This window comes from Papio anubis, chromosome 3 (assembly GCF_008728515.1).
Source record: "Papio anubis isolate 15944 chromosome 3, Panubis1.0, whole genome shotgun sequence".
In the NCBI taxonomy this organism is placed as follows: domain Eukaryota; kingdom Metazoa; phylum Chordata; class Mammalia; order Primates; family Cercopithecidae; genus Papio; species Papio anubis.
Window position 1 is genome coordinate 33,966,750 of NC_044978.1, and position 72,089 is coordinate 34,038,838.

Genomic DNA, 72,089 nt, shown 5'->3' on the forward strand with positions numbered 1-72,089 from the left:
TATTGACATGGATATAGAGCATATGCTTGAGCTTTTATAGGAATAAATACAATAAAGGTAGTATAATAGGAACATAGCAAAATCTAATCCCAGAAAATAGAAAGCAATGCGTAAAGTGACAAATACTTTACACAACAAGAGTAGAATCCTATTTAAAAACTGGTAAAGTTTTTCTGTGTGTGTACCAAAAGTATGATCATGAAATCAAGCAGAGTTAAATATTCTCACCAATAACAAAATGTCTAAAGTTAAAAAATAAAATAAATGGAAACACATTTATTGGTGTTTCCTGTAACAGAAATGTAGTTTATTCTGCGATTTTGGATAATTCAGTGTGTAATATTCAAAAAAAGAATGCTTACATTCCATGAAATTTAGTCAGCTTAGTCTATCACTGTCTCCTAATTCATCTTAAAACCATTTGGACTATTTCCTTTTGCACTTTTACTCCGTGCCTAAATTCTTTATTTGCTAAAATAAAAGAAAATTATTAATACCTTTTAATAGTTCAATTACTGAAATGTCTAGTAATAGTAACTTTCTGTAGCACAATTCTGTCCTCCCAAAAATCACCTTAAATATAACAGAGTTCAGGAAGCTTTGGAAAGGAAAAGCAACTTCCAAAAAATCGCAGCAGAGAGCAGGCAGATCACCTCAGGTCAGGAGTTCGAGACCAGTCTGGCCAACATAGTGAAACCCTGTCTCTACTAAAAATACACAAAAAATTAGCCGGGTATGGTGGCATGTGCCTGTAATCCCAGCTACTCAGGAGGCTGTGGCAGGAGAATCGCATGAACCCGGGAGGTGGAGGTTGCAGTGTGCCAAGATTGTGCCACCGCACGCCAGCCTGGGTGACAGAATGAGACTCCATCTCAAAAAAAAAAAAAAAAAAAAGAAAAGAAAGAAGTCTTCCAAATAGAAATTGAATCTATTTCTGAACCATAATCTATTCCTTTGTTCCCTTGGCATCATAGCAGTATCAGGGCTTACTTAGACTTGATTCTCTTGTCCTTCAGCAGCCATTGCCAAAGACAAGAGAACTAAGCCTAAGTAAGCCCTGATATTGCTATGCTGCCCTGGGAAAGAGGGAATAGATTGTGGCTCAGAAATAGATTCAATTTTTCTAAAATTGTCCCACAGAAAATAACAAAATCACCTTGCATTGAACCTGATTAGAAACATACCCATGAATGTGGATAAATTAATTATCCTAGTAATCTTTTTAGTAATGGCTTGTATAAACAGGTGCCAAGCAGATATACTTGTAACATTTAAATATGAAACTGAAAAATAGTATGTTGGATGATAAAATAGAACTCAATAAGTTGTCTATAGATTGAAAGATTGAAAAAGAGATGTCCCAAACCAAAAGACAGTCTTTAACACATTAAAATTTAAAATCCTACATTTGGGTTTAAAGAATATTTGAATCCTATGGGACCTGGAAAACTTCAGCATTTTGGTTGATTACATGCACACAAGGTAAATGAAGAGTGGAGCCTATCTGCTGCCAGGAAAACATTAATGTAAGCTCAGGTCGTGTTAGCAGTGTCCATACCTAAAAATAGGATTATTCCTTGTTCAGGTTAAACAATATCTGGGTTACTCTGTTTATCTTAAGGTACAACTCTTAAGGGATGAAATCAAATGGATTATCCAAAAAACATAACCAGGATGGTGATGGGTTTTGAAACAATGAGGAACATGATAAATAGCAGTAAAGGAAAACGGTAAATTGAAGGCAGTGTGCTAATAATTAACATAAATCTTTCCGCAAGTGAAAATTTTGTCATGTGAAAGGAAGATTAGATTTATTCTCTGTGACTCTGCAAAACAAAACTATGGTCAGTGTACAGAAAAAGGGGACGCATATTTTGATCAAGCATAAATAATAAAATTGTGATAATTAGAGCTGTTCAATAATGGAATACATGTGTCATATGCTGATGTATTCATTCTATGTCCTTGGAAGTTTTCAAATAGGTCCCATAATGTTATTCAAAGGATTCATGTACCAAGAATTACATTATTTCCAGGGCATTCTAGGATTCTAACTACATACAAGTAAGTGTAGCACAGTTCACCTAGACAGTAGAACTCTCTGACTGAGACATAATATTCTTGAATTGCTCTGTCTAAAACACATTTGAATATAAGACTGATGTTCATAAGCTAGATGCAAAATCATGTCTCATTATTTCATTGTCTAACTTCATTTAAAACAGTGAGTTTTTAAAATGTGGGTCCAAACTTTCAAAAGATTTGACTTTTGAAATATAAACCCTCTCAAAAAAAATTTGTACTATCTTTACCTTTTCAGATATTACAGATTTTTTTTCTCAATACCTACTAATCTCAGACACACATCACTCCAAATTTTAAAACAAAACAGAAAACAAACATTAAAATAAAAAAAAACAGAAAGAAGCAGATTCGCTGTGAGATAATAGGGAGAATTTCTCTTATCTAACAGATATAATATTGACTTTCCAAAGGAAAATATTTGTGGGCTTTAATCACAGAAGAGAAAGAGACATGTAATATATAATGCAGGAAAAAGAAGTTTGTATAAAATTTTTACAGGGCACATTCTTTGTTCTTTGTCCATACTAGAAAAAATTAGTTGGCTATGGGTTGCAAAGAACATGCTGTTACAAAACGAAAAGTTGACATCTGGATCCAGCCCAAAGAATAAAAGCATCACCCTACAATATTTACTTAAGAATCACAGAAGTTCATTTTAAGGTTAAGAAACTTGCATAATAGAAAATTTTAATCAAAGTTTACTCTAAGTTTGGCTACAGTGTATGTATATAAAATGCCTAAAATGGAGTACGTAATTGGGCAATGTAGTGCCTTTGAAGTTACATAAAGTATTTAGTAATGCCTTACCGTCATTGGCTGTTTTAAATATAAAGAGATTTCATGTTAGTTCCTGTGACCTAACGAATTTCCTCAAGAGAACTTTATTAAATTGTATCTTCCTAATGCTAGGAATAATAACTATAGGAATAGATTCAATTTAAAATGATTTATTTTTACCCACAAAAGACCATTTCCCAGTTACATTTAAATAATGCCTTTTTTCTTTAACGTTTATTTTGAAAACAAAATAAAATAACATTTTACCTTTATGTTTTTATTTCACATCTAGTTTTCACTTTGAGACAATAGATCAAACGATGTTTAAAGGAGACAATAAGTAGAGTTGCATAAAATAAAATGAGAATAAAATCTTGGAAATAAAATTGCAATTATATTTCACCCGCTTTTAAGGGTGAAATAAGAGCATCTAATGAGCAAATTTAGGTAAAAAATCATTCTCATAATATTCACAGGAATATATATTGTAAAGACTTTCCTGGAAGGTATTTTGGCAGGAAGGATAACCACAGTTAATTTTCATATACTTTAACCTGATTATTCTACCTCTAGCATGTATTCTAAATAAATATCCTAGAATATATCCTAGAATGCATCTAGGATGTATTCTAAATTAAAAAAAAAAAAACTATAAACAACTAAATGTGCCACAAGGCTGCTCATGCAACCTGAAAACAACCTAAAGGACCATAATTATAAATATATACATATAATTATGTAACCATAAAATAATGCACAATTCAGTTTTTGATTAACCTGGAAAGATTTTCAAGTGGCAAGACCAGGTTATAGAAGAATATATGTAATATACCATTTTTGTGTGTAGAGGATAAAAATATGGAAAAGAACCCTAACTATGAACAATGATCCAGGTTGAGTTTGGGTGGGTAGGGAAAGGATTGGGAGGTGAGCAGCTTACATTAAGTCTTTTAAACACATGGTTTTAAACAATATTTTCTTGACACATTAAACTAGTAAGTTTCTACTTTCTAATAAAAAGAAAAAGCTAATCATTCAAAAAGCTTTATTAAATGGCGTAGTTTTTGTTTCAATGTTACTTTTAATCACTCTAAGCAAAATGAAGTATCTCAAGAATATTAATGAGTACACGCATGTTCCCTCCAGATAGTAAATCCTTTGCTGCCATCTTCTGGAACTTGATCACTAATATATAGTCTGAGCTTCCCAGAAGAGACAAAAGAATAATTACATTCTTACATGAGCACAATGCTAACCCCAAATTAGCTGTTAGGCACATGCTAAATAATTTCTTTTATTCTCATTAACCTACAGTTGGGCTCTGGATTTTCCTTGAGAATCCTTAATGGGATTATTTTTTACAAAGAAATTCCCACTAAGTAATGCCTGGGATTTCTTCAGTGCTGGATTTTAATTCCACAAAAACTCATAATCTTACAAATGCATATAATGATAACAGATAAAATAGAACAATTTGAATAAAGAGTAACACGTAAATAAGTGATTTTAAAAACCTGAAACTAAGTTTACCGCCCCCCACCCCTTTTTTTTTTTTCAAACGTTAGTTTGGGGCATTTTATTTAGGAAATCTTACTCAGAAATCCAACATACAAAGAGAACTGGGCATCCACTTGTATCTTTCTTCCAAAAAGTGCCTAAAAGTGTATTTGCTTTCGTGTGTGAAACTAGATTTGTCTTAAAGGGATGCTGTACAAAGCAGGAAGGAGCCAAGCAATTCCAGAAAGGTGGATGAACAGAGGAGCTACACATGGGAGAAATGATACAAAAAAGACAGTGTGTGCTAATCGATCAGGAAAGAAGGAAAGCACTGGGTTAATTTCTTACATAAGAATAATGTGGTTTTGTATGTGTGAGACGCCATTAAAAGTAAAGATTTCTTAAAATTTCAGTGATATAATAGAGGCTATATAATCAGTCTCGTCTGTGACATTTCCAGGAAAAAGCAATATTCTTTCAAACCTACCTGGGTCTTAAGATGTGACTGTTCTGTGCCCTTTCCCTTCACCACTCATGTCTGGAAAGATAATGAACTCCCTCACCCCCACTTCCTTATCTTCCATTCACTTGCAGACTTACTCAATCATGCTTCACCTTTCTTCTCTCCCTGTTGAAGCTGGTGAATGTTTAACTCTTAGGGTGGGGAAGGATGTAAGAAGGGAACACCCTGATTTGTAATATTGTAGCATTTGCTGATTTCAAGTAATTCCACCACCACTGATTTAAAGCTGATGTCATCGAATGCAGAGCTGGGCTTGGATGTAAACAAGGGACTCTCCTGAGTAGGTATGAGCTCCAGCACACCTCCCTCTGATCCCTCTACTGAAACTGCTCTTACCTAGGCATGGTACATATCCCGGTGACCTCCTAGGGAAAAATACAGTTTGCTTCTCCACTTGACTAACAGGCAGCACAAGAAACTCCCTTATTGGTGAGCCATTCTCCTCTTTGGTTCTCTTCCTATTTCTCTGGCATTTGCTTGCCTTTCTGTGCTATGTACGACCTCTGCCCATAACCTGACAGATGCTTCCCAGGGTCCTATCCTCTGCTCCCTTCTGTATTCACTCTCCTTATAATCTCAGCCCCTCACCCACTCCCATACATCACAGGCACCTCAAACTCAGTCCGACATCGTGCTGTCCCCTCTTCCTTTTTTCCTGCACCGGCACACACTTCAATCGTATTATTTACGATAGTTTAAAAATGTATCTATTCTTTTCTATGTTCACTGCTATTGCCTAATTTTATCTGCATGTCGTATCTCTCCTGGGCAAATGCCACAGCTTTTTGGGTGATTTTTTTTTTTTTTTTTTTTTTTGAGACGGAGTCTTGCTCTGTCACCCAGGCTGGAGTGCAGTGGCCGGATCTCAGCTCACTGCAAGCTCCGCCTCCCGGGTTCACGCCATTCTCCTGCCTCAGCCTCCCGAGTAGCTGGGACTACAGGCGCCCACCACCTCGCCCGGCTAGTTTTTTGTATTTTTTGGTACAGACGGGGTTTCACCGTGTTAGCCAGGATGGTCTCGATCTCCTGACCTCGTGATCCGCCCGTCTCGGCCTCCCAAAGTGCTGGGATTACAGGCTTGAGCCACCGCGCCCGGCCTTTGGGTGATTTTTTTGGTCTACCCTCCTTTCTAATTCTTCTCCCCACAACCACCATTCATCTTCCAACTTAACTGTCAAAATTACATTTCTTCGGCACAGTCTAATTACATTTCCTACTTTCTCCCATTTTTCCTCTAGGTCGAAATATTAATTGCACAGGCCATAACAAATCCTGCTTCCCTGCCGTGTGTAGGAGGCACCAACAGAAATACAACTTATTAATGTAAAGTTGTATGTTTTTCCCATTCTGAGCACCAGAATCTTGACTGAAAAAGTCAGGTATATGAAAATATAGCGTAGGGGTTATATGAATATCTGATTGCTGCCATAGTCATTTACTGGCTTACAACACCATCTCTAGACAGTTCTAGAGACCTCAAGTCTGAAATGCATGAGCAGGGATGCACTCCTTCTAGAGGCTTTAGGGGAGAATCTGTTCCCTGCTCCTTCCTAGCTTCTAAGGGCCATGACCCTGCATCACTCCGACTTCTGCTTCCATCGTGCTCACATCTCCTCTCTGATTCTTACCCTCTTGTACCCCAATTATATGAACCCCTGTGATTACATTGGGCCCACTCTGATAATCCATAATCTCCCCATTTTGAGATCTTTAATCACATCTGCAAAGTCTCTTTTGACATGCAAGTTAACACACTCACAGGTTCTGGGAATTAGAACATGGACTTTTCTGAGGGTTCACTACACGGGTTGGTTAAGAACACTGGCTCTGGGTCCAATCCTGGTTCAATTAATTAAAAGCTACTTGCCTAGATTTGAGTGACCTGTCAGCCACAAGTTTACAGAACTGCCCCTTAGAGGTGGAGAAACATTTTGGGGGGGTTTTAAGGGACAGGGTCTGGCCCTGTTGCTCAGGTTGCAGTGCAGGGGTGTGATCAAAGCTCACTACAGCCTCAGGCTCCTGGGCTCATGCAATCCTCCTACCTCAGCCTCCAAAGTAGCTAGAATTACAGACGCATGCCACTACATCTGACTTATTTATAAAATTTTTGTAGCAACAGTGTCTTGCTATGTAGCTTAGACTGATCTCAGACTCCTGGTAATGGCCTCACCTTCCCAAAGGTGCCAGGATTACAGACATGAACCATGGCAACTGGCCAAAATAAGGATTCTTAAATAATCCCTTCATTCATCATTTTAATACTCAGTAAGCATTTATTAAGTGCCGCTTACATGGCAGTCCCTATTCTAGGCTCTGGAAAAGAGTAGTGAACTAAACAAAGCTTCTTACCCTCAGGGAATTTGTGTTGTGGTGAGAGAAAACAGACAAACAGATAAATAGAGTGCACAGTGTATCAAGTGCTAATAAGTGGTATGGCATTGAAGAGAAGGGGGACAGGGCATATGGCCTTTACAACTATGAATAGAGCTGTTTTTAGAGAGTGGGATTGTCAGCTCTGTCTCTGAATTGCTGTATGAGCTTGTGCAAGTTTTACATGGCCTTGGGCAAATCTCCTAATCTGGTAGCACAGCTTCTTATGTGCAAGATGGCGATAATGTTTTATGAGGATGAACAGATTATATAATACAAAGTGATCATCATAAAATAAGCACTCAGCATATTTATTTATTAACTCGGTAAATACTATGCATTTACTTACACTGTTCCAAATGCTTATTAACTCATTGAACTATGTGTTACTTTCTTCCCCACCATCTGGAATGAATCTCTTCTAATTAGATGAATTCTTCTATTACATGTTGATTCTTAGTTTCAACCTCATCTCCAAGTTCTTGAAGCTGTTTCTGAGGCACCCTAGTAGAGGAAGTTTGCTTATTTCCTCCTTCCTCCCCTCCACCTCAGGCACTTCCATTAGTATTTCCAGCTTGTGTGCATCCAAACACCAACAGCAGTGGTGGGAGCATTTTCGTGCACGGGCTCCAGAAACATGAAAAGCTTACCCTGTGCCAGGCTCTGGGATAGGCTCAGTGTGAAGGAAACTGAGTCCTTATCCATGTGGAACATACATGGGGGGAGGACAGGAAATTAAAGTCAACCAATATATTACCAAAATAAATTGAGAATGATAAGTGCTATGAAGAAGGAAAAAAAAAGAAAAAGAAAATAGCTGAGAGTCTCTGAGAGCTAAGGTACTTCACTAGATGAAGTGGTCTGAGAATTATTATCTGACCATTGAACTAAGATGTAAATGAAGAAAAGCAAGCCATGTGGAATGTTTGAGGAAAGGAGCATTCTGAGCAGTAGGAATATCGTGTGCAAAGGCCCTGGGGCAGGAGCAGTTTGGCACACTCCAGGAACAGAATGAAGGCCAGGGGAGCCACAGCAAGATCAGGGAGAGGAGCAAGGACTGGAGATGATGTGGGAGAGCTGGGCAAAGGCCAGATAAAGTAGGACATGGGAAGGAAGTTTGCATTTTTCTCTAAGTCTTTGTTACTCCTAATGTGGTCCAAGAGCAGCAGCAACTGCATTGTCTGGGAGCTTGTTGGAAATGCAGTCTTGAGCCTAACTCCAGATCAACTGAATCACAAACTGCATCTAAGCAAATCTCCCACATGACCCTGAAAATATCTTAAATTTTTAGAAGCATAGTACTCTAAGTTCATGGAAAGAAAGCCATGATCTTTGCAGATGGAGAGTGTTTTTGTTGTTGTTGTTGCTGCTGTTGTTGTTTGAGATGGAGTCTTTCTCTTTTCACCCAGGCTAGAGTGCAATAGTGCGATCTTGGCTCACCGCAATCTCCACCGCCTGGGTTCTGGTGATTCTCCTGCCTCAGCCTCCTGAGTAGCTGGGATTACAGGCATGCATCACCACACCCAGCTAATTTTGTATTTTTAGTAGAGATAGGGTTTCTCCATGTTAGTCAGGCTGGTCTTGAACTCACGATCTCAGGTGATCTGCCCACCTCAGCCTCTCAAAGTGCTGGGATTGCAGGCATGAGCCACCGCGCACAGCCCAGGTGAAGAGTTTTAAAGATCCCTCAGGCTGCCACATGCAGAGCATATGGTAGGGATACAAGGACAGAGCCATCGCTCTGGTTTTGAGATGGTGTGGTGGCCCAGGCCAGGTGGGGGAGCAGGAACCGGGTGGGAGTGGAGGAGATGGAGGAAATGGAGGGGACATACATATATATATATATATGTATGTATGTATTATTATTGTTTTTTTTTGAGATGGAGTCTTGCTCTCTCGCCCAGGCTGGAGTGCAGTGGTGTGAACTCTGCTCACTGCAAGCTCTGCCTCCCGGGTTTGCGTCATTCTCCTGCCTCAGCCTCCTGAGTAGCTGGGACTACAGGCACTTGCCACCTCACCCGGTTAATTTTCTGTATTTTTAATAGAGACAGGGTTTCACTGTGTTAGCCAGGATGGTCTCGATCTCCTGACCTCGTGATCTGCCCTCCTCGGCCTCCCAAAGTGCTAGGATTACAGGCGTCAGCCACCGCGTCCAGCCTGCTCAGGTTATCACTTCTGCCTGCGGTCCTTCCTCTCCCTCTACCCATGTACATTTCTACTCATCCTGAAGGTCTAACACACATGCACAACACCACGTCTCCCACAGCAAGAGTAATCTTTCTAACTTCCATGTTCCTACACAATTTTGTACACCAACTTAATTTTTGTTCTTTCCCTACCCAATTCTTTCCCTAACTGGATAGTGAGTCTTCCTGGACTCAGATAGACCCTATATGACCTCGACAAAGGTTTTCAGCTCTCTGAGCTTTTATTTCCTCATCTGTAAAAATGAGTGTAATAATCCCTCTCCGCATTCCTTGAGCCCAGGAGTTTGAGACCAGCCTGGGCAACATAGTGAAACCCTATCACTACAAATTAAAAAAAATAAAAATAAAAAAAATGATAACTCTTCTCCCTCAGGGAGACTGAGAAATGTAAGGAAAATGAAGCAAATAGGCCTGGCACACAGCGGTGCTTCACACGTTTGAATAGACAAAAGATGGAATGCATTTTACAGGAGAAGAAACCAAGGCTTCTCTCTAGGGACATGACTCCCATGTGGCCCATAGGTGCTTGTTCCAGAAGACACATCACTACCACCTGTGCAGCGCATTCAGAACCAGGCTGTGGACCAGGCTGTAAGAAGGAACAAAGTCAAAAAATGGCCTGATCAGCCTTAAAACTGAAGTCACTCAAGTTGTCGTGGGCTTTTTCAGGTAACCTGGCAATAGATAGAACGGCTCTGAGAGATGTAGGGGAGAAACATCCTGGGAAGGCCGGGAGGGGATGTGGGTACCCTCTTTTCATTCAGTTACCTTCTGAGCCATTTGTCCTCCACTTTCAAAGCCCTTGCCTGTCTGGCGCCATCAGGGTACCCCCCGTGCTCCCTCACTTGCAGTTTCTTGCACTCGTCTCCCAATCACTTCTACTCATTTATCGTGGGCTGTAGCTTCCCCTCCACACCAGGCTTTATCAGAGCCTCCAATCCACTTTCAGTATCACCTTTTTCGCTATCACCCACTCATGTCCTTGCTTCCTTCCTAACCCCGTGTTGTTAAATCGAACCATGGCAAATCAGACCTATCTGTATGTATAGATCTATAGATAGAATATGATAAAATTTATAAATTAGACTTCTTCAAAATTCAAAATTTTGCACCTCCAAAGACACCATGAGGAAGTCAAATTGTCCCTGTTTGCAGATGACGTGATTGTATATTTAGAAAACCCCATCGTCTCAGCCTAAAATCTCCTTAAGCTGATAAGCAATTTCAGCAAAGTCTCAGAATACAAAATCAATGTGGAAAAATCACAAGCATTCCTATACACCAATAACAGACAAACAGAGAGCCAAATCATGAGTGAACTCCCATTCACAATTGCTACAAAGAGAATAAAATACCTAGGGATCCAACTTACAAGATAGGTGAAGAACCTCTTCAAGGAGAACTACAAATCACTGCTCAAGGAAATAAAAGAAGACACAAACAAATTGAAAAATATTCCATACTTATGGATGGGAAGAATCAATATCATGAAAATGGCCATACTGCCCAAAGTAATTAATAGATTCAATGCCATCTCCATCAAGCTACCAATGACTTTCTTCACAGCAGTGGAAAACACTACTTTAAAGTTCATATGGAACCAAAAAAGCCTGCATTGCCAAGACAATTCTAAGCCAAAAGAACAAAGCTGGAGGCATCACGCTACCTGACTTCACACTATACTACAAGGCTACAGTAACCAAAACAGTGATACAGACCAATGGAACAGAACAGAGCCCTCAGAAATAATACCACACATCTACAGCCATCTGATCTTTGACAAACCTGACAAAAGCAAGAAATGCGGAAAGGATACCCTATTTAATAAATGGTGTTGGGAAAATTGGCTAGCCATATGTAGAAAGCTGAAATTGGATCCCTTCCTTACACCTTATACAAAAATTAATTCAAGATGGATTAATGACTTAAATGTTAGACCTGAAACCATAAAAGCCCTAGAAGAAAACCTAGGCAATAGCATTCAGGATATAGGCATGGGCAAGGACTTCATGACTAAAACACCAAAAGCAATGGCAAGCCAAAATAGACAAATGGGATCTAATTAAACTAAAAAGCTTCTGCATGACGAAAGAAACTACCATCAAAGTGAACAGGCAACCTACAGAATGAGAGAAAATGTTTACAATCTACCCATCTGACAAAGGGCTAATATCCAGAATCTACAAAGAACTCAAACAAATTTACAAGAAAAAAACAAGCAACCCCATCAGAAAGTGGGCAAAGGATATGTACAGACACTTCCCAAAAGAAGATATCTATGTAGCCAACAGACACATGAAAAAATTCTCATCATCACTGGTCATCAGATAAATGCAAATCAAAACCACAATGAGATACCATCTCATGCCAGTTACAATGGCAATCATTAAAAAGTTAGGAAACAACAGATGCTGGAGAAGATGTGGAGAAATAGGAACACTTTTACACTGTTGGTGGGAGTGTAAATTAGTTCAACCATTGTGGAAGACAGTGGTGATTCCTCAAGGATCTGGAACTAGAATTACCATTTGACCCAGCCATCCCATTACTGGGTATATACCCAAAGGATTATAAATCATGCTACTATTAAGACACATGCACACGTATGTTTATTGCAGCACTATTCACAATAGCAAAGACTTGGAACCAACCCAAATGTCCATCAATGATAGACTGCATTAAGAAAATGTGGCACATATACACCATGAAATACTTTGCAGCCATAAAAAAAAGATGAGTTCATGTCCTTTGCAGGGACATGGATGAAGCTGGAAACTATCATTCTCAGAAAACTATCACAAGGACAGAAAATCAAGCACTGCATGTTCTCACTCATAGTTGGAATTGAACAATGAGATCACTTGGACACAGGGTGGGGAATATCACACACTGGGGCCTGTCTGGGGGTTGGGGGCTGGGAGAGAGATAGCATTAGGAGAAAAACCTAATGTAAATGATGAATTGATGGGTACAGCAAACCAACATGGCACATGTATACCTATGTATCAAACCTGCACGTTGTGCACATGTACCCTAGAACTTAAAGTATAATAATAATAAAAAAGAAAGAAAGTGAAAAGAGGCTGGATGCAGTGGCTCACGCCTGTGAACTCAGCACTTTTGGAGGCCAAGGCAGACAGATCTCTTGAACCCAGGAGTTTGAGACCAGTCTGGGCAACATGGTGAAACCTCATCTCTACAGAAAATAAACAAAATTAGCTGGGCATGGTGGTACATGCCTGCAGTCTCAGCTACTCGAGAGGCTGAGGTAGGAGGATGGCTTGAGCCTGGGAAACAGGCAACGGTTGCAGTGAGCCATGTTTGCATCATTATACTTCAGCCTGAGCAGCAGAGCCAGACTTTGTCCAAAAAAAAAAAAAAAAAAAAGAAAGAAAAAAAAAAGAAAGAAAGCATTCCCACCCTTTGCCCTACCTTTGAGGCTCCGTCAAATGCAGGTGATGGTGGCCAACTCCCTTCTATAGCAAACTGAATAACTGACTTTGCTTGTTCTCATTTGAGTGCTCTTTGCTTATTTCTGCACTTTGGACTAGGGGTGGCAAGAGTGATAGGGACAAGGGGACAAATTGAGGTCTATTTTGGAGATAAAACAGGTCAACCTTGATAATGTATTAGAAGGTCGAGGGGGATACAGAAAAGAGAAGCATCAGGAAGACTCCTTGAGACCAGGCATGGTGGTTCACGCCTGTAATCCCAGCACTTTGGGAGGCCGAGCACTCTTGAGGCTGGGAGTTTGAGAACAGCCTGGCCAATATGGTAAAACCTTGTCTCTACTAAATGTAAAAATCAGCTGGGCATGGTGGCACACTCCTGTAATTCCAGCTACAAGGGAGGCTGAGGAAGGAGACTTGCTTGAACCAAGGAGGCAGAGGTTGCCCTCCAGCCTGGGCAACAGAGCGAGTCTTTGTCACAAAAATAAAAGTAAAGATAAAGAAGACTGCATGGGTGTCTGTCCCTGGCAACTGGGTGGATGGTGGCATCGTTTACTGAGATGAAGGTCAGAAGAGGAGCAAGTTGGTGGGGTGGCTAAAAGCCAAAGTTAATTTTTTCATGTGAGATAACTATCAGATGAAGGTGCCAAGGAGGCAAGTACTCCCTGAGTCTGTGCTCAGAGGGAAACCAAGCAGGAGAGAGGACATGGGAGTAGGCACACAAAGATGTGTTTTACAGCTAGGAATATGGATGATATCATGGAATGAGACAGTATAGACTAAGAAGAGATGAGGAAGCAGGACTGAATCTGTAGGAATCCAGTTTCTCTTTGTAAATATTTCTTTTCTTCTTCTTTTTTTATTTTTATTTATTTATTTATTTTCGAGATAGGGTCTCACTCTGTCACCCAGCCTGGAGTGTAGTGGTGTGATCAAGGCTCACTGCAGACTTGGGCTCAAGCGTTCTTCCCACCTCAGCCTCCTGAGTAGCTGGGATCACAGGTGTGCACCACCACACTTGGCTAATTTTTTATTTGGTAGAGACAGGTCTTGCTATGTTGCCCCAGCTGTTCTTCAACTCCTAGACTCAAGTGATCCTCCCATCTCAGCCTCCCAAAGTGCTAGGATTACAGGCATGAGCCACCATGCGGAGCTTGTAAATATTTATTGAGTGAATAAGACATTCTTCAGCTCTGAGTAAAGTTGAAGGCCTCCCAAGGGATTAGATTAGAAATTCCCACAGTCTAATGTGGACAGAAAACAAGGAGGCAGCCTCAGAGACTGACAGGAGCTGCCAGTGAGGACAAAGAAACCCTGCTGCCCCGGGATGAACCCCACACTCCTTGGCACAGCATGGGCTACCCTGGGCCACCTGCCTGCTGCCTTCCTCTTCAGTATCATCTCTTCCTGCCATTCTTTTTGGGCCAATTGTAGCATTTCCCTACATGTATCCTATTGCTTCAGACCTTCACATGTGCTGTCCTCTCTCTAGGATTACAAAAGTCACGTGAACTCATTATTAGTAAGTCAAACACAATGGAAGCACATGACAGAGAGAGTAGAAGCTGCCCATCACCCCGAAATCTCCATTAGTAGGCACTGGTGATCGGTGTCTGCAGATGTTTTCTGTGCCTATTCTAATGCACTCTCTCACACACACATTCACACCATATTTTCCTCCATGCATCCAAAATGAGAAATACCTCATTTACTGCATGCTTTTTCCTCTTAATGCAGACTCTTTTCATGTACATAGAGAGTACATACTTACTTATATTTCAGTACAAATGTACATACAGTACATTTCAGTACACAGAGAGGTGCCTCATTCTTTAAGACAGATGTTTATTAGAGTTTGATTGTATGAATTAATCACAATGTATTTAAACAATCTGCATTAATGAAGCATTCCTCTTTCTTTCTTTCTTCTTTCTTTCTTTTCTCTCCTTCCTTCTTTTTCCTTCCTTCCTCTCTCTCTCTCTGTCTCCCTCTCTCTCTCTCTCTCTCTCTCTCTCTCTCTCTCTCTTTGTCTCTCTCTCTCTCTCTCTCCCCCGCTCTGTTGCCCAGGCTGTGGTGCAGTGGTGTGATCACAGTTCATTGCAGCTTCAACCTCCCTGGCCCAAGTGATCCTCCCTCTTCAACCTCCTGAGTAGCAGGGATCACAGGTGAGCACCACCGTGCTACAGCTTTTGTAAAGACAAGATCTCACTCTGTTGCCCAGGCATTTTTTTTTTTTGTAATTATAAATGTGGCAATGCTCTACTTTGTACAGTCTGTACAAACACATGCCCTTAGACAAATAAATTCTTAGAAGTAGAGTTGTGAGGTAAAAAATGGTGAATGCTTTTAATTTAATAGATATTGCCAAACTGCACTCCAAAGAGTTCAGAACAATTTTTGCTAACAAGTGTGAATTAAATTCCTTGTTTATCTATGCTCTTGCCAAGACTGGATATTGTCAATCATTCAACTCAGTCAATTCTATAGAAAAAAATTGATATTGTATTATTGTTTTAATTTGCATTTCCTAGAATATAAATAAGGTTTCTAATAGGTTTTCACATTCTTTGACAATTTTTATGTAGGCTTTTTAACCTTTTAATTTGTAAAGGTTATTGGTATATTAGCCGTCTTGTGTAAGTATTGCAAATACTCTTTTTTATTTAAAAAAAAATTTGTTTTTTTTTTTTTTTGAGACGGAGTCTTGCTCTGTCACCCAGGCTGGAGTGCAGTGGCCGGATCTTAGCTCACTGCAAGCTCTGCCTCTCGGGTTTACGTCATTCTCCTGCCTCAGCCTCCCGAGGAGCTGAGACTACAGGTGCCCGCCACCTCTCCCTGCTAGTTTTTTGTATTTTTTTTTTTTTAGTAGAGACGGGGTTTCACCGGGTTAGCCAGTATGGTCTCAATCTCCTGACCTCATGATCCGCCCGTCTCGGCCTCCCAAAGTGCTGGGATTACAGGCTTGAGCCACCGCGCCCGGCCAAAAATTTTTTAACATTCTTTTTTTTTAGAAACAGGGTCTTGGTCTGTCACCTAGACTGGAGTGCAGTGGTGTCATCACAGTTCATTGTATCCCAGACCTCCAGGCTTAAGCGATTCTCTCTTCTCAGCCTCCTGAGTAGCTGGTACTACAAGCACGCATCATTACACTCGGTTAATTTTTGCATTTTTTGTAGATATGGGATCTCACTATGTTGCTAGGCTATTCTCAAACTTCTAGGCTCAAGCGATCCTCCCACCTCAGCCTCTTAAAATGCTGAGATTACAAACATGAGCCACCACACTGAACCGCAAATACTTTTTCTTTACTTGTCTTAATTATTTGTTCAAATATAAATATAGATGGGCTATACGTTGCCCAGGCTGAAGTGCAGTGACTATTTACAGGTGTAATCATGGTTCACTGCAGCCTTGAACTCCTGGCCTCAAGCTATCCTCCTGCCTCAGCCTCCTGAGTAGCTAGGACTACAGATATGCACCACCATGCCCAGCTAATTTTTGTTTGTTTGTTTTTTAGAGACAGGGTCTCACTATGTTGCCCAGGCTGGTCCCTGGCCTCAAGCAATCCTCCTACCTTAGTCTCCCAAAGTTCTAGTATTACAGGCATGAGTTACCATGCCTGGCCACCTTGTTAATCTTTATTTTTGCTTTATAAAGTCTTAGAATTATATGTGGTCATGCTTATGAAGGCCCTTAATATGCTAATTTTTTTCTAAAACCTACTCATCTTTATTCTAGAAAGTTATTGGTTTCATTCTCTTACATATAAGCATCTTTGAACTATCTGTAATTATTTTGGTGTTGAGAGGGTAGGAATCTAGCTTCTCTTTGTAAATATTTATTGAATGAATGAATGAGACATTCTGCAGCTCTAAGTAAATCCCTCGCAAGGGATTAGATTAGATGGTTAATAATGTTGTCTGTTCACTCTACAAATATTTCTAAACCAAATGCCTGCAAGGAAGAATGCAATGGTGAATAAAATCAGATATAGCTCCCACCCTGTGGCTATTACAGTTGATGGGACAGGCAGACATTGGCCAGATAATAGAAATAGATGTAAAACTTACAAAGGAGATACGGCTCCGGAAGAGCATATAATAAAGGAAATTACCCTAGCCTGGGAGGTCAAGAAGGTGTTATTGGCTAAGGAAGTTTCTTGGGAAGTACCCTCAGGACCAGCACCTGTGAGAGGGGGAAGCTAGCTGGCCTCGGCAGGCAGAGAAAACTGCATTGGAGTTGCAACAAAGGTCTTAGCCAATTCGACAGGGAGCTCTAGAGGGTAGATGACCCTTCAAAGTTGCACTGAATTGAGGCAAGGGGTCTGAGCTTTTATTGCCCACCCCATCTCCCTCCTCCAGTGGACCAGGCAATGGATGCCGGCTGTCCCCAGGTAGCTTTTTTCAGCCAGGGCATTTCCCAGAGTGAGACTCATCTGTGAGCATCAGCCTCCAAGTTTCCCAGCAGCTGGGGAATGAGGGCCCGGTCCTGAAGTGACATCTGGGTGGCAGGTCACAGCATCCACTACAGAAGTCTTCCATAAAGAAGTTGGGGAGACCTTGAGTAGAGTACTGATGGGTAAGTGGAGATTAACTAGGCACAGAGAACGAAGACTTTTACTAAGAGCAACATAATTTCTCCAGCACAACGCCGTGGGAAGGCTTTCTACATCACAGGCAAGAAGGGAAGCAGGGAGACTAATTAGGAGGCTACTAAAGGAATAGGTTCATATAATACATTAAAATCTAGATATGAAAATATAAAAAACTAGAAAGATAGAAAAGGTAAGTCTCCTGATAACCCCAGTCCTCAGAGACAACAACTATTAAGGGTTTTTGTGTTTTTGTTTGTTTGTTTGTTTCTGTTTTTGGGGAGATGGAGTCTCACTCTGTCGCCCAGGTTGGAGTGCAGTGGTGAGATCTCGGCTCACCACAACCTCTGCCTCCTGGGTTCAAGCAATTCTGGACCAGCCTCCCGAGTAGCTGAGTTTATAGGCGCACAGCACCACGCTCGGATAATTTTTTTTTTTTTTTCAGTAGTAGGGATGGGGTTTTACCATGTTGGCCAGGCTGGTTTCAAACTCCTGACCTCAAGTGACCCACCTGCCTCAGCCTCCCAAAGTGCTGAGATTACAGGTGTGAGCCACCACACCCAGCCAACTATTAATGTTTTTGTACATTTCTATTTTAATATTTTTTATTTTTATTAAAAAAAAAACAAAAAATAAAACAGAGACGGAGTCTCACTATGATACTCCGGCTGGTCTCAAACTCCTGGGCTCAAGCGATCCTCCCACCTTGGCCTTTCAAAGTGCTGGGATTACAGGCATGAGCCCCCATGCCTGGCCTACTGTATTCCTTTTCCATCTTTCTTCTCTGCACATTTCACTTAAAAGCTAGGATTTTATTGTATATGTGATTTGGTTTTCTGCTTTTTTCTACACATTTTTTCTATACCATTACTGTTTCTAATCACAAAAGCAGTACATGCCAATTACATAAACTCAGAAAGTACAAATTTTTAAAAAGAAATAAAGAATACTTCTGACCAGGTGCGGTGGCTCACACCTGTAATCCGGCACCCCACGGGTTCCAGAGCTCCTATGTCCATGGTCCAGCTCAGCACCTGGCATGCCGAGAATACTTGGGAAATGCCACTAAGGACTGTCACCTCAGGAGGGTCTCTTCTCATCTCCAAAGCTGTCTTCTGCTTAGCGAAATGCATGCAGACACTGGGCAAGTGTGTATTGAGCTTCTAATCTCTCCCAGACACTGGAGACACATCCACAGACTGACAGAGTCCCTGCCCTTGTGCTGCTCTCCCCTTGAAGAGACAGACAATGGTGACAGGTAAAAAGCTAAGACATCCTGAGCTGTGAAGGAGGCAAGCAAGGGCTGAGGGATGGAGGCAGCAGCGTAGGAACAGGTAGTGGTGGCCTGGATGTCTGGAACCCACAGCTGGGGCAGGACCCTGCTCTGCTCTGCTTGGGGAACTAGCTGGGCTCTGAGTCATGAGGATGGACAGTGGGCAGGGTGAGGCTGGCACAGTGCAGTCCCTTCCCCACTGCTGAACACGTCACCTTCGTGGAGTGGGAGCACAGATTTGGGGAAGTTGAGAGCCATCCTGATCCTAGAGGTGGTTGTTTCTGAAAGCAAAAATCCAAGGCTTATGCTCCTGGGACAGGGGAACTCTGGGACTTCGAGTCCTCCCCATGGCCTTCACATTGGGCAGTGAAGACGTCTTCCTATTAAATCTGAAGGAGGGAGAAGTGGTGTCACTTGGGGTGTTAGCTTTCATCTCACTTAGTCCTTAAAGCGGCCCTGCAAGGTGAGGACCACCATCAGCCCAATTTACAGATGAGGACACTGAGCACTGAGGCTCAGAGAAGTTACGTGGCTTGCCCAAAGTGACACAGCTACTTCGTGATTGAATGAGATTGAACCCAGGTCCTTTTTAGACAGCTCAAACTGTTGATGGAACGTTCTGGCTCACAGATGAGCAGGTAAAGTGGAACAAACACTTTAGAATGATTTGGCAATATTCACCAAAGCTAAACATTTGCCTCCCATGAACTAGCAATTTCATCCCTGCACATGTACCTTACACAGATGTGTCTATATCTTCACTAAAATACAAGTGATATGGTTTGGCTCTGTGTCCCCACCCAAATCTCAATCTCATCTTGTAGGGAGATGATTGAATCATGTGAGCGAGTCTTTCCCGTGCTGTTCTCGCGATAGTGAATGGGTCTCATGAGATCTGATGGTTTCAAAAATAGGCGTTTCTTCGTACATGCTCTCTCTTTGCCTGCTGCCATCCATGTAAGATGTGACTTGCTCCTCCTTGCTTCCTGCCATGATTGTGAGGCCTCCCCAGCCATGTGGAACTGTTAAGTCCAATAAACCTCTCTCTTTTGTAAATTGCCCAGTCTTGGGTATGTCTTTATCAGCAGCATGAAACAGACTAATACAACGAGTAAAACAACGTTCATAGCAGCACTATTTGTAATAACCTCAAACCAGAAACTTCCCAAATATCCATCATAGAAGTATAGATTGAAAAAAACCATGGTACCTTCAAAATTAGAATACTATACATCAAAGAAAACGAATAAATTATGGCTTCAACATGAATGAATCTCACAAACCTCATGTTGAGTTAGACCTATAAGAATAGACAATGTGTGATTCCATTTATATAAAGTTACGTTCAGGCAAACTAATCTCCAGTGATAGAGTTTACCTGGAGGTAGGGGTGCAGGGAATTGAGCCGTCTGTGTGGCCTGAAATGTTTACAGTAGTCCCTCAACATTTGTGGGGAATCAGTTTCACTACCTTCCATGGATACCCAAATCCACAGATGCTCAAGTCCTGATATAAAATGGTGCAGTATTTGCATATAACCTAAGTATATCTTCTAGTATATTTTAAATCATCTCTAGACTACTTATGCAATCATGTGTCAGATAATACATTTCAGTCCATGCCAGAATGTATATAGGATGGTGGTCCCATAAGATTATAATGGAGCTGCACTATACAGGTGTACCATTGCTAAAAATTGATATTTAAAAAGAGGTGGGGTATTTTTATGTTGTCCAGACTAGTCTAGAACTCCTGGGCTCAAGTGATCCTCCTAACTTGGCCTCCCATAGTGCCAGGATTATAGGCATGAACCACCACAACTGGCCAGGCGTACAGTTTTTATTGTTTATACTGTATTTTTATGATCCTTTTGTGTTTAGATACACAAATAGCCACTATTGTGTTACAATTTTCTACAGTTCTTAGTATGGTAACATGCTGCAGAGGTTTGGAGCCCAGGAGCCATCAGCTCTACCATTCGGCCCAGGTGTGTGTCTGGCTGTACTCTCTGGAAGAAGCTAAGGAAAAATGACCTAACGGCAGAGGGTGAGTCTGAGGTGGGATCCCGGGACAGGTATGAGAAGTTGGGCAAAAACAGATGAAATCTGAATAAATTTCACCATATTAATATAATTACTGCATTAATAACCTTAGAGAATTGTTCACACTATCATGTAGTTAATAGGATTGCACCCATGTTAAGTTTCTTAATTTTTTAAAAGAGACAAGGTCTCACTCTGTCACCCAGGCTGGAGTGCAGTGGTGTGATCATAGCTCACTGCTTCCTGGAACTTTTGGGATCAAGCAATCTTCCCACTCAGCCTCCTGACTAGGTGGGGCTATAGGCACACACCACCATGCCTAGCTAATTCTTTTATGTTTCTCTAGAGACAGGGTCCACCCATATTAACAAGGCTCATCTCAAACTCCTGGGTTTAAGCAAACCTGAGCCTCCCACCTCTCTCAAATTGCTGGGATTACAAGTGTAAGCCACCACACCCGGCCTAAATTTCTTAGTTTTGACAAATGTGCCATGGTAATGCAAAATGTCATTATTAGGGGCAGCTGGATGGAAGGTGTATATCTAAAATCATTTCAAAAGTAAACATTTGTTTTAAAACAGGAAAGTGGTTATACTTCCATGAGTGTAAAGTACAAAAGGCAGGCTCACAATGCTGTCAGAATTCAGAACACTGGTTTCAGGCCTAGGGGCACTGGGAGGGGCTGGGCATGGTTGGCTTTGTGATCTGGGGACTGGTGTATTGTATTTGTGAATGACTTTTGAGCTGCACACTTACCTGCAGTGATGTAAGTCATATCTTAATATATTTTCATAAGTTTAACAAAAAATAAAACGAGAATGGGAAGCTTGTTTGGGTTGTGGGGCCTCAGGTTCTTATCCAGCCATGAGCCCTGGCCCAGATGGTCCTAGAAGCCTGGAAGGAACTGAGAACATTCCAAGTAGAGGTGGCAGAGCCAAGGTGGAGCACACTGCTGCACGTCCCTAGCTGTGAATGAGGTGTCCTGGTCAGAAGCAGTGCTGTGTGCACTGCAGGGCAAGCTGGTCCATGTCCACATTGTGGCTCAGTGCAGTGAAAGCCAATCTCATCCCCTACTGTGGCTGTAGCAGTAGCTGCAAGGCTTCGGGATCTCACCCAGCTTCTGCGAGGTGAATTGTGACAGTGGCAGAGCTCCACAGTGCCAGGGTCCCCTGCATGGTCTTGCTGACTACAGCTGAGAGCCCACCACACCCCTGGTGCCCCTCTCTTCCCAGGGCTGGGGTCGAGGCCAGGCCCCTCTTGATCTGGGAATTGTGCCCTGGGAGGGGGCCTCTGTCCCACACTGTGGGACAGAGGCCCCAGGACATGTTGCTGATAGACTGGGGCTGCTGGGATGCCATGCTCACCTTTCTCTCTCATGGCCTTGATGAGATCAGCTTCCACATTGAACAGGAATTTCCAAGGTGTCTAGGGCTGCGGGGTAGCTGGTGGGGTGCCACCCTGGCTCTTTCCAGGCATGCCAGTCACTGGCCACCAACAGGGCCAGATGCAGGTGCCCATGTTGCAGCTGGGGTATCTCCCAACCTCTCTCTTGGTCCTGATTGGTCTGGGCAGGGCCTGGTGTCGGGGTCTCCATGGGCTTCCTGGGCTAGACCTGTCCCAGTGACAGCCCTAGCAAGCAGAGACGACAAAAAAAATCAGCTCATATGGTCCAGCTTTGGGGTCTTGGAAGAAGTTGCTACCAGTATGAGGGCAGGAGGTCAGTTTCCTCCAAGATCCAGAGAGCATATCAGCCATCCTTGGGGTCAGGAAAGGAGCCCAGCCTCTCTACCAGCCAGATAGGCCTGCAGTAGGATGCGGCTGGAGCTGGCCATGTGGATCACTTGGGCCAAATGAGGGGAAAAGGAAGACCATGGGGCGGAGGAGGAGCATGGAGGCAGCTGATGGCCTAAGGATAAGGCACTTGAGAGAAGGGGTCTGTATTAGTTTGTTTTCACACTGCCACAAAGAAGCACCTGAGACTGAGTAATTTATAAAGGAAAGAGGTTTCATTGACTCACAGGTCAGGAAACTTACAATCACGGCAGAAGGTGAGGAAGCAGGCACCTTCTTCACAAGGCGGCAGGAGGGAGTGAGTGGAAAATGAGGAAGTGCCACACTTTAAAACCATCAGCTCTCCTGAGAACTCACTCACTATCAGGGACAGCATGAGGGAAACTGCCTCCAAATCCAATCACCTCCCATCAGGTTCCTCCCTTGACACGTGAGGATGACAATTCAAGATGGGATTTGGGTGGGGACACAGAGCCAAACCTATCAGGGTCTCAGTTTGTCTTGCAGCTCCCCTGGGGCTGGGCTGAGTGCAGATCTGCTGGCCCTGCTCTACAGCACGTGGGGGATCTACCTGTATGCCACCATCTGTTGCTTGCTGGTTGCGGTGGCCTGCTTCCTCAAGAGGAGGGCAGATCAGCTCCTGCCAGCCCCCCACAGGATCTTGTGGAGCCCTGGCCATCCTTCCAGGATGAGGACATGAAACCGGGCTCCTTGCCCTTCTTGCTGCTTGAGCGGCAAACCTCGGGTCATCCATAGGTCTCGTCACTGCCCCTGCTTCTAAATGGAGAGTGTTTTGCCAAACCTTCCTGGGAGAGGCCCTTTATTTGTTCTATGTTGATAAAGCCGGGTTAAGACATCTTGACAAGCAGACAAGAGTGGCACCCAGGAAGGGTGGGTGTAGGGTGCTGGCCTTTGGACTTGCCTGGAGCTGGGGATTACCAGAAAGCAGAGATGTCAGGGCTAAAGTCACGAGAAGGTGGTTATGCTGGGTGTGTGTGGCTGGCTTGAGTCAGGGCATAAGTGAGAGCTAAGGTTTGTCAGCACGCAGCAGGGGCGGCTGACACCTGGCCTACAGGCTGCAGAGTCCAGGGGTTGCTCTTAGTTCCTGGATCCAGGAGGAATTCTGGAGCCTGAGTCTGGGGCTGCCTAGGGGTGGAGGTGGTGGGAGGCAGGGGGAGGGGCAGGAGAGGAGGCTTTGCATGGCAGGGTGACAGACAGGAAGCCGGCCAGGGACCAGTTTGCAGTGGTTGCTCCCATCCCCGCCTCTACCCCCAAACCGACCCCTAGCCCCACCCTGGTGCAGGGTGGGGCCTGAGCTTTTGTCCTTTGCTTTGACCTCAGCAGATCACAAGATGGAAGTCACAATCACAAGTGGAAGCACCCGTAGGTGCGCCACTTGAGTCAGTGGTGACCTGCAGTTTCTGCTCCCTGGAGTGTTGGTGACCACCAGGAGAGCATGGAAAGGTCCCCACCCCTGATCTTGAGGGCACTGGGAGATGGGGGACCAAGGTCCTGCTGCCCTGCGTGTACACTGAAAGGTGGCCTAGGAGTCCTGCCTGAACAGTGGCAGGGAGGGAGAGGAGGAGGGAGAGAGAAGTGGAGAAGAAGGAGAGAGAAGGAGAGATGGAGAAAAGGGGGTGAGATAGAGAGAGAGGAAGAGAGACGGGGGAGAGACAGAGGAGGCTGAGAGGAACAGGAGGGAGAGCAATAGGAAGAGAGACATAAAAGGCAGAGAGAGACAGGGAGAGAGGCTCATGAGTAGGAGGCAGGGTCACTCTTGATCCCAGTTCCCAGTGAAAACTGTAGGTCACCATAGTAACCACACATGCAAGGAAGTCTTCTGCCTGCTGCTTGCAGTTCCAGAGAGCTCCTTCTGGAGAGTAAAACCTCTGACTGCTGCCCTTCCTCAATGGATTTTGGTTGTGTTTTCTGGTGAACGGGGATGTCTCGCCTATCGCCTTCCTGGGCTCAAGGATCCACCAAAAACTGACACGTCTTTCGGGGAGGCTCTGCACTGCCTTCATGTCACCAGATTCCCCGGGAAGCTTGTGAACTTGGCTTGGGCACTAAGCAGCTGGGTACACTGGGCTGGGGCTCTGCTTCTGTCTTTCACTAAGAGGGAGAGCCAAGAAAGAGATGGAAGCATGGTCTGCAGAGAAGGCACTTGTGCCAACGCCGGGAGAACAAGGGTCTGAGTTGTCATTTCTCTTAAAAATACTCATTACCTCCCGTGCCACCTTTGTGAGGGCATGAGGCACAGCATGTGTGTGTGTGTGCACGCTGGTATGTGTATGTACGTGCGTGTGTCTGTGACTGTGCACGTGTGTGTGTGTGCACACTGGTGTGTGTATGTATGTATGTGCGTGTGTCTGTGAGTGCGTGTGTGTGTGTGCACTCTGGTATGTGTATATATGTGCATGTGTCTGTGAGTGTGCACGTGTGTGTGTGTGCACACTGGTGTGTGTATGTATGTGCGTGTGTCTGTGAGTGCGTGTGTGTGTGTGTGCACTCTGGTATGTGTATGTATGTGCATGTGTCTGTGACTGTGCACATGTGTGTGTGCGTACACTGGTGTGTGTATGTGCGTGTGTCGGTGAGTGCATGTGTGTGTGTGCACTCTGGTATGTGTATGTATGTGCATGTGTCTGTGAGTGTGCACGTGTGTGTGTGCACACACTGGTGTGTGTATGTATGTATGTGCGTGTGTCTGTGAGTGCGTGTGTGTGTGCACTCTGGTATGTGTATGTGTGTGCATGTGTCTGTGAGTGTGCGGGTGTGTGTTGCAGGGGTTTACAGTGGACGGAATAAGGGAGGGCAGCTCCAGATCAAAGCTACACATCTCTCTGACAGAGTGATGAACGTTTCCGGGACCACAGCAAGAGAGTGTTTTCATTTGTATCCATTTTTATTGGCGTTGAAACCCATATTTTTAGTAGCATGTAAATCTTAAGTTGCTTAACTATTCTTAGAAGCATTTACACCAGCATTTACTCCAAACTTTTTGAGTCAAGCCAGCCACACACACCCAGCATAACCACCTTCTCCTGACTTTAGCCCTGACATCCCTGCTTTCTGGTAATCCCCAGCTCCAGGCAAGTCCAAAGGCCAGTTTTGGCATCAGAGACCAGTTTTGTGGAAGACAACTTCTCCACAGACCCAGGAGAAGGGGAAGGGATGATTTGAGAATGATCCAAGCCCATTACACTTATTGTGTACTTTATTTCTATTATCATTAAGTTGTGATATATAATGAAGTAATTATACAACTCATCATGATGGAGAATAAGTGGGAGCCCTGAGCTTGTTGTCCTGCACCTATGGTCCCACCTAGGGGTGATGGAAGACAGTGACAGATCAAAGCTACACATCTCTCTGATAGAATGATTGAGGTTTCTGGGACCACAGCAAGAGAGTGTTTTCATTTGCATCCATTTTTATTAGTGTTGAAACCCATATTTTTAGTAGCATGTAAATCTTAAGTTGTATGTACATCTTAAGTAGCATGTAAATCCTTCGCATGGACAGTTCACAATAGGGTTTGTGCTCCTATGAGAATCTAATGCTACCACTGATCTAACAGGAGGCAGGGCTCATGCGGTAATGCAAGGGATGAGAAGGAGCTGTTTCTACAGCTGAAGTTTTGCTCTCTGGCTGCTGCTCACCTCCTGCTGTGCAGCCTGGTTCCTAACAGGTGGGGACCCCGATTTACCCAGTAAGATAGATAAGTTATTATGGAAATTGAAATTATTCACCCTGCACCACCCAAAATTACCTTGCACACCTACATCCACCAAAGGGTCCCGTAGCACACTTTGGGAGCTGTAGACAGTAAGCCTGGAGCTCCATTGTGCACTCCATCTTTTCACCATCCATGGGCTACCACGCTGCATTAGTTTGCTAGGGCTATCTTACAGACTGGCCACAGACTGGGCACCTTCAACAACAGAATCTTACTGTCTCACAGTACTGGAGGCCAAGAGTCCAAAATCAAGTTGTCAGCAGGCGGGTCTCTTCTGAGGGTGGAGCAGGAAGGCTGTGTTCCAGGCCTGTCTCCTGAGGTGTGGGTGGCTGTCTTCTCCCTGTTATTCTTCATTAAGGGTGATTCTGGTGAGGGCTCAGAGGAGGAGAGCTGGATAGAATGTTTGTAGAATATGGAGGGGGCCGGGCATGGTGGCTCATGCCTGGAATCTTAACACGTTGTGAGGCTGAGGCAGGAGGATTGCTTGAGGCCAAGAGTTCAAGACCAACCTGCCCAACATAGGGAGACCCAGTCTCTAAAAAAAAGAAAAATAAAATAAAAGAATATGGAAGGGAAAGGTCATTCTGATAAGTCTTAGATGGAAATGAAGAACATGCTATTGGAAACTGGAGGAAAGGTGACATTTGTCACAAAGTGACAAAGAACTTGGCTGCATTGTGTTCATGTCCAAGTGTTTTGGAAGGCAAAACTTATGAATAATGAGACTGAAATTTGCTAGAAGAAATACCTAAGCAAAGTATTAAAGGAGCAGCTTGATTCTCTTGAATATGTATAGGAAAATGAAAGAAAAGAGGAATGATTTAGAGACAGAAGTTATCATCAAAAGGGAAGAGAATTTAGAGATTTGGGAAATTTTTATCCTTCTCAGCCTGTCCATATTTTAACAAATAAAGTGTGGGAGAGAACACAAAGGTTGTGGATCAGAATACATGGATCAGGGCTGTGCTCTTCACCAGGACAATGAAAGAGCAACCCGGAAGGCGTTTTGTGGATTGCTTGGGATGCACTCTCATCACAGGCCCATGTTGCGAGAGCATTGAGGGCAGTATAGTTTCCAAGGAAGGCCCTAGGGTGCCCTGGGGATCTTAGGGTTTGCTTCCCAGCAATCCCTGAAGTCACTGGTCCCCACATTCTGGTGTGGCACCCCTTGGTTGCTCCAAGTGTTGCTCAGGGGGCCCTGGTGCAGTGGGGGACATGATGTCACCCCTCCAGAGGGCACAGGCAGAAAATCCTTTAGCAGCATCTACATGGTGCTAATTCTGCAGGTGTGCAGATTTTGCTTTTCCCTTATAGAAATTGTGGAGGCAATGAAGAAATTAGCAGGGATAGATGTGTAGCTGACAGTTGAAGAACCTCCTATCTGTTGATATAAGAATGTGATTGGAGCTAGAAGAGCCTCTTAGAGAATACTCAGCAGCACTGAACAAAAGGAAACAAACAAGGAAGGAGGAGAAAAGCTAAAAATGGTTCGGGAATATCGGCAAATGGTGAGATTGTTGTACAATAGTTCCCCTTTATCCACAGTGTGAGCTACCTATGGTACAGTAAAATAAGATATTTTGAGAGAAAAAGAGACTACATTCATTTAACGTTTATTACAGTATGCTATAATTATTCTGTTATTTATCTTTGACTGAGCCTAGTTTACAAATTCAACTTTACCATGGGTATGTAAGCATAGGATAAAACATAGGATATATGGGGTTTAGTATTATTCATGGTTTCAGCACAGGCACTGGAGGATCTCCAAATGGATCCCTCTTGGATAAGGAGGAACTATTGTACTTTTAGGAAAAATGATTTTTAAAAAAGTATGTTGAGTTAATTTGTCCCATTCCTCTTTTTATTGAAAGACTCAGTTTTTATACCCAATGTTGTAGCTTTTAATCTTTGGGTTTTATACAACAGAAGTTAAAATAACAAGAGTTGACTTCTCTCCAGGCCCTTTGCAGCTTAGTTGCATGAAGAGCAGCATATCTAGTACCGAATACAATTTCAGGCACTCTTCCAAGTGTTCCGCTTGCATTATTTCATTCAATTTTACAGCAGCCTTTCAGTTGTCTATTATTAGTACACTTTTGTTTTCCCCCAGAAGAAGAAACTGGGTCATAAAGACCTTAACTTGGGACAATCACGTGTGTAGGAAAGGGTCACCAGGATTCAAACATGCAGTCAGAAGCAGTGTTCTGCAAACGTCACTACCGTACTATTCTGTCCCATCCACTGACACTGTACTTGGATTCAGAGAACTTCACGTCCTAACTGTGGCAAAACGACGAATGTGCTTTATCTGCAACACGTGCAGATAAGGGCCCTTACTCTATTGGCAAGAGTAAGGCTATCTGGGTGGGAGTTGGGTGGGTCCTGTCTCCTAGGCAACAACACGTGCACACAAGCGGCCAATAAGGAACCCCTCTCCCAAGACCCAGGAAAGTGATGTCACTTCCTTCGTCTAGGTGGTTGCCGCAGCGACACGTTAGGCCGAAGAGCGGTGTTGGGTACCCCAGAGACCCGGCAGTAGGGAAGTCACTTCCTCCCGGAGACGCTGTTTCCTAGCAACCGCCCTCCGCCTCTGTTATTAGCCCCTCCTCCTCGCTCGGTCCAGGACCGGCTCTGCGGGCGCAGCCAGGCCCAGGCCAAGGTGAGCAGGTCCTACCCGAGGCTTGGCTCTTGGTTCTCAGGGTCGCGGGGAACTGGCCACGGGCGTCCGGGGCTGGGGACAGAAAGCGGGACCTGGGGACAGAAAGCGGGACCTGGGGACCATGGGGGATCCCGACAGAGACCGCGCTTGGGCGTGCACGGGCCTGGTGTTCGCTGGTGCTCAGCGTACGGCGCGGTGAGGAGCGGCGAGCACCCGGACGTCACCTGGCCTGGTAGGGAACGGCACCTGGGGCGCGCACCGCTATGGGCGGCCCTGCCAGGCCTCTGCTCCGAGCACGGAAACCGCGATTTTAATGCGGCTCATTGCGAAAGCTTCGTCGTTTTGTTTACTTGGCTCTCTTTAACACTTTTGTGAGAGGAAAGTGGCTTGCAATCCATATCGCTGGCTGTTTGCGGGTTAGCATTAAGATCTTTTTCTTTGAATAGCGCTATATGCAAATATATAGATACGTTTTTTTGATGGTGGTGCTTATAATTTTTACGTCGACGATCCTTTTGATGGCCTTTTAAATAAGACATGAGTTATTTTGAAGGCAATGTTATACTTTAGAAGAGAGGTGAAAAATAAGGTGTTCTATTTTAATTGGCATCATTTTGTCTTATTAACTTGTAATCATTTATTTGCAGAGTTTTTAAGTAGTTGCAAAACTATTTTAGGATATCTTCCATTTGAATTTTTATTTTAGGATATCTTCCATTTGAATTTTTTAAAAATAAGCTTGTGATAATTTGCTATTTCTTTACAAGAACTCCTTTTACATTTTTAAGTGAAGATGTAGCCCAATGTTCATATGAGATGCTTTTCTTTGACCTTTGCGGGGAGAATACAATCAAATGTAGTAAAATAAATTCTCAAGCATGCAAAGTCTGATTTGTTTTTTGTATATTTCAGCCACCATCAGAAGTTGAATTATTCTAATAATTAGCTATTTTAAAAAGGTAACAAGAAAAAAATACACTATGTCTGATGAAGTTTTTAGCACCACTTTGGCATATACAAAGAGTCCAAAAGTTACCAAAAGAACTACTTTCCAGGTAAAGTATTTTTATTTGGAATCATTTCACAATGTAAGCACTGTATTAGATGGGTTGAAATTGGTGAGTCTAGGAACAGTCCTATATAAAGCAGGGGTAAATCTGATATTTCTTTTGAGGTTTTGCACATGATCATGTTTGGACTGCATTCAGTATTACACACTCCCCTATATGGTTTTAAGACTGCCGAAGTAGCCTCAATACTAGTTTCCTACTAAGTTAAAAGTGGAATTGCAGCCTTAAATTGCCATTTTTATATAAACCTTTTTTTTTTCTGTTGTAACATAATGTTTAAGTTTTTTTCTGTTGAGTCACTACAATTTTGAACTCAGCCTCTAAGTTTGCAATATTGATTGCATCCATTTCTGAAATATGCCGAGACAAGAGCTCTTATAAATACCAATTTCTTTCAAAATACCAGTTTTTAATAAATTATAATCTAAATTGAGCCCCTTCTTGTTTGTTAATCTCCAGCTCTAATTATAACCCGCAATTAATTTATTTGATAATATGTGTCTCCTCTAGTTTAACTGCAAGCTGCATGAGGAAGGGCTCTTGTCTGTGATGCTCTGCATTGAGTATGAGGCATAAAGTGGGTACATGGCATAAAGTGAGCTTGCAGGAAATATTTGTTAGATGAATGAAACCTAAGTCTGAAAGCAGTTGTTAATCAAGCATTGTTTGTTTAAAGAATTACTTGTAAATATGATACTTCCATGTTTAGATGGAAATTGATTTCAGTATCTCATTTCAGGATGAGCTAATAAGAGCAATTACAGCTCGCTCAGCCAGACAAAGGAGTTCTGAATACTCAGATGACTTCGACAGTGATGAGATTGGTATGTGACAGTATGGAAACGTGAACCAGTTTTCTTCTTTTTGCTTCCTTAGTTTTGTATTTAGCCAGCCCTCCAACTACCCATCCCCTCAATCACGTATGTTAAAATAATACCTATGCAGTCACTAGTTTTAGACTTTCAACGTTTTAATTAGTAGAAAGCCACTCTTAATTTTCAAGAAGTCGTATGAGTTTTCTTGTTTTTTTTTTTTGTTGTTGTTGTTGCTTTGTTTTGTTTTGTTTTCTGAATGTGTATATGAAAATATAAATTAATTGATGGCAGATTTGCAGTAAAAGGATGGATGCCAGTGGTAAACCACATTGGAGAAAACAGGTTCATCTTTAAGATCAACCCTAGGAGATGCTATAGGTAGTTAGTAACTAGGTCCCACAGAACTAAACTTTGGTGCACATTAGAAGTACTTTTATAATGCTTACTATAAATCAGATTTTTTTTTGGGCTGTGATAAGGGGTAAATTTAAAAACCACAGACTCTTCATGTTTCATACATCAGTACTATTATAATTTGGTTTCTCTTAGCTATGTAAAAATATTAATATTTTAGTTTCAGGTGTAACCATTAAGCATATGGAATTCTAAACTTGGTGTTTTATTCTGGTTTTTTTTTTTTTTTTTTTTTTTGAGATGGAGTCTTGCTCAGTCACCCGAGCTGGAGTGCAGTGGCATGATCTCGGCTCACTGCAACCTCCACCTCCCAGGTTCAAGCAATTCTCCTCCCTCAGCCTCCTGAGTAGCTGGGACTCCAGGCGCCCGCCACCATGCCTAGCTCATTTTTGTATTTTTAGTAGAGACGGGGTTTCACCACATTGGCCAGGCTGGTCTCGAACTCCTGACCTTGTGATCTGCCTGCCTAGGCCTCCCAAAGTGCTGGGATTACAGGCATGAGCCACCGCGCCCAGCCTGGTGTTTTATTCTTTAAAATTTGGTGAATAGTTGTTAATGATTTCTGTAAAACCAGTAATAACCACAGTTAAATCACTGCTATATAGTTAACTTAGCATTCCTTATGATTCTTAGTAAATCTAGTATTCTGGTGTGGATGGAATTGTACCAAAATTTTTATGGAAAAAAAGATAATTAGTAATTACTAATTAAATTCATCCATTCTTAATTTTATATGAGGAAGTAATTTTGAAATAAAAGTTTTACAGTCCATAACCTAATTTAAATGCTACATGGCTGATTGTTAGGGACCTTTGGATGGCTTTTTCCAGAGCAAACAGTATTTGGTTGTTTGGTACCCTAAAGACATACAATAAATACATTTTGAATAAATTAATGTAATTGGAATTTTTATTTCATAAATGTTAATGAAACATGCCTGAGTTAGCTGTGTTTTTAGAGCTGCAAGTCTATTCATAAAATACATTTGTGCGTATTCATTGTTAGAAATTTGTTTGTAGCTTTTAAGGTAAACTTTTTGATTAAGTTAACGTTACCTTGACAATTTTTAAAAATACTGTGGAAAACATTTTTTCTTTTCAATTTTTCAGTTTCCTTAGGTGATTTTTCTGACACTTCAGCAGATGAAAATTCAGTTAATAAAAAAATGAATGACTTTCATATATCAGATGATGAAGAAAAGAATCCTTCAAAACTATCTTTTTTGAAAACCAAGAAATCAAATGGTAACATAACCAAAGATGAGCCAGTGTGTGCCATCAAAAATGATGAGGAAATGGCACCCAATGGGCGTGAAGACATCGTTGTAAAATCCTCTGAATCTCAAAATAAGGACAAGGAATTTGAAAAAGACAAAATAAAAATGAAACCTAAACCCAGAATTCTTTCAATTAAAAGCACATCTTCAGGTAATTTGTTAGGATTACTGTAATTGCATTTCTTGGAAGTTTATTTTAAGATAATCAGTCCCAAAATTTTTTATATGGTAGCTAGTATATATTTAAGAAAAACAGACTTAACTTCAATTTTACAGACCTGTTGTATTTTGTCTTGCATCTAGGCTGTTGCCTGATAGAAGGCCAAAGCACCTTTAGTTATCCATAGCATCCGTAGCTGTGGATCTGCAGACACCTAGACGTGTGAGCTTCAGTTTTGTTTGTAGGCATGGAACTGGAATGGAATGCTGTCTAATCCCTCTCACACTCCAAAGATTAGAGTTATAACAATATTGGGACTAATCCGTAAAACAATCTTTGCCATACCAACGTTGTGCCAGAAAATTTTCTTGACATTTGTGTATTTGAAGGATGAGTTATGTTATTGCTGCTGTTTTTTGAAACTTCTAGGCGCTCATTAAGAGAATCTCCATTTGGTCTCTGTATTGCCTATGAAAATCTACTAAGATTCAGTTTTCCAAAGGAAAGTTCCCAGTGTGATCTGGGGTTACAGTAGTTCTCCCCACAATTATACTGAGCTTTAAGCATAAAGGAACAAAGATAGAATGAAACAGAGACCAAGCCCTCTCACATACTCTGGGTCACCATTCATGAACTTGTATATGCAAGGTTAAGGATTTTGTGTTTTTCAGTCTTCTTTCTGTTTTATAAAGGAATTATTAGTTGATGTTAACCATCATAAAAATCTCCTTCCATATCATCAGTAAATACAGTGCTGGTAAATATTTCATACTTTGCGTATTAGATACCAGTGGTAACGTCAGACAAAACTTTATTTCAGGCATATATTGGGGAACTGCTCCTTTCTTCCTGACCCCACAATCTCATTAACTTTGAAATGAGCAAAGGATGTAAGCAGAGCAAAGAACATAGAATAATGTCCAGGACACCTGGGTAAAAGCCACTGTATATTAGTTATATATGACTTGAGCAAATAAGCTTCACTATCCTCATGACGAAGAAGCTAAAAATAGCCCTCTTTCTATTCCTGCAGAATTGTTGTGAGAATTTATTGAAGTGCATCTCATAAACTATAAAAAACTTCAAAAATGCAAACAGGATGCATAATGAAACAGAATTATCTTGTTAAAATGTGCCTCCCAAGTATAGTGAGTGAAATCAATGCTGGAGAGAAGAGGAACATAATTGAACTTTGTTATTAAGAGAATGCGAGCATATAGCAGCTAAAATTTGTCTGAGACAGGTGGACGTATATAATTAGAAATTTATGGTAGACAATCAGGAAAGCAATAATCTACCTATTTCATACCTTAAAAAAAGAAAAGAAAAAAAAAAACAAAACCTGTGGTATGTTAAAATGAATAAGGAAGTACTGTATTTTAACCACAAGGTGGCATCGGGATCCTAAATGCTCTACTTATATATGCAATGTTATATTCAGTATGTGTAATATAAAAATTACCTAAATAGGCAATTGTATACATTGATTACCAAAAAAAGCACTTTTCTTAAAGTATAAAAAAAAAAGTAAAGTAATAAAAAAGAGCATTTTTTTTTTCTTTTTGGGAACTTGACAGTACTTCTGGAAGTGATATTTTTGTAGAAAATATATTAAAGTTGTCATTCTCAGGTTCTTGTAAAAATTGAGGCTAGTGTTCCTAAGATAATATCTGGCATATAGAATATATTAAGTATTTAAATGAATAAATTCATATATGAATGATTTATCTTTGAAAGAGGGAATGTGGTTCATGAGTTTATGCTCTAAATTTTTTGACTTTTTTTTTTTTAATACAGGTTTGGAACTCAGTATTTTTAATGTGGTGAGATATTGCTAAGGAGCAAGTAATGCTTTATGAAACTGTTAGAGCTTGAAGGCTTTCTCTGTCCTTGCTCGTCTTTTGTAAAAAGTATAATAACCAGACTTCATAATCACTACTGAAGTGACAGTTACTCTATAAAATGAAAGTATTGTTTGCAGGATATGTTTTTAACACTAACATGACTGAAATCATGAACTTTGGAGTCAGGATGCTTCTCCTTTAATCTGAGATCTAAAGCCTGCTAGAGTTTGTGACTTTGGGCATGAGACCTCTTTGTTCTCATTTTATTCATCTTTAAAAATGGGACAATAGTTGCCTACCTTTAGGAGTTTGAGGCAATTAAATGAGTTCACATATTTGAAGTGCTTAGAACAGTATTGGCATAAATTTAGCACTCTATAAATGTTCTGATTATTCACTTTATTAATTAGCATTTGTTTATAAACACACTCAGCAGGTGTAAAGTATCAGTCATGTGGGATGCGTAAGTTCTAGAGATCTGCTGTACAACATTGTGCCTATAGTTAACAGTACTGTCTTTTGCACTTAATGTATTAAGAAGATAGACCTCATGTTGTGTTCTTACCACAATAATACAAAGAATTGGCTCAATACCTTCTTTTAGACATTAATACTCTGCTTAAACTGAGGTTCAAAAGACATGGAAGCATTTGTCAGGAGGAGAAGCAGGAAGTGGATATTCTAGGCAGGGGGATCAGCTTAGGTAAAGGTATGGTAGTAGGAGGGATTGGAGGGATTGTGGCATGTGTTCATGACAACTGTTAGCCCAGCATTTCAGAAACACAGATGACAAAATGGCTGTAGATTAGGCAGTGAAGGACAAAACCATAAAATCCCTTTTATGTTGTTCAAAGGCAGTTAAGCTTTTATTCTGTAGGATTGGATCATGGGGAGCCATTGAAGAATTTTGTAGAGAGGAGTGATGTGATCTGATTTGCATTTTGTAAATATCATGGAAGCAGTAATCTAGGAAAGAGTGGATAAGGACCCGACAGTAGGGATGTAGAAAGTGGAATAAATGAGATATTTGGCAAGTAGACTCGATAGGGTATATTGATACTTTGGATTTAGGGGATAATGGAGGGAGGAATCTAGGACCCTTGGATTTGGGGTTGAACATTTGACTGGAGTTTAGGATGTAGCTAAAATTGTCAAGGAAATATTTATAATAATACCAACTTGGTATGGTTGTGGAATCTTCTGGCAGCATTCATAAGCCCGTTTGTAGGTAAATGGGAGGAAGATGTTAATTAGACCAGTTTCGAAGTTTAGAGAAATGCATTTGTAGAACAATAGAAACATAAATATGGATAGCAGGTAAAATTCAGGCAAAAAATATATACATGGAAAGTCTTCCCATTATGTTTCAAATGCTGGAGGCATATCAGCATTAGATTCTTGTTTTAAACTTAGAAGTAATGGAAATAGTGAAATTTTAATAACTGCTAAAGAAGTTTTATGGACTCAGAACAATTAACTCATAAAAGATTTCTTCCTCTAGTGAGAGTTAGTGCTCCTATCCCTTGGGTGCCAACATCATCATCTTGATCCTTATAATAGCACTTACCTTTGTCTTGTAATTTTGTTTAGAAAAATCAACCTGTAAAGTCCCTGGACAGGTCCATTGCTGCTTTGTTGATTATGAGGTTTAGTAATGTGTACAGGGCTTGGTACTCAAAGGTTTGATGGATGAACCTCTTCATTTTATAGTGGTAGAAACTGGGGCAAAATTTTGTTTTGTTTTTTAACATTTTTTTTGAATACTATAGGAGTTAATAATGTTGAAGAGTTAACTTCTTGTGAAACTAAAGTATAGTGGTTACTTTCAGGATGACAACTATTTTTTTACTTTGTTTTTTGTTTGTTTGTTTTTGTTTTTTGTTTTTGAGATGGAGTTTTGCTATTGTTGCTTAGACTGGAGTTCAATGATGTGATCTAGATCTCGGCTCACTGCAACCTCAGACTCCTGGGTTCAAGCAATTATCCTGCCTCAGCCTCCTGAGTAGCTGGGATTACAGGCATGAGCTACCACGCCCAGCTAATTTTTTTTGTATTTTTAGTAGAGACGGGGTTTCACCATGTTAGCCAGGCTGGTCTCAAACTCCTGACCTTGTGATCTGCCCACCTTGGCCTCCCAAAGTGCTGGGATTACAGGCGTGGGCCACTGCATTCGGCCTGATTATTAACTATCATTTATTTGTGACTTATTAGAGCTCTGTATAGAGAAGAGTTGTGGGCTTCATCTGGACTCTTCAGGACAGAGAGCGAAGGGGCACGGGCACAGGAGGGAAGTATGGTAGCACCCAGAGAGATAGATAAAGCCATGGTCATTTTTTTTGTACACATGCTTTAAGCATTTTATTTTTCAGCAGAAAACAACAGCCTTGACACAGATGATCACTTTAAACCATCACCTCGGCCAAGGAGTATGTTAAAAAGGAATAGTCACAGAGAAGAGAAAGATAGACTAGAAGATAAAGAAACTGCCCTCAGTGAAGAATTGGAGTTACATTCTGCACCTTCTTCCCCTCCAATACCGAATGGCACACAAGTAGAAGCTGAGAAAAAAGCATTCTCTGAACACCTTGATCCTGAGGTTAGCACTACCACTAAACTGCTGCATTGTGTTCTTGAATTTGTGCTTTTTTATCTGATTATGAAAAAGAGAAGGAGAGAATGAATTTGTGTGTGTGTGTTTTACATATTTTCTTCTGCAACTGATAAGGAAATAATTTTTAAAAATATACTGTATTCCACCCAATCTAAAACTGCACCAATTATAAAATGTAGCATTATTTTACATACCACTAAGGAAGAAGGAAATGCATACAATTAAACTATAACACACCACTGATTGTAGAGTTTATCCAGTTTTAGAGAAAGTAAAATGTCAAAAAATGTTGCTTTTCTGAATCTATATAATAGTGTTTATCTTTAATAATTTTTTAAATTTATGTATCTTTAAATTATGGAATTTATGGCTAAGAACAATATAGTCAGTGTCATTTTATTTATTTGATTTTATTCACTGAATAAATGTGTGTTGAATGTTCATGAAACTGTTCTGCATTCTTTCGGTTATGTTCCAATAGCATTAAATGTGGCCTTTCAGGTTTCTATCAGGAAGTTTACTATGTATTGTTATTAAGGGAGAACACTTCGTTTTTCTCTTTGTATTTCATTATGAGAAGCAAATTTTCCCTTATGAACATTTCAGAAGGGAAAAGTACAGGAAGAACATTTCTTCCCCGTAATTTGCTTGGACAGATTAGGGAACTGCATGCCACCTGGCCAAGCTTCTTTCTTTTTCTCATCGCTTGTCTGCAGTGTTGGTGTGTAAGGATCTGCTCCCTGGGAGGTGAGGCAGAAGGCACGGAGAGGAGCTCCTTTGTGCTCTGACTAAATGGGGGAACCCCCCAATTCAGACTGAAAGTATTAGGAAGCACAATAGGTTATCGATTCAAATCTTGTTCTGCAGTTGAACTTTACCAGTAAAACTGACAATTTGATATACGCCTAACTGACACCACCATGCTGTTTCTTAATTTGTTCTGAAAACCAGAAGAAGAAACCCAAGCAATTACTTTATATTTAAGAAAATTGTCTGGTCAGTTGAATATTGTGCTAGTTTCTTGTAGCTGCTGTAACAAATTGCCACAGACTCAAAACAACAGAAATGTATTCTCTCGGTTCTGGAGGCCAGAAGTCCGAAATCAGGGTGTTTGCAGGGCCATGTCCCTCTGAAGGCATCATGGAAGAATCCTTCCTTGCCTCTTCCAGCTTCTTTCTGGTGGTTGGCAGCAGTCCATTAGCATTCCTTGGCTTGTAGCTGCATCATTCCCATCCCTGCCTTCATCCCACGTGGCCTTCTTCCCTGTGTTTTCTCTGCGTGTCTGTGTCTCTTCTTTCTCTTAAAAAAAAGATACCAGGCATTGGATTTAGGGCCCACCCTAATTGAGTGTGTCCTCATCTTAACTATTTAAACCTGTAAACACCTTATTTCCTAAGAAAGTCATATTTTGAGGTTCTAGATGACCATGAATTTTGGTGCATTAATGTTCATATGTTAAACCTAGCATTCCTGGGATAAACTCTGGTTAGTCATGGTGCGATATTTTATTGTGGAATTTGATTTGTTAAAATTGTGTTAAGATGTTTGCATCTATATTTATGAAGGCTATTGGTCAGTAATTGTTTCTTACAATGTTGCCATCAGGCTTGGGTATCAAATGAGTTGGGGAGTGTCTTTTCTTCCTTTATTCTATAAAGGTTTGGTATTTTTTTTTTTTCTTAATTGTACTGGTGAGAGGATTCACCAGTACAATTATCTGGGCCTGGAATTTTCTGTGTGGAGACATCTTTGTCATTAAATTTGATTTTTTAGATAGATATTTCAGTACTCTGTTTTCTGTTTTACCAGTTTGGTAATTGTGTCTATCAAGAAGTTTGTCCATTTCATCTGATATGTTGAGTTTATAAACATAGTTGTTCATGATAGTCCCTCATTCTTTTGTTGACTGTAGGATTATCATGACATTTCATTTTGTATTTCTAACATATATAATTTGTGTTTTCTGTCTTTCCTGCTAAATCTTGATAGGCATTGCTTAGTTTCATTAAACTTTTTTAAGAACCACTTTGGCCTTGTTATATGTTGGTGCAAAAATCATTGCAGTTTTGGCCATTACTTTCAATGACAAAAACCGCAATCATTTTGCACCAACCTAATAATTTTCTCTATTGTTTGTTTCCAGCTTCATTAATTTTTAGTATTATTTCTTTTGGTTTAATTTGCTTATCTTTAGATTTGAAAATTTTCTCACTCATTTTTAAGATTTTCATGTTTTCTGCTAAACCTGTTGAAAGATGTAAACTTTCTTCTTTGTACTGCTTTAGTGGCCCCGATTTTTTGATGCCTTTTATTTTTATTATCATTTCTTTAAATATATATTCTAACTTCCCTTGTGATCTCCTGTTTTAGAAATTCATTTTTTTACTTGAAAAATAATAATTGTACATGGGGTACATAGTGATTTTTCGATACATATAATATATAGTGATCATTGTGATCTCTTCTTTGACCAGTTGGTTATTTTGTGGTGATTTATTTTATTTTCAAATACTTGGTTCTTCTCTACATATACTTTTCTGTTAATTATAAGTTAATTTTGTTATGGTCCAGATAATGTATCTTACGTGATTTCAAATTTTTAAAAATTATTATTATTATTTCTAAATGGCCCAAGATAGTGTATCTTGTGGAAGTCTCATTTGCATTTGCAAAGTAGATGTGTTCTCCAGGTGCTGAATGTAATGTTGTGTAGTTGAAGTTTGGTCAACATGGTTGGTAATATCATGCAGATCTTCTTTAGCCTTACTGATTTTTCATCTAATTTGTTTACCAGTTACCAACTTAGGGGTATTAAAATATCCAGTTACGTTTGTGGGTTTGTTTATACTTCTCTTTAGTTCTGTTAGTATTATATAACTTTGTTATCAGGCACATACATATTTATTATTATTATGTTTTGAGCATTATGAAATGTCTCTACCTCTGGTAATATTCCTTTCCTTAGCTTGTAGATTGTTTTGTCTAATACTTCAGCTTTCTATGACAAGTGTTTCCATGGTATATTTTTTCTATCTTTTCTCTTTCAAACTAATTCTGTCTTTCATTTAAGTGAATCTCTTACAATAAGGGTTTGGTGTCACTTTTTTTTTATTATTATACTTTAAGTTCTAGGGTACATGTGCACAAGGTGCAGGTTTGTTACTAAACTATCGCAAGAACAGAAAACCAAATACCACATGTTCTTACTCATAGGTGGGAACTGAACAATGAGAACACTTGGACACAGGAAGGGGAACATCACACACCTGGTGTCACTTTTTTATTAAGTCTGGCAATCTGTACCTTTTAATGTAGTGTTTAGTCCATTTATGAATGTTTTGTCAATTTACTTTTAATGTAAATACTGATATGGTTGGATTTAGGAGCAGTTTGTTTCTCTTTATTTTCTATTTATCTTTTTAAAAAATTATTATTTTTATTGTTGTTTCTCTGTTACTCCTTTCTTGCCTTTTTTTGAGGAGATAATCATGAGTTTTTTAGTTTTTTATTTTTATTATTATTGACCTTTTATCTATATCTGTTTGCATTATATTTTTCAGAGTTGATCAGTGGATTAAAGAATACATCTAAACATTATCACAGTCTATTTAGAATTGGTATGGTATTGTTTCACATTTGATATAAAAATATAGTTCCATATACTCCTGCATCCATTGTGCTATTGTCATATATATCTACATATCATATAATCCCCACAATAAAGTTATAACTTTTCTTTAAAGAGCCCTTTAAGTTTTTTCTATTAGACTTTTAAATAAAGAAGGCTAGAATATATATTATATATCTATTGTATTATATATTGTATATATTATAGATAACATTCTATTGCTAAATATATTATAGATAATACATATTTGTAGATAATATCTATATATAGGTAATATATGCTATTCTCATATATTATGTAGATATATATAGATAACATATATCTATAAATATAGATAATATATATCTATAGATAATATATATCTATAAATATATAGAGATAATATATATCTATAAATATATACAATTTCTAGGGATCTTCATTTCTTCCTGTAGATTCAGATTACCATTTTGTGCCCTGTCAGTCTTACAAACTTATTTTACATTTCTTATAATACAGGTTTACTAGTGATGGATTTTTCTCAGTCTTTGCTTTTCTAAAAGTATTTGTCTCATCTTTGTTTTCAAAGGGTGGGTGATGTGATTATATCCTTCTTGTCTAATAGCTGCCTCCTTCTACCTCCAGCTCTTTATAGGTTTCCATTTTTATTGGCCTCTCTTGTAATCATTTATTTCATTGTCCTCTCTATATAATGTGTTGATTTCGTCTGAATGCTTTCAGGAATTTTACTCAAGATTGTGGTTTTTATCTTTTAATTACAGCAATTTGACTATATGGTGCCTAGGTCTAGCTTTCTTTATGTTTATTCTGCTTGACGTTTGTTGAGCTTTCCAAACATATAAGTTGATACTGTCTGTGAAATGGGAAGATTATTTTTTCCCACCCTATTTTTCTCCCTCTCCTTTTGGTACTGTAGTTACACATGCATTGAAATTTTCAGTATATCTCACTGATCTCTGAGATTCTGTTTATATTTCTTAAATTTTTTTCCTCTTTGTTTTTCATTTAATAACTTGTATTACTCAGTCTTCAGGTTTACTGATTGCGGTCCAGAGAATGTATCTTTTATGATTTCAAATTGTATGAAATTGTCTTGTTTTGTTTTAATGGCCCAGCATAAGTGTATGTTGTGAAAGTTCCATTTGCAGTTGCAAAGTATAAGTGTTCTCCAGGTGAATTTTTTATTTCACTTACTGTGGTGGTCAACTTTAGATTTTCCATTGGTATTTTTTCTATTTTTTATAACTCTGATAAAATCCCCCATCTTTTCAGCCATCATGCATATATTTTCCCCGAAGTGCTTGAACATATTTATAATAGCTACTTTAAAGTCCTGTCCGCTAACTGTAAAATGTGAGTCATCTCTGGGTTGCTTCCTACTGACCATTCTCTTTTTTTTGTTTGTTTGTTTTTTTAAATAAGTGCCACCATTTTCTGTTTCTTTATCTAGTGACTTTTGATTGAATACTAGGTGTTGTGAATGATATTTTGTAGAGATTCTCGATTCTTTTATGTCCCTCCAAACACATTTTCTAGCAAGCAGATATCATGGCTGGACACAAATTCCCAATCTTGTTTCTCCTGCAATGGATATCAGCTGAAATTTCTGCTTAATTCTTTTCAGTTTCTAGCTTCTATGCTTTTACAGGATCCTCTGAGGTCTCCCTTATGCCACAAATAGAGGTGGTAAAGGTTTTTGGTGAATTTCATATGCAGATTTTGTGGTCACTGTCCTCTACTATTTTCCACATTGGCTGATCTCGTGGTCCTAGACTCTATCCTCTGTCCCCTCAAGTCATTCCACCAAGGCTGTAGCCTTCTATTACTTGAGCTGCATAGAGTAGAGAATGCCTTCTGGCAAAAAGCTACTAATTTGCAGATCTCCTCAGGTGAAGCTTTGTCTTTCAGGGTAGACTCCAGTGTCTCAGCACTTCTTCCATTTTCTCAAATGCTTTCTCTCCATTGCTTTTGACATATAATTTCCTTTGTACCCATAAAATATTGCTGGGAAAGAAAATTAAAGGATTTGTACAACAAAGTGGAACTTCTTACATTGTAATATCATCACCTTTAGGCTAGATGATTCTATGAAGAAATGTTTACCTTAGATACACAAATAGAATCATTGCATTTCAGATATAATTTTCAGAATTTTGAGGAAAACTCAAGTGCATGCAGTCTATGTGCTTTTCCTATCTAAAATATTTGGAAGTAGCTGCTTACTTGATTTTATTAAATGTTTTCATTTGGATAACTAGTAATACTTGCTTGGAACTTAAGTATTTACCTGTCTTCTTTATGCTTTCCTTCAAAGGATAATTGTAGGAAGAGCTATCAAAATCAAATCTTGGCCTTAAATATTTATAAGAAATGTGATTTTAAAGTAATAGGAGTTTTGAAAATTGGTAAAAACAAATAGAGAGGTGGTGGTAGTTAGATAAAGAACTTGAATAACTCTTTCAGTGACCCCTTTTATTGACCAAGACATCAAGGCTTGAAAGTAAAGCATACTCACCTCCACTGGCTTGTCACACTTTGTGTTTCAGCAACAAATGACTAATAATGCAGATTTCAGAGTTACGCACTATTTTAATTTGTAGTTTTAATAATGCTATTGTTCCCTAAAATGTTAATTACTAAACTTACATGGGAAATGTATTTTTTTGCAGAAACAGGATTCATGCTTAACAAGTCTATCATCATCATCACTTAAACAAATTCTTGGAGATTGCTTTTCACCAGGATCTGAGGGAAACACATCTGTAAAAGGTGGTTATATATAATAATTATATCTTATTTGTGAACTCTGTACTACTTAGACTCCTGTTTGTGAGAGAAATAATACTTCCTATAATTGCAAGAGAAATGCATGTTTTTATGAGTTTGAGTTTTAATCCTGATCATGTAGTTAACTAACTGTGATTTTGGATGCAGAACTTAATCTCTCAGTGCCTCAATTTCCCTAAGTTATATTATCTGTCTCATAAGGTCATTATGAAAATTAAGTGATATAGTGCATTTTAGCCATTAGCCTAGTTCACAGCCCACGTGGAGTGAGCACCTGAGGTAAGCTATCATTATGTATGTGTTGCTTTGATATTCTGCAGGACAACATAATAGCTAGGTGGAATTTTAAAGTGAGACTAAGCTAGATTTGAATACAGGCACAATTACATAAACAAAGTAGCTAACCTTTCTAACCTTGTATGTTGATCTTTAAAATGGGTAAAATAAGAGTAATCTGCCTTATACAGTGGTGTAAGAATTAAACATGTAAAGCATTTACAGCAATACCATAGTAAGCACTTACTGTGATATGTGAATTGTGAATATAATTTCTTTTCTTAGTGATATGTAGCTTAATGAAAGCTAAAAGACATAGCTATTTCTAGGTCTGAGATATGTAACGGACATTTATTAAGTGCTTACTATGTAGCATCATTTTTGTCATTTTACAGATGAGAAAAGCTGAAGTGCAGTGACTTGGGAAAACATACCCAAGGTCAGTGATGGAGCCATAGTTAAATCTTGAGCTCCAAAGTTCTTGTTCTTTTCACTGATTAGATTAACAGCTCCAAAGAATCCAATAGTGAATTGAGTGATTTTAAGCCCATCGTACCTCAAAAGAAATTTCAAAAAATGGTCATAGTGAAACCAACAGAATTAAGACTTTTGATAGTGAAGATTCAGGTTTAGCTAGGAGGTGGATCTTGGTAGAACTGAAAGTTGGTGATCCCATTCTAAAATGTGGTAGAATCAGAATAGTAGAAGCAATTCTGTAAGTGCAAAACTGAATCTTCTTATGCCAGAGCTTGAGCCTGTTTCTTGGAGCACAGAGAGGATAAGCAATAGTCTTTATTGCTGCTTATGGTATCAGAGGCGGTACTGCATCTTGGTGAGATGAAACTCACTAGAGGCTGTGTAAAATTGCATTAATTCATGGTTCTTTCTGCATCTATACAATTCAACAGTTGTACTACTAATAACTATAGTAGCCTACAGAAGTGTGACACCTTCTTATGCAGCCTGTTGTTCCAGCTGAGAAACTCAGGCTTTAGAGCTGAACAAATATTGTCATCTCACTTGCTTGGTTTGTATGTCAACAAGCTCTTTTGACGTGTCTTTGTTTTAGGGTAGTTATTCCATTCTGTTTATTAATATGCTATTTTTCTAAGTACTAGATTTGGTAAGTGCTTCATTACTTAAGCGTAGACTTTTTTTTTGTAAATCACTTTTGAAAAAAGTTTATGCAAGTTTAATATGATAGTTTTCTTCATATTTTGCAGGAAAAAAAGTTTATAGATAGTCCTCCTTTAAAAGAAAGCAAATGAATCTGGTATTTACCTTATTAATTCAGAAGGGGGTTTTAATGCTATTACTCTGTCTCAAAATAGATCCAAATGAAGAAATCACTGAAAACCATAATTCCTTGAAATCCGATGAAAATAAAGAGAATTCATTTTCAGCAGACCATGTGTCTACTGCAGTTGAGAAATCCAAGCAAAGTCAAGTGACTGCTGATGACCTTGAAGAAGAAAAGGCAAAAGCAGAACTGATTATGGATGTTGAGAGAACAGTTGATCCACTACTATCTAAATCTCAGAGTATCTTAACATCTACCAGTGCAACAGTGTCTTCAAAGGTATTTGTAAAAATTCATACCTTTCATACTACAGCTTAAAACTTGAAACAGAACTTTAAGAAATTTTATCTTCTGTGTTATATACTTCTGAATTACCAGTGGAAAATTTATCTTTTGATAGTGGTATTATATTGTCACATGGTTCTTACTTAATCCAGTAAAATTTAACTTTAAGGAAAGTTTGTAGTGAATTTAATAAAACCCAGTGTTTAAAATTTATCAGAGGTGTATGATTATAATATACTTTTAAATATCTCAGAAATGCATACTCATAGTATATATATTTCCATAGGTCTTCATATTTTAAAAATATAACTATCTGGAATAACTTCTGAGATTTTAAATTAGAGTTATGTTTTTGGATATCACTTTAAAACATGAAACATGTTAACAATTTTAACGAAAATCTTAAATGTTTTTCAACATCCGTGCTTCTTTAAAATAGATGGTTATCATCAGGAACATTATTATTATTATTCATATTTGATCCTTTGCCTTTATTTCCTAATTTTCAAAATAATGAGTTGGTGCCCTGGCACCTCTAGAGGTGATGAAATTGCTTTTTTTTTTTTTAAATTCATATAAATTTAACGGGTTCAAGTGCTTTTTTGTTACATGGATATATTTGTGTAGTAGTAAAGTCAGACTTTTAGTATAAACTAAAATATACATTGTATCCATTAAGTAATTTCTCATCCCTCACCTCCCTCTCACCTTTCCTAGTCTCCATTATCTATTATTCCATACTCTATATACGTATGTACACATTATTTAGCTCCCACTTATAAGTGAGAACATGTACCATTTGACTTTCTGTTTATGATTTATTTCACTTAAGGTAATAACCTCCAGTTCCACCCATGTTGTTGTAAAAGACATTTTTTCTGTATGGCTGAATAGTATTCCAGTGTGTATGTGTGTGTGTGTGTACATTTTCTTTACCCAATCATATGTTGATGTACACTGAGGTTGATTCCATATCTTTGCTATTGTGACTAGTACTGTGATAAACATATGAGTGCAGGTATCTTTTTTATATAATGATTTATTTTCCTTTTGGCAGATACTCACAGTGGGGTTGCTGGATTGAATGGTAGTTCTATTTTTAGTTCCTTAAGAAATCCCCATACAATTTTCCATAAAGATTGTACTAATTTATATTCATAAAACCAAGAGTATATAAGCATTCCCTTTTCTCTGTGTTCTCACCGACATCTGTTACTTTTTTAACTTTTTAATAATAGATAAATATTCTGACTAGTATAATATATCTCACTGTGGTTTTAATTTGTGTTTGATGATAAGTGATGGTGAGCATTTTTTTTTTTCATATGTTTCTTGGCCACTTGTATGTCTTCTTTTCAAAAAGTCTATTCACATTTTTTGCCCTCTTTTTAATGCGGTTATTTGTTTTTTGTTGTTGTTGAGGGGAACATTATTATTCTAACCTTAAGAAACAGATATGTGATTATGTAGGATTACTTGTTCCTAAACTAAATTGTGTCTGAGTGCTGTACTTTAAAAATTTATGGTGTAGCATTTTCAGTCTTTGTTTCTCCTGAATTTGTCATTATCTCTTATAGCTGCAATTAACTAGCAGTTCTGTGTACTTAGTATCGGGGGAAGAAAACAGCGCTAGCTGAAAATCTGTGTTTGAACAATACTTTTATAATATAAAATACAAGTTTTCTTAACGTTTATGGAGAAGGTTCATTAAGCCATGTGCCAGGTATATCATCCTTAGCTACGTTCCTTAGGAAAAAAACACTACTGACGAGTTAGGGATGTGTTTATATCTGTGCTCTCACTTTACCACTAGCACCCATCAGTCTACGTAAAGTAGAAAAGTTATTCCTTACAAGAAGAAAGGATATTCTGGAGTTTATAGACAGGATTGTAGAATGTCTAATAGAGGCAATTCTAAATTAGAACAGGCAATTTATATGTAAGAAGTAAGGTTGTAACGTATTTCTTTTGACTGGACCCTTGGCTTCATTCTTATTCTCTACTGAGTGGCCTTTTCTAAACAGGAATAGAATCATTCTCCATTAAAGTCTTTTTGTTGGTTTATCACAAGAATTCCATCCAGACTCCTCATCGCCACCTAGTGATCTCACATGGTTCTTCTCTGACCATGTCTTCCACTCTTCTCTGCCATTCACTATGCTTCAGCTCCATTCACCTCTCTGTTTTTCAAAGCTACCAAGCTCTGTCCCTTCTCAGGCTTTTACCACTTGCTGTTTCTTTCTTTCATAGACTTTCAAGTGGGCCCTTTGCACTCATTATCTGTCTCAGCTCTGATGTCAGCCCCTCAGGACAGCCTTCCCTGATCAACTTCTTCAGCCCCACTCTGGTCATTCTCTGTCGCTGTACACTATTTTATCTCCTTCATGAGTCATGTTTGCTTACATATTTATTTTTGGTCAACCATCTCTAGAATTTAATATTCTTAAGGGCATTTTATTCACTGATTTGTTCCCAGTGTCTACTGTGTTTGACACATAGTAGATGCTTAAAGAATAGTGATTTACTGGCAGTTTGGCTTCTAAGCCTAACAAAGATAGTTGTTATGAATAAATCATCTTTGGCATTTTCTGTTTAATAGAAAACAATTGAGGATAGAAATATAAAGAATAAAAAGTCAACAAATAATAGAGCATCCAGTGCATCTGCCAGGTAAGAAAGTGATCAATATTTGTCATTTATGGGCTTGCATTCTAGCAAAGCTAGTTTTAATTTAACTTTCATAAAGTAAATTTCATTTGGTGTTACTGTGTTTTCTCTTTATTTGCATTTCATAAAATGAAAAGAGTAGTTACTTCATGATAAAACTCCTTGGTTGATGATATTATTTGAAATAAAGTAATTCATAAAAAGTAAGCCTATTACTGGTTGTTTTAGTGCCTGGAATGTTTATGCAATACCTTCGCTCTCCAGGATCGTCCTAGGAATATTTTTCTTCTTTCTTAATGTCAGTGATTAGGGATTCTCTGTGCTCCACACTGCTTCTGGAATAGAGCTTCTTTCTCCTACTTTTCCTGAGACAAGCAATATACAATGGTAATAAAGCTGAAGTCTAGCAATGATACTTATTCATTATCAAGTATCATTGTGTAACATGAGAAATTGTACTGAAAGCCTTCAGAATCTATGAACTAAGTAGGTTTATTAAAATGATTATCTATATGGCTTCATTCACACCAGTGATAATGAATGCTTAACTCATAAGTGCTAATCAAAACCTTCTGAATCTTTTAAATTATCATTAGTCAAATTATCATTAATCAAATAAAACAGAGCTAACAAGCTTTTTCTGTAAATGGCCAGTTCGTGCGCATTTTAGGCACAGTCTGTATTGGAACTACTCATTTCTGCTATTTTAACAGGAAAGCAGCCACAGGCAAAACTTAAGTGAGTGATTACAGCTATGGTGCAATAAACTTTGTATACTAAAACCGATGGCTGGCCAGATTTTCCCACCAATCCCTGAAATAGATGGTACTATTCTTTCTAATTTTATATTTGGAATGCTTCATGTAACAAAATGATGAAAGAAAATAAATATTAAAAGAGTGATTATAACCCACTTTATTGTTTTTTCCATGTAACTTGAGAAGTAACATGGTCCATATTTCTTAAAAAGTTTCTAATTACAAATATTTAAATAGAGCAATCATTTTAAAGCCATATAACTTAAAGGGGACATATTTAAATTATGTCCCCTTCAACATAATTTAATACTCTTCGTATACTAAGGCTGTACATTTTACCTACATCATTTTCAAAGTAAAGACAATTTGTTAAATTATAATGTAGTTTTCAATTTTTTTTTGAGATGGAGTCTCATTCTGTTGCTCAGGCTGGAGTGTAGTGGCATGATCTCTGCTCACTGCAACCTCTGCCTCCTGGGCTCAAGCTATCCTCCCACCTCAGCCTCCAGGGTAGCTGCAACTACTGGCGTGCACGACCATGCCGGCTAGTTTTTTGTATTTTTGGTAGAGACAGGGTTTCACCATGTTGCCCAGGCTGGTCTGTAACTCCTGAGCTCAAGTCATCCATCCATTTTGGCCTTCCAAAGTGCTGGTATTACAGGTGTGAGCCATCGTGCCTGGTCAGTTTTCAAATATTATATGTGCATATTCTAACAGATCTCTCTTGTACCAAATGCAATTGTAATATTTTATCTTGATTCATTTGGATCTTTTCAGATTAATGACCTCTGAGTTTTTGAAGAAATCTAGTTCTAAAAGGAGAACTCCATCGACAACTACCTCTTCTCACTATTTAGGGACTTTAAAAGTCTTGGACCAAAAACCTTCACAGAAACAGAGCATAGAACCTGATAGAGCAGATAACATAAGGGCAGCTGTTTATCAGGTAAAAAAGGAAAATATTTTTAAGAGGAGAAGGATGATCACTTTCATAAGCCAACACTGTTTATAAAGAATAAAGCAATCCTGATAGGAAATTATGGTTTAATACTTAATTTATTGAGAAAGATTTTCCTTATAATACATGAGTAATCCATAGATATTTTACTAAATTATTTGCTTCCACACTTTGCATAACCAATCATAGTTGTTTTTAAGGAAAGAATATGCCATTACAATTTATAGAAATATAACACAAGCCAAAACATTGTAAAGTCTATATGTTTTCATTTTTTTATTATTGAAGTTTATATGAACAAAAGGAGTTATTATGAACAAAAAGTTAGTAAATTTTTTCTTTCCTAAGATATTGTTAGGCATACATAGAAAAAAGATTTTATTAATTTATTCACAATTCCAAAAAAGATCGTTTTTTGTCTTTTTTAAAGTAGAATAGTATACTTTAGAAAATTGTACATGTGAATTTCAGAGAAAATGTTAATATAAAGAATTCTAATTCATTTAAGAAATTTTAAATATTATATAACCTTTTTCTTGTTCTCATAGGAGTGGTTAGAAAAGAAAAATGTGTATTTACATGAAATGCACAGAATAAAAAGAATTGAAAGTGAAAACTTAAGGATCCAAAATGAACAGGTATTCTGACATATAGAAGTAAAAATGTTTTGGATTTTTATTTCGGTGAAATATCCCTGAATATATAACTTTTCTAAATCAGCTTTTTAAATGGTAAAATAACTTGTATATTAAATAATTGATTTCTTGTTTTATTTCTGTTTTACTTTATAGATTTTAGTTTGATATAACTGTTTTACATGAAAACAGATTTTAATTTTGTATATGTATAGGATAGCTTTGTTCCTGCTGATTATGAAGTTATTATTGTTTGTGAGCACCTAATTCACTCTTAAAAGTTGACTTCATTTAGAACTTAGCCAAGAAGGCCAGGCACTGTGGCTCACACCTGTAATCCTAGCACTTTGCGAGACCGAGGCAGACGGGATCCCTTGAGGTCTGGAGTTCAACACCAGCCTGGGCAATGTGGTGAAACCCCATCTCTCCTAAAAATACAAAAATTAGCCAGGCATGGTGGTGGGCACCTGTAATCCCAGCTACTCGGGAGGCTGGGGTGGGAGGATCACTTGAACCCAGGAGGTGGAGGTTGCAGTTAGCTGAGATCGTGCCACTGTACTCCATCCTAGGTGACAGAGACTGTCTCAAAGAAAAAAAAAAAGGCATAAGAAGATAAAGGATCATTAGACACTAGCTAGCCTTCAGTTTTCCTCTTTTCTCTCTTGAATTTTACTATACCACTTAGCCTATTACAATTTATTTTGATATAATTTGTTTAGTACAAATTATCAAGTCCAACCCCTCCCTGAGCTCTTGATTTTTGTATCCTTTCCCATCAACTGGAGGTGAACTTTTGTTCCTTTCTCTTCTGTACTGAGTCGCTTCCTCTAACTCCTGCTTAGAATACGCTCAGTTGTTTCCTATATTTTAAAGTCAAACTTCTGAAAAAAAAACTCCAGTGTGCTGTTCAATATTAAAATAGATTTAGAAGAAAAATATTTTCCAAAGTGAACAGCACGATAATGCATCAGTAGCGAAGGGAGCCGCCCTCCAGGGGGCGTGCCTGTCTATCTGTTAACCAAGTTCATAGCAGTATGCTGCTGTGGTCAGTGCCATACCCCTTCTCATTTGATCTTCACAGCTCTGTGAGGTAGACAGTACTTTGACTTCTAAATTATGTTACCCCAATATTAAGGTTTTATGTCATTTAATATTGAACAATAAAGCAAACATAGAATATTATGGGATTAGATTGAAGGAAATAAAATAATAACTTGCTATACAGTCTCCAACCTATTTTTCAGTTGAGCACATACTTTCAACATTTGGAATACGTTTGTATAGTAAGAACTTTATGTTTTGATACTATTCAAAATTAAGATTTAAACCAAAAATCTGCATCTTACTGCATGACTTGGCCAATTTGCCTTACTCTAACTTAGTTGATAAGCCCATAAGTTTACTGATTTTTTTCAAATATTTTATTATGAAAATTTTACTATACCACTTAGCCTATTACAGTTTATTTTGACATAATTTGTTTAGTACACTTTCAAAAATAATAGTTGACATCTTTCTCATTAATAGGTCAATATGTGATAAATGTTTTTAGAAAAGGACATTTTAAAGTCAGTGAATAATTCAGATAACATTCTTTGTAAATTAACTTATCTAAGCCATTTTAAATAAATTATTTTGAAAGTTAACTTCTAAGTACAATGAATATCAGGATTACAGATAAATGTATATGTGTATATTTATATCTAGCCATATTTGTCTAATATTTATATCTAGCCATATTTGTCTCTCTCTCTATATATATATGTATATATGTATATCACTCTATTATTTTTTTCCAATGTAGAAAAGAGCTGCTAAAAGAGAAGAAGCATTAGCGTCATTTGAGGCCTGGAAGGCTATGAAAGAAAAGGAAGCAAAGAAAATAGCTGCCAAAAAGAGGCTTGAAGAAAAAAACAAGAAGAAAACTGAAGAAGAAAATGCTGCAAGAAAAGGAGAAGCACTACAGGTATTCGGGAGCTTTGCACATCTTAATTATTTTAAAACATTTGAAATTCAAATTAATGATTAATGTATTTTTATTTATTTTCAAATATTCATAGTAAGAAAATTATTCTGAACTTTTTCAGGCTTTTGAAAAATGGAAAGAGAAAAAGATGGAATATCTTAAAGAGAAAAATAGAAAGGAGAGAGAATATGAAAGAGCAAAGAAACAGAAAGAGGAGGAAACTGTTGCTGAGAAAAAGAAAGATAATTTAACTGCTGTTGAGAAATGGTAATCCCAAATCATACATATTTTGACATATTTTAAATTAATAACACTTCAGAATTTTATAAAATTTATTTACTTGAAATTTACTAATGCATTTCAATTTCGTTACTGTCAAAGATGTACTAGGGAATCTTTATTATGTGTTTTCCTTTAACTGTCCAGTGTTGTATACCATCCTCTGTAGGAATGAGAAAAAGGAAGCTTTTTTCAAGCAAAAGGAAAAAGAAAAAATAAATGAGAAAAGAAAGGAAGAACTGAAAAGAGCTGAGAAAAAAGATAAAGATAAACAAGCTATTGATGAATATGAAAAATGGCTGGTAGGTATTATTTGTCAATGCGCTTGAGTCTTTTTCATCTACCTTTTATGTCTTTTCTGTCCCTAATTCTATTTGCGCCAGACCTACTGATCATTTCTACCTGGAATCTGCTTTGTTGAATTCAAGCTCTCCTCCTGCATATAGCATATTTTCTTTGATTTAGTCATTTCTATTAATGTTTCTACTATTCGCTCAAACACCTAGGCTTAAAACTTGTTAAAGTCTTCTTCCTTACCTGCATCCCCACATTTACCATTTTCTATTGATGCCCATTCTTCCTTTGCTGTGATTCTCACATCTAACATCATAGAAAGAAGAAAAGTATACTATCGGGGCTACTACTTGGTGGAACTTGGTCATAACAAAAAGTAACACTGAATTTAATAGTGAGAAAATTAGTCCATCTTTTATTCTCTTTTGATATTTCTGATGACCTCAAGAAGAATCTCTTATTTAGGTGTTTTTAATGAGAGAGCAGGTTTGAGATTTAGGAGGAGCAATAGCTAGCTGAACCAGATGTATGTATATATTTGATTTCACTTAATCTTTATAAAAGTTACTTTTTGTTGATGTCAAGCAAAATGTTACTTTCCATTTTAGAATATCAATATAAATATGCATTTTTGTCAATTTTTATATAAGTAATACATTATGAATAAATACATAAGTAGGTAACACATTCATATGAATAATTAACATATTCATTTGATTCAGCAACCAAAAAGTATAACATTTTTGCACTGGAAGTCTATCCAGTCAGGTTTCTTATCAAACTTTAAAACAACTCATACCAATCGACTAGTTAAAAAAAATCATCTAGGTTATTTTTGATTTGCATTTCTCTCATTAGAATTGAGCTCGAATATCTTTTCATTTGTATACAAGCCATTTATCTATTATTTTCTCTGTAAATTGTCATTTCATAGACTTTGTACACTTTTCCGTTAGGTTGTTGGGTTTTTTTCTTACTGATTTCTAGAACCTTTTGTTTTGTACTAAGGAAATTAACCTATCATTTTTTTATATGAGTTTCAAATATTTTTCCCCACCATACTGTTGGTTTCCCAACTTTCCTTATAGTATTTTATGCCATGAAGAATTTAAATTTTAGGTGTCAAATTTATCAGTCTTTTTTTTTTTTTTTTTTTGGCTATTGATTTTCAAGCATAGTTGAAAAGACCTCCACAATTTGAGGTTAAACAAAATTCTCTTATTTTTCTTCTAACAACTTTGTGACTTTAATACCTTAATGTTTTAATATTTATTCTACTTAGAATTTACCCTGATAATGGTGGGAAATATGATTTTAACTTTAGTTTTTCCAAATGTATCCTTTATAAAGTAGCCCATTTTTACCCATTGATTTGAGGTGCTGCTTTTATTATATGATACCTTCTCATATTTTCAGGTCTGTTTCTTAACTTTCTGTTCCATTGGTCAGTCTTGTGATTCCAGTGCCACACTTCATTATTAGACTTGATATTTCTAAATATCTGCTTGGATTCATCTCCCTTTATAGTTCCTCTTTCACAGTCTTTTTGACCAGTCTTGTTTATTTTTTTCCTATAAACTTAAGAATCTACAGCAGTTAGAAAGGCACATCAGACATCATTTAAAAATGAGCTATTTAAAGATAGGATAAAAAGATAAAACAATAATATACTTAAGAAACATGCCAGACCAACATAAAGAAAATTGTAGAACTCTCCTGAACAACACAAATGAAGACTTGAGAAAATGGATCAGAATTGCCCTTGCATAGAAACACACTTATAATGATGTTATAAAGATGTCAGCTCTCTCTGAAGTAATTTAATGCACTGTAACAAAAGCCAACAGGATTTCCTCTGTGTGTTGACTTTAGTACTGCTATAGGCATATGCTAATTATGTGCAGAGACATAATAATAAGGTAATCAAAATTGGTTCAATTTTGAATGAAAAAGGTAGTGTTTCTTGATTACTTTGCCAAACTTTTAAACAAAAGCTATGTTCCAAAAAACATTTTAAAGTCCAATTCTATATTAAGAAGAGGAAATAAGTCATACCAGCACTTTTGAGCCGAGACGCGGAGAGGTCAGGGGATCGAGACCATCCTGAACACGGGTGAAACCCTCGGCCTTACCAAAATACAAAATTGACATGAGCGGGCGCCAGTCGAGGTTGAGGCAGGAGAATGGCGAGGCCTGGAGGCGGAAGGTAGTGGAGATCTGCCATTGCTGGTCTCCAGCCTGGTGACAGAGCCAGACTCCATCTCAAAAAAACATATATATAGTTGGTTACATATATATATATATATACATATACATATATATATACCGATCCTGGAATCAATTAGGAAATTAAATGTAAATGTTTCAGTTTCTCTCCATTTTAATTTTATATTACGAAAAAATGAAATAGAATTCGCTCTTTAATAAGTCACATTTAGGTACACTATTTTTTTTTTTTTTTTTTTTTTTTTTTGAGACGGAGTCTCGGCCACGCCTTGGTGGTTGAGTGCAGTGGCCGGATTCTCAGCTCACTGCCCTCCCGGTTCACGCCATTCTCCTGCCTCAGCCTCCAGGAGTAGCTGGGACTACAGGCTTCCGCCACCTGCCAGTTTTGTATTTTTAGTAGAGACGGGTTTCTTCCAGGCTAGTCTGTGGATGGTCTCCATCTCCTGACCTTGTGATCCTACTGCCTCCGGCCTCCCAAAGTGCTGGGATTACAGGCTTGAGCCACCGCGCCCGGCTAGGTACACTATTTTTAATTATAGTACTTAATTACATTGTCATTCTCATCAGTCCTCTGAAGAACAAGAATTCCTTAAAGACCAAAGACAAAATAACATGATATCTAGTAAAATGTCTGCAAATATAGTACACCTATAAACACACAATGTTACAGATCCATTCTGCTTCTTACCAAATTCTTATTGAAATTTGTTTGCAGATAGAATAGAAAAATTGTCCCTATATCGAAGTCTAATGACTTCAATTTTCATGTAAAATAACATCTCAAGCTTTTTATATACAAACTAGTTTGCACAGTAAGCATTTGGTGCATAGTTGTTTTAGGGGAAAGTTATAGCCAAAGATCAGGTAAGACTAAAATATTTTTCTTGCCAATTCCCAGCTTAATTCATCATTACCTTTAGTAAGAAAATGAGCAAAAAGCTCAGTTTTCCACAGGTGAATGTCAGAAGGACTTTTTAACAAGGTTCTTTTAATTACTATGAAGGTAACTATTGATTCTTGTGAATTGATATTACAGTTAATATAATTGTCTATTAGCTACCCTGACTTTATAGCTCCCGCTAGTAAGATGAAGCATATTTCAAGTTACTGTCCCCCCATGTTAAGTGGAATTAGAAAAAGAGGTTTATTCAGTCAATCTCTGTGGACACAGTCTGGTCACTGCTTTTCTTCCGCCTAGCTAGATGGTCTGCCTCTCTCTAAAATATTAAAATGATTGAAGATGATCTAATGACAGCTTTGGTTTTCACAATTAAAATTCTGAAAGGAAGTTCCCTCTTTGCCTTAATAGAAATAGCAAGCAAACAAACATGCAAACATTCTTATGACATGGAACGAGGATATGGATGTTAAGATTGAGAAGAAAACAAACCTCCCACTTAACTTTGTTATATGTGAATGGAAACCTTGTGCTGTATTGCCATATTATGCTTGTGGCACTTATATATATACTGATGAAAAGATGCATACATACCTAATCATTTTCCATAATGCCTCTCCTCCCAAGCCATCAACCTACAGAGGCAGGTTTCACTAAGGGTTTTCCTGCTCCTTGAGGAATATGAGAAAAATACCACGATGAAGAAACCACCAAACCTTATAGTGTTAGCAGAGACATAAAGAAATAGACAATCCAAGTTGTAAGATGGAAAGACCAGATCCTGCTAATATTTCAAGTATACCTAGATAAATATTTAGATTTCATACTAATATGCAGATACTCAGTTACTTCTTTGACGGGAGGACGTGCAGGGAAATGAAATGATTCTCAAATTCATCTGTAGAATAAAAATATGGGAGATAATATTTTGAGAATAATATGAAGTAGGACTATCCCTATCAAGCAATAAAATATAAATTTACCATTCCACTTCTGTGAATCATCATTCTTTCTACTGTTCTCAATTGTTCCCGTCATGTTCCAGGATATATAATCTTCAAGAAAAATACACTCTTTGAACTCTGCATTTCCCTCTGTCTATAGGCCCACTTTTGTCTGCTTTTCTTTATAGTGAAACATCTAGAAAGTTTTGCTTATACTTCCTTAGTTCCTCATATCCTTTTCATTCACTTCCCACTTCAGTTTTGTCTTTGTCCTCATCACTACACCAAAATCACACTTTGAAAGTTACAGGTTTGCATCTATACGGTCTATTGTGTGTTTCTGTCCTGTTTCAGAATATCTCAGCATTCTACACTGTTGATTTCTTCCTCCTACAGCTGTCACTTCCTTTGGCTGTCATGCTCCCCTGATGTTCTCCTCACTTCTCTGCCTGGCTTCTGTGTCATTCGTTGAATTGTTTTACCTAAGTTCTGCATGTTACCACGGCCTGCCAAGGCCCATATGATCTTAGTCCTCATCCATCTCTTTCTCACCTTGTGCCCCATTTCCATTTCTTGTCTCCTGCCTTTTGGCAAGCCTTAGTCGCAGTAGATCTTTTTGGTTTCCTCCCACATCACAAATTTTTTTCCCACTCTCAGAGCCCTCACTACTACTGTTTGCTTTGCTTGCAAAGCTCTTCCCCAATATTTATCACGAATGGCTTATCTTATCCATCATTTCACACTTCAAAGGGACTTTCCCTGAGCCCATTTTTTGTTAAAAGTAAATACTCTTTTCTGTTCCTTCTCATAGTTTCAAAACACGTTTCCTAGAAATTGACACAACTTGGAATTATCCGTTGTTTATTTTCTTGTTTGTTTCTGTCCATTTTGAAAGTTGCCTGGGGGACAGAGACAATATCTGTGTGTTGGGATTTTAAAAAAATTTTTTATTTGCAATTGACACATAAAAAGTGTACATATTTATGGGATATAGTGTGATGTTTCCATCTACGTATACATTGTGTAATGATCAAAAATGACTCACAAAGGTAGGCAAAATGTTTGATGCAAAGATAACATTAATATTTTTTATATGAAAGTACACAAATTGCTAAAAATTAAAGGCACTGATACCATACATTTAAATGGCCAAATAATTGAGCAGAAAATTTACAAAAGGGCTAAAGAAATGTTTGAAAATGTGCTCAAGTTCAATAATAAAGAAACATGAGGCAGATTTTTTAACTATTTGTAAAAAATTTGAAGTATCTCATACTGTCATGACATATTAAAACTTTGCACCTAGTAAATTTACTTCTGAGAATTTGTTCTCACAAAGTCATCACCAACTTATAATAGTTATTATCTTTGAGTTACAATAGTAGGTCTGTTTTTCTATTTTATACAATTCTTTTTTAATGTTCTCACTTTTATAGTTTAAAATATTAAGTGATATTAATACCTGTTGATATACTTACAAATTGGCAATGTTTCCTGGCTGTTTTTTTTCTTGTTTCCATTTTTTGTTTGTTTTTCTTGAGACAGAGTCTCACTCTGTTGCCCAGGCTGGAGTGCAGTGGTGCGATCTTAGCTCACTGCAACCTCCACCTCCCTGGCTCAAGCAGTCTTCCCACCTTAGCCTCCTAAGTAGCTGAGACTATAGGTGTGTGCCACCACACCTGGCTAATTTTTGTATTGTTTTGTAGAGATGATGTTTCACCATGTTTCCCAGGCTGGTCTCGAACTCCCAGGCTCAAACGATCCACCCACCTCAGTCTCCTAAAGTGCTGGGATTACTGGTGTGAGCCACCATGCCCGGCCCTACCTGTTATTTCTTTATGATCTGTTAAACTAGGAAGTGATATATAAATATCCTATAATGGATTATTTTCTTCAGCAAGCAACCTGATTTGAAAATAATATTCATATATGTACATAAATGTATAGTGTTCTATTTTCTTTTTAGGAAAATAAGGAAAGGCAAGAAAGAATTGAACGAAAACAGAAGAAACGTCATTCCTTTCTTGAAAGTGAGGCACTTCCTCCGTGGAGCCCTCCAAGCAGAACTGTGTTCACAAAAGTGTTTTGATAATTCTAGTTCTTACATTATTTAGTTGTTTATCGGTTTGCCAATATTTGCCATAGATTTAAGAACATTCAATTATTTATAGTTAGAGGAATATATTTTAATTAAATGCTAGACACTCCTGCTGACAATGAGAGAGATACTTTGGAATGTAATCAGTGAAAGCATTTTTTTGAACTGTAGATAAACTGCCTCAAATGAAGATCTAATAATCAGATTGTTTTTACCATTAAGATACATAAAGTTTTATCATGTCCTGATAATTCTTACAGTGGAGTGATTCATGATCTTTTTCATTAAGCTCTGTGTGTTAAGTATATTTAATTTCAGTAATAGAAATTATTCCATTTGTGGATGATTGTGAATCTAGATTCAGGTTTTTAAATGAATGGTCGCTGGGAAGTGCACATATATTATTCCTTCTGAAACTGATGTTTAGCTCAAAGCAGTTGCATTTGTACTGTGCAAGTTAGAATTTTGATCAGTTGAGGCAGTAGTTCAGTAGAACTCTAATCATCAAGGCTTTTTATTTAAGAACTGCCTTATGTTTTAATATGAGTGTACTTTATCTGTTCCAGGCTTATGTGACAATCATAGGCACTTTATAATGAGTCCACCTCTGAAATTTTCTTTTTGAATTCTATCTCACTGTATTATTTCAGTGATACCAAAAGACATCAATGTCACAGTAGTGATATACTTATGCATTAGTTATGGAAATTCCACAGGAGTTCAAGGTCATTATCACTATAATTATTTTCCAGACTAAAGCCATAAAGGTGATTTAGGCAATTATTGTCATCTTAGCTAGTCCAGTTTTATAGCTTATATGTATGCTGTATGGGAAGGTAAATATGTTGACAATGTCAACATATGTATGCTGTATGGGAAGGTAAATATGTTGACAATGTCCACAAAGCCTTTATTTATTTATTTATTTATTTGATCTCTGCGTGTCCTTGTAGTCATTGGTCTCATACTTGACCTGGTCCTCTGGTTTAAGACAGACCAAGTATATGCTCTCGGAGTTGAAATGCAGCATTAGTCAATAATGCAATGCAGAGATGATGGATGGGAATACACAGTTCCTATTTATTGAGCATCTAATATATAATCTCTACTGTATCTTTACAAATGTATTTAACATCTTTACAACAACTTTTCAGGGTAGGTGTTATTAGCTTCATCTTACAGATAAAAATACTGATGCTCAGATAACCCAAGTAATTTGCCGTCCATCTGGAGTGTGCCTGAACTGGGATCAAACGGGATTCAGTCTGTCTGACTGAATCTGCCTCCTTCTGAAATCTCTGTGCTCTTTTTCACACTTCTCTGTAGCCTCAGAGACAGCTAAGTTCTGTCAAGACCTCTGCATAGTATCAACGTTACAAACACGTTTTAACTTTTAGAGCCTAAAATCATGTATTGTTATCCAAACATGATCTTTCTCTATAGAAATAGCTGCTTGTTGTTAGAGATGGTGGACGTCATTAAATCTATCAAGTGAAATAAAAATCCATAAGATTTCATGAGTTACTCAGGCATCTTATAACTACTATCAGAATATCAGAAACCTCAGCACGTTATGTGACAAAGGCTTTGAGATGGTCACTCCGGACGTTTCACGCACTGAGCATCAGCCTTCTTGCTGCATTGCATGTGCAAGATAAGATGTCATAGGCGGCTTTGTAAGATTGTATCAGTGCTATAGACAATTAAGAGAAATTTCATAGATAAAACTAGAACCCTTTCTATATGGCCAGAACTATAATACTTTCTGAAATTGATCTAATTATCAGCAATATGTAGTATCAGCATGGAACTTAGGACCTCTCTTACTCATTCCTCTGTCCCCCATAGTTCCAAACACAGTGCCTGCCAAAATAGATTTAGTGTTTATTGTATTATCTATTTAGAGCTAAAAAGATATTTACAAATTCCAGGGAAGTAAAAGGAAAAAAATTGAAAAAGGTACAGCTACTTTTGGGGATGTGAGATCATGAATGTGTATCTTACAGATTTCACATTAATTATTTACTTTCCAATTATTTTCTTCTATATTATCATATTTAGTGGCTAACCGTTACTACCTCTTACGTTGTTGTGAGAACTGAATTAATTAATGTAAAGTATTTGACACATAATAAGGACTTAAAGGTTCATTGTTGTCATTATTGATTTACTGTCATGAGCCCTACATTTCCCCATTTCGTGAGTGTAAGAACATTAACATAGATAGGATTAATAATGGTTATTTGACATTACACATTTTTAGCAAGAAGAAATTTCTGTCTTGTTGGCCAGTCCAGGCTGTATCACTCAAAAAAAATACAGAGAGATTACATTTATTGATTTGTGTATGTTGAGCCAGCCTCCTCCCAGGGATGAAGCTGCTGCATTCGGTTTGCCAGTATTTTATTGAGAATTTTTACATCGATGTTCATCAGGGATATTGGTCTAAAATTCTCTTTTTTTGTTGTGTCTCTGCCAGGCTTTGGTATCAGGATGATGCTGGCCTCATAAAACGAGTTAGGGAGGATTCCCTCTTTTTCTGTTGATTGGGGTAGTTTCAGAAGGAATGGTACCAGCTCCTCCTTGTACCTCTGGTAGAATTCGGCTGTGAATCCATCTGGTCCTGGACTTTTTTTGGTTGGTAGGCTGTTAATTATTGCCTCAATTTCAGAGCCTGTTATTGGTCTATTCGGGGATTCAACTTCTTCCTGGTTTAGTCTTGGGAAGATGTATGTGTCCAGGAATTTATATATTTCTTCTAGATTTTCTAGCTTATTTGCGTAGAGGTGTTTATAGTATTCTCTGATGGTAGTTTATATTTCTGTGGGATTGGTTGTGAGATCCCCTTTATCATTTTTTATTGCGTCTGTTTGATTCTTCTCTCTTTTCTTCTTTGTTAGTCTTGCTAGCGGTCTATCGATGTGGTTGATCTTTTCAAAAAACCAGCTCCTGGATTCATTGATTTTTTGAAGGGTTTTTTGTGTCTCTATCTCCTTCAGTTCTGCTCTGATCTTAGTTATTTCTTGCCTTCTGCTAGCTCTTGAATGTGTTTGCTCTTGCTTCTCTAGTTCTTTCAATTGTGATGTTAGGGTGTCAATTTTGATCTTTCCTGCTTTCTCTTGTGGGCATTTAGTGCTATAAATTTCCCTCTACACGCTGCTTTAAATGTGTCCCAGAGATTCTAGTATGTTGTGTCTTTGTTCTCATTGGTTTCAGAGAACATCTTTATTTCTACCTTCATTTCGTTATGTACCCAGTAGTCATTCAGGAGCAGGTTGTTCAGTTTCCGTGTAGTTGAGTGGTTTTGACCGAGTTTCTTAATCCTGAGTTCTAGTTTGATTGCACTGTGGTCTGAGAGACAGTTTGTTATCATTTCTGTTCTTTTACATTTGCTGAGGAGTGCTTTACTTCCAACTATGTGGTCAATTTTGGAATAAGTGCGATGTGATGCTGAGAAGAATGTATATTCTGTTGATTTGGGGTGGAGAGTTCTGTAGATGTCTATTAGGTCTGCTTGGTGCAGAGCTGAGTTCAATTCCTGGATATCCTTGTTAACTTTCTGTCTCGTTGATCTGTCTAATGTTGACAGTGGGGTGTTAAAGTCTCCCATTATTATTGTTTGGGAGTGTAAGTCTCTTTGTAGGTCTCTAAGGACTTGCTTTATGAAGCTGGGTGCTCCTGTGTTGGGTGCATATATATTTAGGATAGTTAGCTCCTCTTGATGAATTGATGCCTTTACCATTATGTAATGGCCTTCTTTGTCTCTTTTGATCTTTGTTGGTTTAAAGTCTGTTTTATCAGAAACTAGGATTGCAACGCCTGCCTTTTTTTGTTCTCCATTTGCTTGGTAGATCTTCCTCCATTCCTTTATTTTGAGCCTATGTGTGTCTCTGCACGTGAGAGGGGTCTCCTGATTTCAGCACACTGATGGGTCTTGACTCTTTAACCAATTTTCCAGTCTGTGTCTTTCAATTGGAGCATTTAGCCCATTTACATTTAAGGTTAATATTGTTATGTGTGAATTTGATCCTATCATTATGATGTTAGCTGGTTATTTTGCTCATTAGTTGATGCAGTTTCTTCCTAGCATCAATGGTCTTTACAATTTGGCATGTTTTTGCGGTGGCTGGTACCAGTTGTTCCTTTCCACGTTTAGTGCTTCCTTCAGGAGCTCTTGTAGGGCAGGCCTGGTGGTGACAAAATCTCTCTTGGTAAAAAATTTTTGCAATCTACTCATCTGACAAAGGGCTAATATTTAGAATCTACGAAGAACTCAAATTTACAAGGAAAAAACAACCCCATCAAAAAGTGGGCAAAGGATATGAACAGACACTTCTCAAAAGAAGATATTTATACAGCCAATAGACACATGAAAAAATGCTCATCATCATTGGCCATCAGAGAAATGCAAATCAAAACCACAATGAGATACCATCTCACACCAGTTAGAATGGCAATCATTAAAAAGTCAGGACAAAACAGGTGCTGGAGAGGATGTGGAGAAATAGGAGCACTTTTACACTGTTGGTGGGACTGTAAACTGGTTCAACCATTGCGGAAGACAGTGTGGTGATTCCTCAAGGATCTAGAACTAGAAATACCACTGGACCCAGCCATCCCATTACTGGGTATATACCCAAAGGATTATAAATCATGCTGCTATAAAGACACATGCACACGTATGTTTATTGCGGCATTATTCACAATAGCAAAGACTTGGAACCAACCCAAATGTCCATCAATGATAGACTGGATTAAGAAAATGTGGCACATACACACCATGGAATACTATGCAGCCTTAAAAAAGGATAAGTTCATGTTCTTGGTAGGGACATGGATGCAGCTGGAAACCATCATTCTCAGCAAACTATTTCAGGGACCAAAACCAAACACCGCACGTTCTCACTCATAGGTGGCAATTGAACAATGAGAACACTTGGACACAGGAAGGGGAACATCACACATTGGGGTCAGTCGTGGGGTGTGGGGAGGGGGAAGGAATAGCATTAGGAGATATACCAATTGTAAATGACAAGTTAATGGGTGCAGCACACCAACGTGGCACATGTATACATATGTAACAAGCCTGCACATTGTACACATGTACCCTAGAACTTAATGTATAATAAAAGTATATATATATGTGTGTGTATATATATAGAGAGAGAGAGAGAAAGAGATGCCTTGTATTAGTTCTAAAAAGAACGCTAAGTAAGTATTAATTTCTTAGGCTTGCTTCCGAGGTAGGATGAGGTATTTGCATAGACCCAACAAGTCATTCCCTTCAAATTTTTTTTGTCTTACTATGATAAATAACATACTATTTCCTGTTTACAGCAACCTGTGATGAAATTAACTAGTTGAATAAAATCACCTCTTCTAGCACAAATAAAGCTGTGTTTGGGGAGGTGGGTGAAAATACAGTACTATTGTTTACTTCCTAAGATCCAAGGGAGAGAATCAAGCTTGATAATATTCTCTTGAATATATTTACTTATTTAAAAGGTATGATTTTCTCATATTTCCTTAGGAAGTATGTCATCTCAATATAGATATTTACTCATTAGGTTTACATTAATTTGTATTATAAAGGAATGATTAATTCAAATTAAGGACATTAAAAGTATATAGACTTTCATATAAAAGTTCTGGTTTTATAAATCACATTGGTCACTTAAAGAATGCAGAGATCTCAAAGTAAGGAAAACACATTTTATGAATATTTTAAAACATTACTTAAAAGTTTCCTTAGAAAGCACATTTGTGGATAAATTTAAATATTAATACTAAAAAATAAAGTAGTAAACAGAATTTAAGTTTCATAATAATGAAGAAAGTGGTAATGCTATATAACTTAAGAGATGCAATATGGCATTTTAGATCAAGAGGTTAAAGTTTTCTTAATGAAAGAAAGTAACTATTTATGGGATAAAAACATTCCAGTGGTTAGTATTTGCCTCATACTTCAAAAATGTTAATCCATTTATTGTTTAAAGTTATATTGAAACTGATATTTTCACTGTTGCCAAAGCAGTACCTGACAGTAGATAGGTATCCACAGTCTTATGTTCCTTAGAATTATAGAACTATGCCTCTGAAAGGGGTTTTAATACTTTAGTAAACCTGGCCTAAACTCTTTTATTTCTAAGTTGAAGAAACTGATTGTCAAGTACTTTTGACTTGTCCAATCTCCTACAACTAACTACAGTACATTTAGAGTTAGATCTCAGTATCAGGTGTCCCAATTGTATTCTGCTCACCATTCCACAATTTCAATATTGATAAAACTTCCACACTAACTTTTGAACTGTGGTTATTATTAATTTCATTGATTCATGTCCTCTTATTTATTTCCTTATTTCTCCACTGCCTTCTTCATAACTGTCCACCAGATCAAAGCTATTTGGGTACCTACACTATCATTTAAAGTAAGGGGAAATAATGAAGTTCCTTAAATTCTGTGTCATGGACTAAGATACAATAAAGAAAAGGAATTTCACAAAGTAGGGGAAATTACATGTTAGTTTTAATCATTCCTAAGAAAAAACTAGTAAAAGAAACTTAGATTTCCCTAATTTAATCTTGACTGCAATTTCAATAGTGCTATATAAAAAGGTATTTAAACCCATATGCTTCCTTTTACATAAAACAAAGGTATCAACTTTCCTAGTTTGCATTTACACTGGCTAATAGGATAATAAAATGCTGTGTAAATGTTAAACTGGAGGCTTCTCTGAGTTATTTTTACTTTAAAATTTCATGTGATTATGCCATTTTGTATATGTATATTACATGTAATTGTATAATGTTAATTTGGGTAGGCAAAATTCTTGGTATTGAATTTAAGGTGTCTTAAAAATTATTAAGAATATATTAATGTCTGCTTTTTGGTAGTATGTTTTCATGTAATGTTTAATGTATTAAAATCAACCATTCAAGATTTATTTTATTGGGTGACACTATTGACTGTGTTCCAAAATGTCCATAGTGTTAGGAAATGTGGTGTGAGTTTTATTTGTGGGCTAAGGATGAAACAATCGTATTATGCTAATATACCTTTTATTATAAATGACTAAAAATTTGGATATAAAACTGATGTTTTACTACACAGATTAGAGATAGATAATATAATTATATAATTATTAAATAATTAGAAAATGCAAATAAGCAAAAGTCACCCATGTTCCCAGTTCTCATCTCCCAAAGATAATTATAACTAACATATTATTGTGTACTCTTCCCATTAATTAGTTTCTAGTCTACTTTCTCCTGTAGCTGAAATTAAGCTGAGAAAAAAGAGATTGCTCCTCCCTCCTCTTTCTCTCTCCCACTCTGTCTCTCTCCTGTGCTATCTGTGTGTATATACAAATATGTATACATATATATAATGTACATAATATATATAAAATACAAATACTAATGTGCATATGTGCATATTTTCAAACGTACACATATTTTTTATTATTTGAAATAAGAATGAGATCAGACTACATATTTGGTAGCCAGATTTTTTTCACTCAGTGATATATCATGAACATATTTCCATGCTAATATAATTTTCTAATAATTTTAGATGCTGTAACTACAATTTAATTGTTATTGGGCAATTTGTTGCTTAACAAATGGTAAAGCTTTACAAATGATAAATAATATGATCATTATTCTTGTAGCCAATATCATTATTAGAAATGATGGACCTCATTAAAGCTATAAAATTAAATAAGAATTTATAAATATAAGGAGTTATTCAGACATCTTGTATCCAGTATGACAGTGTCAGAAAACTCAGCAGGTTATATGACAGACTTTGAGATAGTCACTCAGAAGTTTTCACATGCAGGATTAACCTTGCTGCAGTTCATGTGCAAGATTTAAAAAGATGTCATGGATCACTTTGTAATGTCATATCATTGCTGTTGATAAATAAAGGAAATGTTATAAATAAAACTAGATGCCTTTTTATATTTCCAGAACTACAAGACATAGGATGTGAGTTGTTTAATGGGCATAGAATTTCAGTTTTTGCAGGATGAAGAGAGTTCTGGAGATCACTTGCATGTCAGTGAGAATGTATGTAACACTACTGAACCCTACACTTAAAAATGGTTAAGATAGTAAATTTTACATATATTTGGCCACAGTTTCAAAACCACAAAGCAATAATAATAATGCTTACTTGCTCATATAAGAGGGATATAGAGAAGACTTCTTCCCTGATTATAGAATGTCTTTTGTTTGGTCTAACTGGACCAACTTGCTCATCTCCGATGAGTCATCATTGATTCAATTACAGTTGCTAGGAGAATGTCAGATGCTGAAGGACTTAAACCTGGATTGAATACTGAGGAAGAAAGCAACAGTTCATGTAAACCTAGTAACTCTTCATTTCAGATTTTGTTCTTGAACCCACTTTATTTTTCACATAAGCTTTAGGGTTCTTGTAATGCTTTTAAAACCAAATTATATTATGATTTCTGGGAGACTTGTAGTAACCATACACAATAATGGAATCCATTCACTTGAAGTAGATATGATGAAACGAATCCCTATCTAGAGATTAATTGAATTCAGTTATATTTCTGTATGCATGGCCATATAACTTTTAAAAATAACTCCATGGTGTTCATGGATCCCCTTTGAGGAAAGCCTACTGTGATTCCTACCCATCCCACACACAGTGTAACTTACTCTCTTCTCTACACTGTTTCCCTACCCTAAATGACTGTTATTGAAGGCCGCACCTTTTAAAATGTATACGTCTATTTTCCAACTTAAATGAGCACTTTATGAGGACAGGAACTATATTTTCCACATTTTGACATATCTAGTTTATCAGTTGGTTCTGGATAATCTTTGGCTGATAGAATAGTAAGTTAAAAGTAAAATACAAAAATAGTGCATGAATATGACCGGGTGCAGTGGCTTACGCTTGTAATCCCAGCACTTTGGGAGGCCAAGGCAGGCGGATCACCTGAGGTCAGGAGTTCGAGATCAGCCTGACCAACATGGAGAAACTCCGTCTCTACTAAAAATACAAAATTAGCTGGGTGTGGTGGCACATACCTGTAATCCTAGCTACTAGAGAGGCTAAGGCAGGAGAATCTCTTGAACCTGGGAGGCGGAGGTTGCGGTGAGCTGAGATCACGCCATTGCACTCCAGCCTGGAGCAACAAGAGTGAAATTCCGTCTCAAAAAAAAAAAAAAAAAAATATATATATATATATATAGTGCATGAATGTTTGTAATGCATGTATATTATATAAACGAACAAGGACTTTATAGATAACATTTTAGAAATTGTATGAGTATTAAAATGGAATTATATATTATGACTCATAACTTACAAATAGTTTGAAATTTTACTTACATATTACACTATTTTTTCAGTTTCAACAAAATAATCTTTTAAATGAAAAACCACATATGTGTGTATCATTGCATTAAGTTGGGAAAGAAAATAAGCTCACATATATTCTAATATTTACAGCTAAGTAAGCACTATCCAGAGCACTATTTTTTTTCTGTCTTGGTGTCCTTCCTGTGTCAATATTAAATACATTAAAAAAAAAGAAATAAGCCCAGGGTTTACTGGTTCATTCAGTCTAAAAAATGAATCCCAGATAGAACTATCATTTGAATAGAGCTGTAATTCAGATATGCCCAAGCGTGGATGCTGAAGTCAAGGTCTACAGTGATGCTTCTATCCTAGTGAGTAGATTGCATGGTTGCTTGTGGCTACTTTTTTCTAATTTTTACTTTAGGGGCTTTTTCCCACAACCTGAACTATTTTTCTTGAAACATGAATTTGTTTCTATCACTAGATTTTTCATTTTAACAGACACAAATAAAAGAAATATTTGACTTTTTTCTGGTTCTACCACCAGAAAAATAATTGTAAATGTGTTGATAAATGTGTGAGGACAAATGACCTCAGTATTGAACAGGCAAAATGGAGGGGCAAGGGTGATGATGAACTGGGGATACAGAGCCTACCTCTTCCTCAATAACAGCTAATGGTTGCCTTGACAGAATTTGTATTTTAAAATATCAGTGTCCATGTCAACTAAACAAACAAAACTCTTAAAGTGAACACTGCAAGGTCCAAATGAAACAGCTCCGCAAGCCTTCCTGGTTATGTTTTCTTCCCCAGAAATTTCCAACTGGTGTACTGAAGCACATACATGAGCTAAAGTGCACTGATACACTACAAGTGCTGTGGGCGGGTTCCTGTCAGGGAGTTACAGAAGCTTAGGACAGAGCCCCAGTTGAGTGTGTCCCCTCTGGCTCAAACTGCTTCAGATAGGCTTCTAGAAGGGTGCCACGTGGAGACTCGGGCTTACTGGTGTGCCACTTTGTACTTGCAGGTTACTACAAAGTGAGGGACATGCACAGTCACTGCTTTACCTTGGCCATGAATATCCTCAATCATATGAAATCCTTTTCAGTAGCCAGCTGTGGAGTATGCTACTTGCCATGGATAGGGGCCTGTGGGCTGCTGGAGGGGTTCATTTCTCAGATGCCCAAAACACATCACTGTAGGGGATCGATCAGTGTGGTTGGAAAAATTATAGATATAGTTATAGGAAATAGACACAAACCTTCTTGGAAGGCTAGGGGTATTGTATAGCTTCAGTAGATTTGGCTGAAGACAGGCAGATTCTCTTTTCAGGAACCAGAGAGCTTAGGGCGTAGATACAAAGAATATAAGGGAGTTTATCTAAATAGCTTGTTTACTCATGTGGTCCTAAGACTAACCTTTGATCATTCCCAGGCAGGATGGCTCTCTCCTGGGGAGGGCGAGCAGGTTAATTATCCACAGGTGTGTTGACTCGAAGCCTTTGTCATTAATCTGTGCTGAATAAATGCCCACAGGGCCAGTTAGTCAAGTTGTGCAACTGCCACAACTCTTTCTGTATGTGGCCCGGCACCCTAACTGCTCTTTCACTGAATATTCAGGGTCTGAGTACATTATTCATCTGTCTTGCATCACTATGGTGGCCAGCCTAATGGCCAGACTAATAGAAGCTGGGTGGTACCTGGAGGCTACATGGAGTCTCCTGGAGGGTACAGTTCTCTGTCTTCAAGTATATACTGCCTTTCATAGTTTGTGTGAACTTTTAGAGGCATCCAAACTAGCTGCAGGGTGAATGCACTATCCATTCCAACCATGGAAGTGCCATTCGTCAAACCAGAACTCCATGATTATCTTGATACACTGTATTTCACAAAATATTCAACATGATTTGAAGTTTGCTTTATCACATGAAATCTTAGCATTTTAATTGTTAATGAAAGAAAAGAACACTGCTTAGTTACTTAAATATGATTCCAATGCAAAGGCTTTGATGATGCAGAGTATATGTTTTCAAAAACTGTATTATCTATTTATGCTAACAAAATGGTCTCTAAGGGTTTGATGAGATAATCTTTAAATGTCTTGATCAGGATTGCATGTGGACATCTCAAATATAAAGCCTGATATTTAAAAGTCACACAAGCAAAGTTAGTCCATTTTCATACTGCCATAAAGATAGTACCTGAGACTGGGTAATTTATAAAGGAAAGAGGTTTAATTGACTCACCATTCCACATGGCTGCGGAGGCCTCAGGAAACTTGCAGTCATGATGGAAGTTGAAGGGCAAGCAAGGCACATCTTACATAGTGGAGGAGAGAAAGAGAGAGAGCGGGGAAATGTGAGACATATCAAACAAACATCCCGTGAGAACTCTGTCACTGTCATAATAACAATGGGGGAATCTGCCCCCATGATCCAATCACCTCCCACCAGGTCCCTCCCTCAACATGAGATTACAATTTGAGATGAAATTTGGGTGGGGACAGAGTCAAACCATATAATTTCTGCCTCTGGCCCCTCCCAAATCTCATGTCCTTTTCACATTTCAAAACCAATCATGCCTTCCCAACAGTCTCTTCCACCCATGAGCCTGTAAAATCAAAAGCAAGTTAGTTACTTCCAAGATACAATGGGATACAGGCACTGGGTAAATGTTGCTATTCCAAATAGGAGAAGTTGGCCAAAACAAAGGGACCCCATGCCCCATGCCCCATGCAAGTCCAAAACCCAGAAGGGCAGTCATTAAATCTTAAAGCTCTGAAATGATCTGCTTTGACTTCATGTCTCACATCCAGGGTACTCTGATGGAAGGTGTGGGCTCCCACAGCCTTGGGCAGCTCTGCCCTTGTGGCTCTTGAGGATACAGCTCCTGCAGCTACTTTCACAAGCTGGTATTGTCTGTAGCTTCTCCAGGCACATGGTGCAAGCTGTCAGGGGATCTACCATTCTGGGGTCTGGAGAATGGTGACCCTTTTTTCTCACAGCTCTGCTAGGCAGAGTCCCAGTAGGGACTCTTTGGGGGCTCCAGCCCCACATATCCCCTCTGCACTGCGAGGGTCTCCATGAGGGTTCCACCACAGCAGCAGACTTCTGCCTGGACATCCAGGTGTTTCCATATATCCTCTGAAATCTAGGCAGAAGCTCCCAAACCTCAACTCTTGTATTCTGAGACTGTGTAATTTATAAACAGCAGAGGTTTAATGACCCACAGTTCTGCATGTCTGGGGAGGCCTCAGGAAACTTACAATCATGGTAGAAGGTGAAGGAGAAGCAAGCACCTTCTTCACAGGTGGCAGAAGAGAGACAGAGTGTGTCGGGGAAACTGCCATTTTTAAAACCATCAGATATCATGAGAACTCCCTGACTATCACAAGAACAACAGATGGGAACCACCCCCTTGATTCAGTCAGCTGCCATCAGGTCTCTCCCTCAACATGTGGGGATTAGAATTTGAGATGAGATTTGGGTGGGGAATCAAAGGCAAATCATATCACCCATTATACATTTTCAAACACCTTATTTTGACATTTGATACAGG

General features: G+C 38.2%; 1 protein-coding gene across 3 annotated transcripts; it reads left to right on the forward strand.

Moving 5' to 3' along the window:
• The first annotated feature begins 28,811 nt into the window (after nucleotides 1-28,811).
• On the forward strand, nucleotides 28,812-59,446 carry MAP9 (microtubule associated protein 9). Of its 3 annotated transcripts, XM_009207750.3 has the most exons (14): nucleotides 28,812-29,006; nucleotides 29,919-30,061; nucleotides 30,816-30,900; nucleotides 32,415-32,732; nucleotides 36,955-37,181; nucleotides 43,494-43,593; nucleotides 45,219-45,466; nucleotides 48,072-48,142; nucleotides 49,675-49,843; nucleotides 50,404-50,493; nucleotides 52,295-52,456; nucleotides 52,578-52,723; nucleotides 52,905-53,037; nucleotides 59,064-59,446. In XM_009207750.3, exons 2-14 carry the CDS (start codon nucleotides 29,987-29,989, stop codon nucleotides 59,184-59,186), a joined length of 1,947 nt encoding a protein of 648 aa, XP_009206014.2. In that variant the 5' UTR covers nucleotides 28,812-29,006; nucleotides 29,919-29,986; the 3' UTR covers nucleotides 59,187-59,446. The 3 variants fall into 3 exon arrangements, 1 of the variants encoding a protein (XP_009206014.2); XR_004182634.1 differs by having other exon boundaries at nucleotides 36,958-37,181; nucleotides 52,295-52,723; XR_004182633.1 differs by having other exon boundaries at nucleotides 28,999-29,422; nucleotides 52,295-52,723.
• Nucleotides 59,447-72,089: the final 12,643 nt, after the last annotated feature.

What these genes read in the sequence shown, in the direction of transcription:
- MAP9 (XM_009207750.3), top strand. Translation starts at nt 29,987, where the DNA reads ATGTCTGATGAAGTTTTTAGCACCACTTTGGCATATACAAAGAGTCCA. An exon ending in TAAGGGCAGCTGTTTATCAG is followed by an intron (nt 49,844 to 50,403) that starts GTAAAAAAGGAA and finishes TTGTTCTCATAG; the next exon opens with GAGTGGTTAGAAAAGAAAAA. An exon ending in GAAAAGGAGAAGCACTACAG is followed by an intron (nt 52,457 to 52,577) that starts GTATTCGGGAGC and finishes GAACTTTTTCAG; the next exon opens with GCTTTTGAAAAATGGAAAGA.